The sequence below is a fragment of the Microchirus variegatus genome, assembly GCF_963457635.1.
Source record: "Microchirus variegatus genome assembly, chromosome: 17".
In the NCBI taxonomy this organism is placed as follows: Eukaryota; Metazoa; Chordata; class Actinopteri; order Pleuronectiformes; family Soleidae; genus Microchirus; species Microchirus variegatus.
This window is the reverse complement of record NC_139818.1, coordinates 4,728,979-4,783,989: the sequence shown is the minus strand read 5'-3', so window position 1 is coordinate 4,783,989 and position 55,011 is coordinate 4,728,979. Positions and strand designations below refer to the sequence as shown.

General features: G+C 42.0%; 2 protein-coding genes across 2 annotated transcripts; both read left to right on the top strand.

The window, feature by feature from the left end:
* Window positions 1–9,234: 9,234 nt before the first annotated feature.
* On the top strand, window positions 9,235–30,137 carry LOC310939587 (sesquipedalian-1-like; the record flags this gene model as incomplete). Its single annotated transcript, XM_083904384.1, has 3 exons — window positions 9,235–9,315; window positions 15,510–15,813; window positions 29,701–30,137. The coding sequence occupies 3 exons, from the start codon at window positions 9,235–9,237 to the stop codon at window positions 30,135–30,137; spliced, it is 822 nt and encodes a 273-aa protein (XP_083760510.1).
* Window positions 30,138–34,696: 4,559 nt separating this feature from the next.
* mylpfb (myosin light chain, phosphorylatable, fast skeletal muscle b) lies at window positions 34,697–38,362 on the top strand. The gene is made up of 6 exons (XM_083904077.1): window positions 34,697–34,791; window positions 35,084–35,182; window positions 35,922–36,102; window positions 36,581–36,659; window positions 37,314–37,362; window positions 37,460–38,362. The coding sequence occupies exons 1-6, from the start codon at window positions 34,789–34,791 to the stop codon at window positions 37,559–37,561; spliced, it is 513 nt and encodes a 170-aa protein (XP_083760203.1). The 5' UTR covers window positions 34,697–34,788; the 3' UTR covers window positions 37,562–38,362.
* The last annotated feature ends 16,649 nt before the right edge of the window (window positions 38,363–55,011 follow it).

The window sequence follows — 55,011 nt, the reverse complement described above, 5'->3', positions numbered from 1 at the left end:
ATTTCCAGTAGCAGAGGGTGGTTCAAGTGACCCACAAAGACTGAATGCCAATTTTTATGGTTGTATCACCAATTAAACCATTGTATCGCTTAACTGCTCCACTAAGATGTCGACCATCTTTAAAAATTTCCGCCATCTTGAAATTTCAAGTGGTTTAGGGTGGCTTATTGTCAAGTGACCCACAGAGACTGCCCATGCCAATTTTTATGCTTGTATTACCCAATAAACCATTGTATCACTTAACTGTTCCGCTAAGCTATTGGCCATCTTGGAAAAATGGCCGCCATCTTGAAATTTCAAATGTCTCGGACAATTTTCTTGTCAAGTGACTCATGGAGTGTGCTCATGCCAATTTTCAGGCTTGTATCATAAACTGAACGATTATATCACTTAGCTGCTCCACTATAAGCCGAATTGCAAGTTCAACAATTTGTGGTTCCAATTTTCCTTCAGGGTTTCTCCCAGTGTATGCTTGTTTATTTATTTAAAATAGATTTTTTTTATACACCTCAGCTTTTTCTATACCGGGGAACAAGAGCGCATGCGCCCCCAAATATCGTGCAGCGAACGCTTGTCCAGGTGCCGATTGAAACCCAAGTCACACTATCAAGTCCGTCATTATTACGGTTACATCATTCTTGTCAATTAAGATATTATATTTAGGGATGCACTGATAATTCGGTGGTCGAAACACAGCTACAACACGGTGGAATGGCACCTGTTAAACGCTGGAAAGTCTCTGCGCAAAAGCGAAACGGCTGTATGCGGCACAGATATGAACTCCCCGCAACATTCACTTCACAGCAGAGAACATTCTCTCTCTTTGAGCAGTTAACAAAAGACATCAGCTCATCTGTTATGATGCATCTGTTATTCCCTTAATTGCAGCGTTAAAGCGTCTTCTTTCACAAAGATTAAGACCACGGAGTGAAAACGATGAAAAGTGCGCTTCGCTCTTCAGAGTCTGTCACCGGCGTTTTACTTAGATCTACAAGGATCACCTGCACTTCATCGTGACTGTACTCCATCATCGTCATAAAGATCATTATTCTTATGTGGGGATAAAACACGTAGAGAAATTATCCAGGATGCTTTGGAAGAGACCGCTTGGAGACGCAGGAGCGCAGATCGAGGAACGGCGCAGGAGAGGGAGAAGGGAACAGCGCATGGGCGGTGCGCAGAAATAAAGGCCGTTGGTCTGCACCAGATGAGGCAGATGAGGGGGCACTACCACTTTTATGTTTATGTTTCTTTATTTTACTTTTAAATGTAACCATTGCATGGCTTGATTTAAGATTCACTGGCCGATTACTTAATTTAAAAAAAATTACATTATTTATTTAATTTCAAGAGTGTCTTTTTGCAAGACTCTATAATTGGTGTTTAAGTATTGTTAATAAATGTCTTACAATAACACATAATTATAATAAGTCATAATTAAACATTTCCAGTGAACTTTTAATTCTTTTTTTTTTTTTTTGCAAGACTCTATAATTGGTGTTTAAGTATTGTTAATAAATGTCTTACAATAACACATAATTATAATAAGTCATAATTAAACATTTCCAGTGAACTTTTAATTCTTTTTTTTTTTTACAAAAAAATGCCGTCGGCCGACAGTGGGCCCGAGAGATACCCCCAGAAAAACGCCGGTTTTCTGGGGGAAACCCTGTCCTTCATGTCTTTTGTACTTTTTTGCCAGTACGGATTTGAAATGGGTCTTCAATTGTATTCATTATGGTCTTAAAAAGGGCCCATATTGTGCAAAATCAGCTTTTTAATCATTTTAGTACTTATATTTGGGACTCAGGAGGCCATACCAGTCCCCAAAATGTGAACATACAAGACTCGTCAGTGGTTCCACTTATTGTAAGTATAGGCGATAAAACACACAATGTTTAAACCTCCCGCCCAACTGACGACACGGCGCACATTTCACCGTGAATGTTGCCCCCCCACCAGGCAGAGTACTTCACAGCTCCACCGTAGCTCCTCCTTGTCCCTGCGAAATACGAGAGTAGAGGCGAGGGAGGAAGAGTGGCTGCACAGCGGAGCACAGTGTTTTACACAAACTTCCAGCCTCAGAGGATTTGTGTGTCCAGTGGATATATTTTATGTATGAAAAAAATGTGCCGGATAAAGTCAGCAAACGTGTGTTTGTGTGTTCGCACCACTTCGCATCAGACTGTTTTGTGAACCTCGGTCAGTACAATTCTGGACTGAGCAGAAGACTGAACGTGAAACGTGGAGCAGGACCAACTGTCCGTGGGGAGACTGCAGTGGAACTAACTGTAAGTATTCCTTAGAAAAAAATGCTTAGTTTGTCATTGTTCGCCTAACGCGAGCAATGAAAGTGTTCGCCGTGTCAGTGCAGTAGGCTGACTCGTGAAATGTACTGTGGTGTGTTTTTGTGCTCGGGGAAATTGGCTTTAGGTTCATATGCTTATCAAGTATCATGTTTGTATGCTTCACTGCTACCACGAGCTCGTGGCCTCCGGCCTAACAAACAGTAATAACTTCTAATAAGGTATGTTTACATTGTCATTGCTCGTGTAACGGCAGCTAAGGCTAAATGTGATTAGCTTCAGAAGCTCTTTGTTGTTGATCGTGTATGTAAATTCCTATGCTTAGAAAAACCTTGAGCGCACCAGTTACGTGCCGCTGCAGTTAGCGAGTGTGTGGATCAATAATATGAAGAGCACGAGTTTGAGAGCACCGCAGAAAGGTAACAAAGGTAGGAAAATATCAGTTAACTGCAAACATTTAGGCTTCAATGTGATGGACGTCGAGCAAAAGTAAATTGTTTGCAAAGTTTCTCGCACTGTCGTAAACACGACCAGCGACACCACAACACAGTCCTCTATTAACGACGCTCTTTACAGTGCCATGTCTATTAATCGTGATTTCAATATCAATCAAATTAATCTTTTTTCTTATTACGTATGGAGATACAGCCACACCAAAGTAAGCCAGTTATGCAGCTAAATAATGTAATGTAAATCATTAATTTAAAAGCGAGAGACTTGGCAAACAATTTCCTTTTGCTCGACGTCCGTCAATGTGTTTCCAGTTAGCTGATATTGTCCTACATTTCTATCTGTCGTGTTTCCACGTTCTCTCCTCATATTATTGATCCACACACGTCACTTGCAACTGCACGTAACACAGGTGCATTCAAGGTGTTTTTCTAGCATAGGAATTTACATACGCCGTGCAGCGCATTATTCGTTTTTCTTCGATTCTAATGTTTTTATGATCGCGTGAAGCCAAAATCGTGGTCACTCTATGCATTACGGTGAAACGCAGTAACAACCGGTAAATGTACATTACTATGGGGTATACAGAGCAGGGGTTGGGACGACGCTGCATGACAATAGGTGATAAGTGGCGACAGTATGGCTGTGGATACTAGGTTAGATGTCGAACATAATGATGTAACGTTATTACGGAGGAGCTGAGAATAAAAAAGGGTGCTATTACATTCCCGCTGGTGTGGAGAACACGGGAGTAGCATGCTCGTTACTGAAACAAATCTAGAGTTTTATAAGCAGTGAGTTACACAAACAGCGGTCAGCGATCGCAGTATTTAGTCCGCGACCGTTTATAACCGACGTACAAACACAAACATGTTTAAGAAAAGTTCGAATAGAGATCATAACTAACCATTCTGATGTTCCTCCCACGGTTCGCGTTCAACTGTTGTCATGGTAAAATGAGCATGCCAGTGTTGTGCCGATGTAGGTATCCCCGACAGAAAGTGTTTCCCCTGGCCGCAGAGGCGGAGAAACAGTGGAGCGCTTGCTTTCACCCAAGGAAATTAAACAATTGCATAGTTTAATGATTTATTATCTGTATATTGTATATATATATATATTATATATATATATATATATGTATATAATAGATATATGTATCTCTTTGCAACCCTACTGTGTAAACTGTCTCACTGCAGCACCTCAGTGAATGATGTATTTGATAAATGAGTGTGTTTTACATGAATTCTGCACTCATTGCTATGTCACAATGAGACATTCCTGGAATTGTTGTCTCATGGAGCTCCGCTTTGTCCCTAAAAACGCGAGAGTGCAGGCTAGGGCAATAGTATCCGGAAGTCTGTGTTCTATTCTTGGCTGCACAGTGCAGCACAGAGTTCTACACAAACTTCCTGCCTCAGAGGATTTACGTGACCAGTGGATACATTGTATATATGACAGCAATGTGCCGGCTAGAGTCGGCAAAGGATGGCTTTTCCAAATGCTAACTGCTGTTAGCTGCCGGAGCCTCAGTGACACTGACATACACCGTGTTACAAAGTATTATGCAAATTGGATTAGTGTCATAAACGTTTATTTTTTTGTTTTTCAATTAAACTCATGGGTGGTATTGTGTCTCTGGGCTCTTTGGATCATTGAAATCAATATCAGACACCTGTGATAATTAGTTTGCCAGGTAAGCCCAATCAAAGGAAAACTACTTAAGGATAATGATGTTTCACATTATTAAGCATGCCACAGGTTTCAAGTAATATGGGAAAGAAAAAGGATCTCTCTGCTGCTGAAAAGCGTGAGATTGTGCACTACCATGGCCAGGCGGGTTCATGCAGACAAATTCAAAGGATTAAGAGAGCAGCTTCGAAAATGCCATTGCAAAGCAACAAACACGTATTTGAAGCCGCTGGTGCCTCTGGAGTCCTGTGAACCTCAAGGTGTAGGATCCTCAAGAAGTATTCGGCCACCCCTAAACAATGCTCACAAGCAGAAACGGTTGCAGTGGGCTCAGGAATACATGAAGACTCATTTTCAAATGGTTTTGTTTATGGATGAGTGCTGTGCAACCCGAGATGATCCAGATGGATGGAGTACTGGATGGCTGATGAATGGCCACCATGTCCGAACAAGGCTGGGACGTCAGCAAGGAGGTTGCATGTTTTGGGCTGGAATCATGGGCAGAGAGCTGGTTGGCCCCTTCAGGTTTCCTGACGGTGTGAAAATGACCTCTGCAAAGTATGTGGAGTTTCTGACTGACCACTTTCTTCCGTGGTACAAACAGAAAAACGTGCCTTCTGTAGAAAAATCATCTTTATGCATGACAATGCACCATCTCATGCTGCAAAGAATACCTCTGGGTCATTGGCTGCTATGGGCATAAAATGAGAGAAACTCGAGGTCTGGCCCCCATCTTCCCCTGACTTCAAACCTATTGAGAACCTTTGGAGCATCATCAAGCAAAAGATCTATGAGGGTGGGGGCAGTTTGGGTCCAAGCAGCAGCTCTGGGGGGCGATTCTGACATCTTGCAAAGGCATTAAAGCAGAAACTCTCCAAAAACTCACAAGTTCAATGGATGCAAGTATTGTGAAGGTTATATCAATGAAGGGGTCCTATGTTAACCTGTAACTTGACCTCTTGAAATGTTTTTGATTGAAATAACTTTTGATTTAATTTATATGACCTCATAATGCTGCAAATTCAACAAATGACCATTTTTAGTTCTTTACAACCTATAAAATGTCTTGAAACTCTGTTGTGCATAATAATCATAATAATAATATCATTGGTTTGTTCAATAAAATTTCTATTATACTCTCATGGTCGATGACTTGAAAATTATACTGACTGTCATCAAACACTATTCTGGAAAATCTGAGAAAAATTTTATTTGCATAATAAAGTTGCATTTAAAGAGACATGCGCTCAAAAACGACCGTTCTGAACAGGGCTGTTTTGGCAGAGTGATTGAACTGCTGTGGTGCTTCATCCTTAAAGTATTTTGACCAAAGCATGTCATAGACATGTTCATTAGGACACCTGGGAACTAGGTTAACTTGGAGAAGTAGGGTATAATATGTATGTCTCCTTTAATACATTCTCAACACAGATTGTGCCGGAGTGAACCAGCCATGCACCTTCAGTGGCGTCGGTGTGTTGATAATGAAAAAATTTCCTTGAAAAAAGAAAAGAAAACTACACTACACAGACTTAAGGTCTTGTGTTGGGGTGGTACAACCTTGGGTGCCTTCAGGTGCCTTTTTTAACAGAATATGCCTAGGTACGGTGGCCCAGAGGTGTCAGGCCAAATACAAACGCCACAACACAAATACAAAAAGACACAACACAAATACAAAAGCCACAACACAAATACAAACACCACAACACAAATACAAAAGCCACAGCAAAAATACAAACGCCCCAATACAAATACAAACGCCACGCCGTACATGAACAGCGAAAGGCATGAAGGGAGCACGCTAATGACGTGCGCTAGCTGAGTTCATACGAACGACGTCACGTTAACTCCAGCTTTAAACCAAGGATTTGTTAATAAATGCTAAACCAATGATAGTGAAGTGAATATAGTAAACTGAAAAGTACAATGACGTAGTTAAAGATTAAAACGATCAATAGAAGTGGTTTATTTGGGTTAGGATCGTGACTATTTGTTTATGTGTTACAGAAATCATGTTGTTTTTGACTGATTTCTAGGGGTGGGAAAAATAATCGATTCTTCGATGCATCGCGATTCTGTCTAGAACGATTCCGAATCGATGCGGATAAGTTAAAAAAAAATTACTTCGCCTGCTGCAACATTCTGTTCGCTTCGCTCGCTGCAGAGCCAGGGTTTCCCCCAGTGTATTATAAGCCTAGCGGGCCGCCAGGCTTTGCGTTGCTTGTTTATTTATTTAAAATAGATTTTTTTATACACCTCAGCTTTTTCTATACCGGGGAACAAGAGCGCACGTTCCCCCATGTAATCCGCGAAGCGCACGCTTGTCCAGGTGCCGATTGAAACCCAAGTCACACTATCAAGTGCGTCATTATTATGGTTACATCGTTCTTGTCAATAAAGATATTATATTTAGGGATTCACCGATAATTCGGCGGTCGAAACAGAGCGAGTTCACGGTGGAACAGAGCCTGTTAAACGCTGGAAAGTCTCTGCGCAAAAGTGAAACTTGGCTGCGTGTGGCACAGATTATGAACTCCCCGCGACATTCACTTCACAGCAGAGAACATTCTCTCTCTTTGAGCAGTTAACAAAAGACATCAGCTCATCTGTTATGATGCATCTGTTATTCCCTTAATTGCAGCGTTAAAGCGTCTTCTTTCACAAAGATTAAGACCACGGAGTGAAAACGATGAAAAGTGCGCTCTGCTCTTCAGAGTCTGTCACCACTCAGTTTCACTCGGATCACCTGCACTTCATCGCGACTGTACTCCATCCTCGTCATAAAGATCATTATTTTTATGTGGGGATAAAACACGTAAAGAAATGATCCAGTCTGCTTTAGATCAAATCAAAATCAAATGAGCGCTTGGAGAGTGGGGTGCCAAGAGATTCCCACCCCTACTGATTTCCCTTATATAATTATACAATTATTATTAGGAACAATAACAACGTGTTAAAGTAGTTTTATAACTCCTGAATCTTTCACTCAACATGATTATATTCAACTATAATTCGTGTGTTCATCACATTTAACAGTAACTTCATGAACTGATAGTGACTATAAAACAAACAGCCTCCCCGGGAATCAGTGGTGAAGTGACCGCAGGTCTCAGGGCATCACACGGTCATAGCTCCACAGTCCCCACCGTCATTAGTGTCACAATGTTATCATCACACGGTCACAGCTCCACAGTCCACACCGTCATCAGTGTCACGATGTCCGGGACTGAACACAGTGATAAACTGCAGCATGTCAGTCTCCTCTCCTCAATGAATCCACACAGCAGCTCGTTAATACATCGATAATACGTTTGAAAATAAATGTTAATGAGCGACGAATAAATAACTAAAACCAGCTTTGTCATAATATTTAAAAAAATGTCTTCATTTATTCACATTTCTCATAAAGTTTTCATGTCGTACGGCTCCCTGACAGTTGCGCCATTCCCGAGACGCCACATGACCGCGCTTTGCTGTGCTCGTACACAGCTGCGACGTCACTCTGAGAAATAAGATTTGTCTGGGCTTTTTATGGCCTTTAGAAATTAGGAATGTTTTTCAAATGTGAAACTCCATAAATTAAAAATATAGAATATAAAGATTTATAAAAGCCTGTGTCCATGTCTCGAGGTGTCCTGTGGACACTTTTACAGGCGTCTCTTTTACTATTGCGGTCAATGGGAAAATTGCTTTTTGGGCCCCATGGGATTTTTTGTTGCAGTACCCACAGTGGCCACCAAAATTGTCTTCAAGGCAGAGGGGGCGGAGCTCTATCCAGTTTATATTATACATCCATGGTCTATGTAGCTGATCACCAGCGTCCTCAGTGGAAGTAGGTCAGCCACGCCTCCTGCAGAGAGAGACATATGCCAGAATAATAGGGATAGGGAAGTGGGAGAGTGTGACCATGACACAAGCACTTATATAGTAACAAGGGCAATAGAAGAAAACTATTTCATTGATTGTAGAAGTAATAATAACATAATAAATAATATATAAATTATTACTTTAAAAAATATATTATTAATTCTAGGACAGTTTTGCGAATTCACGTTTGTGTCTCTAATATTTGCCATACAAACTCGCAACATTAATGATAAAATCAACGTTCTTAAGTATTAGGTAATTCACATGTATATATCTGTATATATATATATATGTATATTTACATTGTATTTTAATAATTACCTTTTATAACTGATATTTGCTGAACATAATCCAATTTATATCATTTATTTACAGGAATCAAATATAATTTAGATAATTCAACATTAATTCATATTTCAGGTTTGTTGTTAGTGACGTGGAGCTGCCCCACCTTTCACTGTACCTACAAACCAGGAAGTGATTGAAACACACACTTACACAGTGCAGGGAGGAAAGTGCGGCACCACACTTTCACACTTCAGTAAGGAGGTGAGTGAGTGTGTTACCTATCAGCAGTTGGAAAACAAGTGGACACGTTCTTCTCTCCTGTTAAAACGCTGCCATGTTTTCTTGAACTTTAGCTCGCTCACACGAACACTGACACTTTTAATGGCCGTCAGTTTGTTACGTCTCGTCTCCAGCTAAATATCACAACACCTTGTTTCGTGTCGCAGTGAAGGATGTCAAGTTTTTAAGTATTCAATGAGTGTTGCATTCACGTGTCACAGTTTGTTTTGTTCAGCCTCCAGGCTGCTATTGTTGTAGACAGTCACGAAGTCTGTGTGTGTGTCTGTGTGTGTGTGTTTGCGTGCGCGCGCGCGCGCGCGTGTGTGTTCTCTCCCGAGCAGCGTGACATGTTGAAATGAAGTTTGATGACAAAATTCTCACCTATTTCGAATCTTCTAACTCACCTGTGGACAAGGAGGGTTACCTTTACAAGAAGGTAAGGCCTTTAAATCACAAATGAGTCCAAATGTATTTAGGTTAAAAGATATCCATGCATGGTATGTTTTTTTGTTTTTTAACAATATAAACAATAGACAAACAAGAACTGGCATGATCACTGGGGTGGTTGGTTGGTGTATCATTCGTTCATTCATTCAGTTTTTCAAAATAAAACCATAAATAATAAAAAAAAAGACTTAGTTTTCTCAATATTTGTTTTCAAAATCAAAATGAAAAAACAGATAACTATTAGTTTTTCCAATTTCCAATATGTGCGAAAATGAAAAATGGAAAAAAACGATAACGAGCGTTTCCTGTTTAATCCAATTTTGATAAATGCAGGTTGCGTGACCCGGAAGTGACCTATACTAGGACTATCAGAGGGACTGCAAAACAAACCAAAGAAGACGTAGGATTATTCTGGCATGATTTGGCATCTTTTTACTGCAGCATATCCTACCTCCAACTAAAAAAAAGTGCACTGGAATGCCTCCTACTTGCGAAGTCGACCTACCCCGACTTCACCAATAAGAAGTCGGAGAATAATGCCGGCTCCCGTGGAGTCACAAGAATAGGCTATAAACTTTGGTTTTCAGCTTGTAGCGTTGTTTTAGACAGCAATTTTATCACAACTTGTTTTTCATGTTATGGCGTGAAATGATGTTATCTGTTAGCATGCTGGCTACGCGCATGCTTCAAACAACAAGCGAAAGCGCTGCGATCGTCTATGTTTTTTAACATTCACTTCAATTGCCTGGAAAGCTTTGAAGTAGGAGCTAGTACAATTCAGGTAGGATATGATTTAATCATGTTTACAACTGAAAACAGGCACTCCACAGAGCAGAGTAGGTTGCCAGGTGCAGGTGTCATAACGCATCTTCTGACGGCAATTTTTTTATTAGGTTAGCGTTACGCCACAGAGGGGAAGAAATAAACAGTGTTTAACTGATTCATTTACTTTATTTCTTCGTCCAGCGCAGCTCGAGGCAGACGGGAGCAGGTGACACACAGACTGAACTGTTCAGTCAATATAAATACGGTTCATATGTTTAAAAACGCATAAACAGCAGGAGAAATCGCGCGTGTGAGTCGATATATTTAATAAAATGGAAATCTCATAAATCGTATTTTTTTTCTAGTACAGGTCAGTTACGGGTCACGCAACTTGGATTTATCCAAATTGGATTAAACGGGAAACATCGTTATACGTTTTTAAAATTTTGATTAGAAAACAAGGCTTTTTTTTAATTTCATATTTTTTTAAACGAATAAACAAATGATACACAGATTGATTTTTTCGCCCTTGTCTCGTTTTTGGTTTAACGAAATATCTATCTATCTAACTATCTATCTATCTATCTATCTATCTATCTATCTATCTATCTATCTATCTATCTATCTATCTATCTATCTATCTATCTATCTATCTATCTATCTATCTAACTGTGTCAGAGCTGAGAAAATGAGATTCACCAAACCTATAGGGCCCTTAGTTGTTTACAAACATTGTGGATGCGAGCAGCGCGGTTGCAGAAGGGCACCACTCAGTGTTTAAGTAGCAGTGTTGTCGTGAAGTTAGCCGGCTCTCATGTACAAATTCAGACGGCTAAAAAAAAGGAGATGTTTTCCTTGTACTACGTCAGCTTGTTGCCTAGTGATAAAGCAAGTTATGCTTGGAAATTCACCTTGATGAATGTGATACAGCTTGATGACACATATGCTTTAGGCGCCGGTGAGTGGATTAATGACGAGACGAAGTGGTCCGATATCCACTCGTACATGATCGACACTCTGAGTCTTTATTCCAACTTAAAGTTACTACACGAATCTGGATGCTTTCTACAGCTCACTAAACTACCCTGGGAAGGGTGAGCAGAACAAGTACGGCGGACAACGTGACAAATTGTCTGCGCGTGTGACGTAGGCTAAGGGGTCTGCGCATGTTGGTTGCAGAAAGCGGAATGCAGAATGCCAGAACCTGCCACAGAGTGCCAGAGCCTGCCACAAGGTGTCTTTGTAAAAGCTGGACTTCCTCCAACCTACATAATGTAACTAGATACTGTTGAATACCAAGTTGTATCAAGTGAAATTTTCCTCTTTATGTTCATTGAATATCATCTGTATTGTCAATAATAATACTGGCAGGCTCTGGCATTCTGTGGCACTCTTTGGCAGGCGCTGGCACTCTGTGGCAGGCTCTGGCATTCTGTGGCACTCTTTGACAGGCTCTGGCATTCTGTGGCAGGCTCTGGCATTCTGTGGCACTCTTTGGCAGGCTCTGGCACTCTTTGGCATGCTCGGGCATTCTGTGGCACTCTTTGACAGGCTCTGGCATTCTGTGGCAGGCTTTGGCACTGCATAGCAAATGTTATGTTAAAATATATTCATAATTGTATTTTGTATTAGTAATATTTCCAACACTGTCAGTGTCCATTGTCACTCTGTCACTGCTTAAGGTAAGAAAGGATAAGAATAATATAAACACAGGGAAATATTAAATATAAGAATAAGAATAGTACAATATGTACACTATTTTACATTCACATTTACGCCATGGAATAGATATTAATGTATATTTAGATAATATTAAGAAGTACAAAACATAGATAAATCGTGCAAAACTTTATACACTAATGTAAGTAAAGAAGTAGTTGATTTTCCCTAATACTTTTATTTTGTATTCATCATGATCCATGGAGGAAGTGACTGTCGTAACAACAAATTTATTGGCAGCGAGTCAAGGGAGTGTTTCTGACACCGAGCGGGTGTCAGGAAATGCCACGGAAAGGCCAGAAGTTGTCACAGGCTGTCACGGACCGCCAGTGAGGTGCCACTACCTTCCAATGCCACTGGGAGGATCTTGCTCTCTCTCCTATTGTGAGCAACACAACAACATGTCTTGTTGTGCTGTCAGATGGATGAATCGTTTTTACAAACAAGACAAAAGCCTGAAGTTTTACCGGATACCAAGTTGCAGCCCTTTCAGGGCTAACCGTCTTTGGTTGCGAGACATCAGGAGGAGCGACTGGAACGAGCAAATGATAAAAGAAGCAAGAATTTGCCATGCTCACTCCATATCAGTAAACATTACGTTCATTTTTGGCCTCAGGTAACAAGCTAACATGAATGAAGTAATTATTACTTTGCATAACAATGTTAAAAAAAAATGTTTGAGAGCAACAGCGTAATTAAAATTAGGTTTAAGTCAAACTACCGTAGCTTAGAAGCTAATGTACTCCGGTTGTTTTACTAGTTGTGTAGAACTTTCCAGCAGGTATGGAGCATTTATATTTTCCTGTTTTTCATCTGTAACTGATCATCAGAAGCTGTTTGCTTTGTCGGTAATACAACCTATATAGTTGTGTGTAGAATAAAACCTCTTAAAGACACTCACTTTGTCTGCCGTACTTGTTCTGCTCGCCCTTCCCAGGGTAGTTTAGTGAGTTGTAGGAAGCAGCCGGTAAAAATCTGGACAAGTTGTGTTGCTAATACTGTAACTGTTCACTTTCGTAAGCATCCACAGTCGTGTAGGACTTTAAGTTTTCCTTGGAATAAAGACTCAGAGTGTCGATCAGGTACGAGTGGATATTGGGCCACTGCAGACAGGGCCACTTCGTCTCGTCATTAATCCACTCACCAGTGCCTAAAGCATATGTGTCATCAAGCTGTATCACATTCACTAAGGTGAATTTCCAAGCATAACTTGCTTTATCACTAGTTTTCCTTGTACAAGCTGGCGTAGTACAAGGAAAACGTCTGCTTTTTTTAAGCCGTCTGAATTCGTATATGAGAGCCGGCTAACTTCACAACAACACTGCTACTTAAATGCTGAGTGGTGTCCTTCTGCACCCGCACTGCGCGCGCATCCACAATGTTTGTAAACAACCAAGAGCCCTATAGATCAGGAGGTTTTCACCTGCTGGTCGTTTTTCAAAATAACACAGCTACACATGAGAATGCACATATATATATAATCTAACTCCGTTGCATTACTTTTTAACCACACACCAGATGACAGATGATTTGAAAATCCATGAACCATTTAGTATTAATGACCACACATCCAAAGTCTGCAGGTGAGTAGCTCTATTCAATAGTGTCAGTAACATCAAGCAGATATCAGCATGATTACACACGACTGGGACAACAGACAATATACAGGGGTGGAACTGGAGCAGTCTGTTTATTAAAGGAAAAGAGCAGCGCTACAAATAACCAGCGTACCTGTGTACTGCGTATGTGTGCCTCTGTTTTTAAAGTTTAGCATTTTTTTAGAGACTCATTTTAACAATCGGGAGTCACGTAAACATGACGCCACGTGCGTCTTTTTCCGGTCAGTTGCCAGGGAAACATGTCATGCGGCGTATGGTCTTTTAATAATAAAATATTCGTGAAACATTTAGGTTTGCAACCAGTAGGGCTGCAACAATAAATTAATCGATTTTAGGGACTTTTTTTTTTTTTTTACAATTAATACAAGCGTTGTGATTTTTTAGCTTCTTAAAGTTCAGTTCAGTTTAGTTTATTGTCCCAAAAGGGAAACTTGTCTTGCAGTCAGGTACATACAGATGGCACAAATATACACAAAGGACACACAACAGAGAGATAAACTAGCTAATATAAGTTAAAGTTAAAACACTATCCAACTTTCTTAATCTACTAATTCAATGAGATTTCCCTGATTGTGCAAAGAGTTGTGCAAATTTAACAAACGTATTGCACTGGGAATAAAAGAGTTCTTTGTCCTGTTGGACTTAAAACAGGGGACTCTAAATCTCCGGCCTGAGGGAAGAACCTCAAATGAACAGTGAAGGGGGTGATTTACACAGTTCAATATAGAATTTGCTTTCCGCATAACCTGCTTCTCATAAATGTTCATCAGGGAAACTTGTAGACAACCAATCAACTTACCAGCCACCTTCACAATATGGCTGAGGTTGTTCTTGTCTCTAAGGCTGATGCCCCCATACCAGGCAATAAAAGCAAAAGTAAGAACAGATTCTATAAAAGATTTGTAAAACAAGGACAAGATAATCTTATCGACATTAAAAGTAAATGTGAATATTGTCTGGTTTCTTTGCTCCATTTGACAAAAAAAATCATTAAAACTAGGTTCCAGGTTTGATAATCACTGATCAACATTTTAACTATATTTTATGGACAAAAACATATTTGATTAATCGAGAAAATAATTGACAGATTGATTCTAAAACTAAACAGTGTATTTCATTAATCAGCTGGTCAGACTGAGGCCATCTCTGCCAAGATGAAAGTCTCTCTGAGTGAAAGATAATATTAATTTTTTAAACATGGTTTAACTCTCTTCCATGTAGGCTACTACACTTTATTTTAATTTTTTAAACAATACAATGCCGTCGTGCCATGGTAGGTGTACCGTATATATTTTCCTTTTTTGTCCTTTTCCAATCACAGCCCTGAATATAGATGACATCAAATCAATCATTACAGTCACAACAATACAGATTACCTCAATGAAATGAAAGACGGTGTTCAACTGATATGAGAAACGTTGTCATTGCAGTTCATATCTATCTATGTATATTATTGTTGAGTGTTGAGTACAGCGCAAACATAGCCAATCATAAGCAAGTGGGCACAGAAGACCCACCCACCAATGAAAAGGAAATATTGGTTGGTATATCTGTTTGTCAGTAAGACCAGTGAAAGGAGTTTCCATTTTTGTTTTTTTGGCCAAAATTGAAAAAACCCAAAAAACACCTGTTTCTGGTCTCTGCCTTGGTCAACTGTACCCGAAATACAAATGGAACAAACGTACTTTGGTCATTTTGCCACTAAATGTTCCAATGTTTGATTATATTTTTTATTTTTTTAGCCAAAGAAATGCTGCCTGTCCTCTTATATGATATGTAAAGAGTTCTTCCTCTCATTGATATGTCATGGTGACTTTCTAGTTCTGTTATTGTATCATTAGCTGTTTATTGGTGTTATCTTTTCACTTTGACTAACCTACATAAAAAGTGCTTATCATTTGTGATGCTCTTTAAATTAGGATAGATAGAAAGATAGATAGATAGATAGATAGATAGATAGTTAGTTAATGGATGGAAACATAGACATGTTTTAGCAACAGTTTATTTCATCAGCACAGCTGTGTAAGAGCTCGAAGTTGTGTAAATTAGTCAGTAACACACACTTTCTTGACACACACAGGGTGAGATAAAGACTTCCTATCAGAAGCGCTGGTGTGTGCTGAAGGGAAACCTCCTTTTCTATAAGGAGCATGTGTCAGACCGGGACCTGACGGGAGTGATTGTCCTGGAGGGCTGCACCGTCCAGCTGTGTGAGTCTGAGGAGCAGTTTGCCTTCTCGCTTGTGTGGAGCGAGCCGGGACTGCGTACGTACAAGTTCGCTGCAGAGGACCAGGAGAGTCAGGAGAGTTGGATCAAAGCCCTGCTGACAGCCAATCACAGCTACTTGTCTCTGCTGGTGATGGACCTGGAGAAGAAGTACAGAGGTGAGAGTTTGAGAGACGCGTGTGTGGAGGAGAGCGAGCAGCTGTGAGATACATTGCATCACGGTCTACCCTGCTGAAAAAACAGCTTAGACCAGCTTAGGATGGTTGATGGTTTTAGCTGGTCTTAGCTGGTCTTAGGCTGGTTTAGTTGGTTTACCAAGCTGGACAAGCTGGCCAGGCTGGTGTGTCAGTCGCTTGCCAGCTGGTATGGCTGGTCACCCAGTCAGGCTAAGCTGGTGTCAACCTGTCTGACCAGCAAAACCCGGCTGGTAAGCTGGAGTCAGCTGGTGCCAGCTGTACAGACCTGCAAAACCCGGATGGTAAGCTGGGCAAGCTGGTTGGATGGCCAGCCTCAGACTGACCAGGCTGGACTGGGCAAGCATGGCTCATAATTGTCATGATATGTATAAATAATACATCCTGATATATACATATATACATATATATGTATATGTATATACAGTTAGGCCCATAAATATTTGGACATCGACACAGTTCTCTTTATTTTGGCTCTTTACACCACTACAATGGATTTGAAATGAAACGAAGAAGATGTACTTCAACTGCACACTTTCAGCTTTAATTTGAGGGCATTTACATCCAAATCAAGTGAACGGTGTAGGAATTACAACACTTTCTATATGTGCCTCCCACTTCTTAGGGGACCAAAAGTAATTGGACAAACTAAACAATCATAAATCAAACTTTCATTGTTTAATACTTGGTTACAAATCCTTTGCAGTCAATTCCAGCCTGAAGTCTGGAAGGCATAGACATCATCAGACACTGGGTTTCATCCCTGGTGATGCTCTGTGAGGCCTCTACTGACACGGTCTTCAGTTCCTGCTTGTTCTTGGGGCATTTTCCCTTCAGTTTGGTCTTCAACAAGTGAAATGCATGCTCAATCAGATTCAGGTCAGGTGATTGACTGATAACATTCCATATTTGCCTTAAAAAACTCTTTGGTTGCATTTACAGTATGCTTTTGGTCATTATCCATCTGCACTGTGAAGCTCCGTCCAATGAGTTCTGAAGCATTTGGCTGAATATGAGCAGATAATATTGCTGGAAACACTTCAGAATTCATCCTGCTGCTTTTGTCAGTAGTTACATCATCAATAAACACAAGGGAACCAGTTCCATTAGCAGCCATACATGCCCACACCATGACACTAGCACCACCATGCTTCACTGATGAGGTGGTATGTTGTGGATCATGAGCAGTTCCTTTCCTTTTCCACACTCTTCTCTTCCCATCACTGTGGTACAAGTTGATCTTGGTCTCATCTGTCCAGAGGATGTTCTTCCAGAATTATAACAGCTTTTTTAGGTGTTGTTTGGCAAATTCTAATCTCGTCTTCCTGTTTTTGAGGCTCACTAATGGTTTGCATCTTGTGGTGAACCCTCTGTATTCACTCTGGTGAAGTCTTCTTTTGATTGTTGACTTTGAAACACATACACCTACCTCCTGGAGAGTGTTTTTGATCTGGCCAACTGTTGTGAAGGGCGTTTTCTTCACCTGGGAAAGAATTCTTCTGTCGTCCACCACAGTGGTTTTCTGTGGTCTTCCAGGTCTTTTGGTGTTGCTGAGCTCACTGGTGCGTTCTTTCTTTTTTAGAATGTTCCAAACAGTTGATTTGGCCACACCTAATGTTTTTGCTATTTCATTGATGGGTTTGTTTTGATTTTTCAGCCTAATGATGGCTTGCTTCACTGACAGTGACAGCTCGTTGGATCTCATATAGAAAGTTAACAGCAACAGATTCCAAATGCAAATGTCACTCCTGGAATCAACTCCAGAACTTTTACCTGTGTCATAGAAGATGAAATAATGAGGAAATAGCCCACAATTGTTCATGAAATAACTTTTCAGTCAATTGTCCAATTACTTTTGGTCCCCTAAAAAGTGGGAGGCACATATAGAAAGCTGAAAGTGTGCAGTTAAAGCACATCTTGTTCGTTTCATTTCAAATCTATTGTAGTGGTGTATAGAGCCAAAATAAAGAGAACTGTGTCGATGTCCAAATATTTATGGGCCTAACTGTATCTATACAAATATACATATGTATATGTATATATGTATGTGTATATATATATATATATGTATATATACGTATGTGTATGTATACATGTTTCCTTTATACACACAGTCTATCGTGGGATCTCCCGTCCGTTTAGGATTATCGCGTGATCTTCCGTGAATACCGCTGGCTCCCAAGGCACTGCGCCGCTGTAACGGGCCCGGTGGGGACTGATGCTGGGCAGAGGACGAAGCAAAACCGTGCTGCTGACGTGCTGCGGCTGTAACGCGTCCAGTGACAATCCGCCTTTAGATTGATCATCATATGAAAAATATTTTAAAATACTTTTTTATGAATTATTTGTGTTGTAGCAGAATTTGCCACGCTACCATTAAACTGTAGTAACCAATATAAATAATATATTATATATATATAGAAAGAAACTGAGGATGAGAGCAGAGAAAACTAAGCAGCAAAAACTAATATTCTCCCTTCCTGTGATGCCCAGGGGTTCTCAAAGTTGTGATACCTGAGGGCCAATTTAGGAGTCCAACATTGGACTGAGGGCCGCCAAAGGAAAAAAAACAGAATGAAATCCCATTTGTAATAATTTTAATGACCAGATTACAGTTGTACAGTTTACACTTATTGGTCTGTAGCCAGTAATGTCCAATAAGAATTTAACAAGCTTAGTAGCTCCTGGATTAAAACTATCAACTGTAATTCATTGCGGGCCGCCAGAAATGTTTCTGCGGGCTGAGAACCCTTACTTGTAACCCATACTTGTGCGTATTTGTCCGTACTTGCGTACTCCCGTACTTGTGGAAAACGTCATCAGCCTCAGTTCAAGTTCTGTTCTAATTCCAAGTAGATCTAACTGCAGACCGCAGACCATTACAGACACGCCCCCTACAAACACACCCCCTCAACACTGACGCGATGACATTTAATTTTGTTGAAACTTTATTTATACACGCGTATCTGTTACGTTTCCCTTTAAAGGGAAACGAAGATCTTAATAGGAGGACTCGGATGCAGACAGGACAACGGTAAGTATGTAAAATATGTCTTTATTTACTACCGTAACAAGCGCTAGCATGAATAACAGAAGTAGAGAGCTAAGATAGAATGGATAGCAGCCGGGCCAGATCCCACAGCGACTCCTCAGTGGCAACAGAGTTCGTTTGTTGTTCCCAAGGAACGGACTCACTCTAGGTGTTGGAGAGTAGAGCGTGGGAGTCCACGAGGGTCGTGGGAAGAAGCGGCTGCTTCATGGATGTAGCGGAGGCGAAGGAGCTGGAGAATGACGGGAGGAAGTGATGAGAATCCGCAGGAACTCCGTGTCTTTCTCGGGAGCAGGAGACGTGGTGACCTGAGATGGAATTCAGGGTAAGTACAATTGTAGAGTCAATGTTTCTGATAGCAAGGTAAGTAGTGACTATACCAGCTGAGCGAAAACGAGGAACTGACACCAGCGAGAGGCGCAACCCTGCCTTAAGAGCACACGTGATTGCTGATCAGGAGCAGCTGGGGAGGAGTTGCGCAGGTGGAGGTAATCACTGGTGTCATCTAGGAAGTAGGTCTGCAGGGTGAGAGAAAAGACACAGAGCAGCAGAAACAACAACAAACAGAGAAACTATGGAATGTGGAAAATGTAGATCGTGACAGTACCTCCCCCTCAACGGGCGCCACCTGGCGCCAAGACGGTGGAAATGAAGAAATGGAGATGAAGCGGCGAGGAACCCACAAGGTATTGGTGCCCACGCCCTCGGCAACGAATGTTCAGGATTCGGTTGACTGTGTACACGGCTCCGCCCTCGATCATCCTGGGTGGAGGAGGGGGATCGGAGGGAGGGACCAGGTCTGACTCGATCACAGGTTTGAGAAGGGAAACGTGGAATGTAGGATGAATTTTGAGTGACTGGGGTAGTTTGAGACGGATGGAGGTGGCGTTAATGATCTTGTCGATGGGAAAAGGACCGATGAATTTTGGAGCCAGCTTACGGGATTCGACTTGGAGGGGGAGGTCCTTCGTCGACAGCCAAACCTTCTGGCCAGGTAGGTATTCTGGAGCAGGGGTTCGATGGCGGTTGGCTTGCTTTTGAGATTGTAGGGAGGCTCTTTGAAGGGATGCTCGGACTTGTTCACACACCGCCTGGCAGCGTTCCATGTTGGCTTGGAGTGAGGGGACTGCTACTTCTCTCTCCTGGGGGTTGAAGAGTGGGGGTTGGTAGCCCAGGGAAGCCATGAAGGGTGAGACGCCGGTTGAAGCAGAGGTGAGAGAATTATGAGAGTACTCTATCCATGGGAGAAACGAAATCCAGTCCTCAGGGTGGCGAGCGGCGACGCATCGGAGAGCCACCTCCATGTTCTGGTTGGCTCTCTCGGTTTGGCCGTTGGATTGGGGGTGATAGCCGGAGGATAGACTGGCGGAGGCTCCCAGGGCAGAGCAGAAAGCCTTCCAGACTTGGGATGAGAATTGCGGCCCCCGGTCCGACACAATGTCCACTGGAAAGCCGTGGATACGGAACACCTGCTGGACCATCACTTCTGCCGTCTCTGTGGTTGAGGGAAGTCCAGGGAGACGGATGTTGTGGACCGACTTTGAAAAATGGTCCACGACAGTCAGGACGGTTGTGTTGTCATTTGACGGGGGAAGTCCGGTGACGAAGTCCACTGCTATGTGTGACCAGGGGCGATGGGGGATGGGTAGGGGATGAAGGAGGCTGACCAGAGGGCGGTTAGATGTCTTCCCTCTGGAGCAGGTGGGACAGGCCGAGACAAATGTGGCCGAGTCTTGGGACATGGTGGGCCACCAGAAGCGCTGTTTGAGGAAGTTGAGGGTGCGAGCGGTTCCAGGATGGCAGGCCAGCTTGGAGGAATGGCCCCACTCGAGGACCTCGGAAGGCATGGCCGTAGGAACGAACAGCCGATGGGGTGGTCCACCTCCAGGATCAGGTTCCTCTCATAGTGCCTGGCGGACCCTTGTCTCAACTGGAGAGAGACGGCGGCTGATGAAGGCGCAGGGATGGAGCTTCTGGTCATCGTGGCTACGTTGGGAGAGGACCGCCCCAACCCCGGTGTCGGATGCGTCGACCTCGACCACAAACTGGAGCTCAGGATCGGGATGGGCGAGGATCGGAGCCGATGTGAACATCTCTTTAAGGTGCAGGAAGGAGGCCTCAGCATCGTCAGACCACAGGAACGCCTGTTTGGGAGAAGTGAGTTTGGTGAGTGGTTCGACAATACGGCTATAGTTTCTAATAAATCGTCTGTAGAAGTTTGCGAAGCCCAGGAAGCGCTGTAGCTGCTTCCGGGTGGTAGGGGTAGGCAGAAATTTTGGAAGGGTCAGGTGCCAGACTGCCCTGCTCCACAATGAACCCCAGGAAAGGGACGGATTGGGTGTGGAAAAGACATTTCTCTGCCTTAACAGTCTGTTCTCCAGTAATCTCTGCAGGACTAAGTGAACATGCTGGACATGTTCCTCTTCGGTTTCGGAAAAAAGATGAGAATGTCCTCTAAGTAAACGAAGAGGAACCCGTCCAGCATGTCGCGCAGAATGTCATTGGCTAAGTGTTGGAACACTGCCGGTGAGTTGGTGAGGCCGAATGGCATCACCAGATACTCGAAGTGGCCTATGGGTGTATTGAACGCCGTCTTCCACTCGTCCCCCTCTTTGATTCGGACTAGGTGGTAAGCATTTCGTTTCGATCAGGAGCAGCTGGGGAGGAGTTGCGCAGGTGGAGGTAATCACTGGTGTCATCTAGGAAGTAGGTCAACCACGCCCCCTGCAGGGTGAGAGAAAAGATACAGAGCAGCAGAAACAACAACAAACAGAGAAACTATGGAATGTGGAAAATGTAGATCGTGACAGTATGTCATGCAAACTCATTGACAGAGACTTTTTACCACGTTGTGCGACAGTAATAGAGACGAATAAAATACTCGTTGACATTTATGAACACAGAAGTGTACTTTGTATGCAATTTATGAATAATTAAAGCCACTTTGTAAACTATTAAACAATATAGCCAAACTGCTAAAATATATAAATGCAGATTATACACATACATATAATTACCACGTTTATAATATTAGAAATAGAAGTATGGCTCTAAATAGGAGACCGTACATAAGAGGACGCCACAACAGTTGCCAAATTAATGATTGTTTTTATTTAACAAAACGTCATTTTAGATGAAGCAAAAGAAAGGGTTAGAGATCCCGGCAAAATAAACAAAAGGCGAGTAATGCAACCTCCACCCAGCTGAGACAATAATGTAACTTAAGAGAAAAATCAGTCTCATAATGATAAGTAGCGAAATTGTCTGTGGAGGAAGGACGGGTGTGGAAAAAGTCCTCTGGCCGGCTCTGCCCATTCTTCCTTCCGCTCTCTCTTTCCTCCTCCTTTTAAACTTCCATCCCCACGATGATGTTTCCTCCCTCTCGCCTCACAGCGCAGGAAGGTAGAGGAAAGAGAGAAGCCGCACGCAGCCGCACAAAACACCCCCACCCTAAGAGGGTGAATAACGGGGATGGTTATTCACACACAAAAATATACAACAATAATTAATAGCGCGACAACGTATCAGCCAGTACATTATCTTTACCCTTAATATGTCTGACCTCTACGTTGAAGGCTTGCAAAAACAGCGCTCATCTCATCAGTCTCTGATTGGTGTTCCGCATCTGTTGAATAAACACCAACAAAGGATTGTGGTCCATGTACACAACAGACAGGACACCAGCAGAGCAAACATAAGCTTCTTTTTCGATGGTGGAATACACCCGCTGGTGGCGATTGAATTTCTTAGAGAAGTAAGAAACCGGATGATCAACATTATCTTCTCCTGTTTGAACATATCACTAGCATCAACGGAAAGTTTAAACGGGCGCGCAAAGAAGAACTAGAACTGGGCCAGTGGTCATCAACGCTTTAATTGAATCAAATGCACGCTGGCAATTCGGAGACCACTGAAAACGAAACTTTGGACAAAGCAAGTCTGTGAGCGGGGCCGCGACAGCGGAGAAGTTTTGACAGAATCCTCTGTAGTATCCCTTCATACCCAAAAAATGTTGCAGCTCCATTCTAGAAGATGGAGCAGGGAATGACAAAATGGCTTCCACCTTGCCCTGTACTGGCTTAACTTGTCCACGACCCACTATCTTCCCCAGGTAGGTCACCGTCGCCTGACCAAAATCACATTTGGCAAGATTTAGCGTAAGGTTGGCATCACGCAGTCTACCAAAAACTTGCCATAGCTGCTGGATGTGATCGTCCCATTTGTCTGAATAAACAACAATGTCGTCCAGATATGCCTCACAATCCGACAAACCCGATAGAACTGTATTAACTAGACGTTGAAAGGTAGCAGGAGCATTACGCACGCCAAAGAGCATCACCGTATATTGAAGAAACGCATCAGGAGTCACAAACAAATTCAGATAAGACTGAGACTTCGTCATCATTTATCGGTGCAGCCCCTCCGGCGGTTTCAGTACTGGACAGCAACACATCAGCCTGAGGCTCATCGATGTTTCCAGCACTGGACAGCGACGCGTCAGCTTGACTGTCGTACACTTCAGCACTGGACAGTGCCACTACAGCGACATCGGTGACAGGAGGCAAAGGAACAGACTGCCTCTCCAAATAAGGCTTCAGCATGTTAATATGACACGTCCTAACTCGTCGCTTGCGATCTGGAGTGTAGTCGATGTAGTCGCGTTCATTCAGTTTCTGCTTAATCACATAAGGGCCAGTAAAACGTGCCTGTAGTGCCGAACCAAGAATAGGACACAACCTCAACACTTTATCACCTGGTTTAAAACTCCGGTGCTTAGCATCTTTGTCAAACCAACGCTTCACTTTTGCTTGAGCGACAGACAAGTTTTTCTTGGCCAGTTCGCAGGCACGATGTAGTTTAGAGCGAAAGTTGTTGACATAATCAAACAGATTTTTCTGATCAGGGGAAACAACTGAGCGAGTCGGCGGACACGCACTTGGAGACAGTGGGGCTGGAGAGGCGGGTGACTCAAGGTCAACCATGAAACTATCTTCTAAGTCAATTTCCCCCACCATGTCAGACTCAATTTGCTTTCGTCCCTCAGACATAGCACGTGTGACAGCGCAAACTGGGAACACTTCCGGGTACATTTTATTATCAGCCGGAGGGTTAGTGAGAGGAACTGGAGTGACTAAAGGATTCAGGAGTACTTTACCGCCAGCTAAATCATTTCCTAATATGAAATGAACGCCTTCAATTGGAAGACGAGAAGTAACTCCAACAACCACATTCCCTTTAACCAACTCCGAGTCAAGGTAAATTGAATGCAACGGCACGCCCATGAAATTCATGCCAAATCCACGAACAAGAGCATCAGATTTTATCGAAGATTTCTCAGATAAGGGCAACACGTCTTGTAATTAGGGCTGTCAAAAGATTAATTTTTTTAATCAGATTAATCACAGGGTAGCTGTGGATTAATCACGATTAATTACCATTCGTAAATATGCCAGAAAAATTCTAATTTTCTCTTTATATTGTTGTAGGAATGGAGCGATAAATAAAGTATGTGAAAATATAAATGTAAAGAACAATAAAATACTGTAAATAACTTGTAAAAACCTATACAAACTTAGTAAAAAATAAACATTACATTGTAAAGAACCCACATTATAAGACAATATAAATAAATAGAAAAAATAAAATACTGTAAATAACTTTGAAAAAATGTTAAAAAAAAGTACACATTGCACTGTAAATAACTCGCATTATAAACAAAATATAAAGTATAGAAGTTATATAGTTTTGTTGGGGGTACTAAACCCACAGCAGCTAGCATTCTGACGCTAATGTTAGCTGCTGTCTGTGTCCCCGTTAGTTAGACAATGACTGTTAATGTTTTGATTATATCATTATCTGTGCCAGTAGCGCCACTTACAACTGTGTCTTTCTTTCTTTTTTCTTCATCCTCTTTTTTTCTTCCTCTTCTAACGACCTGATTGATAACTCCTCTTCATTTTCCTTCAGCTTCACACAGGTTAGCGTGAGGTGACGTGGGGCCCCTTTAGGGAGGTTTCCTACTGAGATGTCATTGCAAATCAACCATTGTTGTTAAAGGGGGACGGGGATGCGGCTTCTCACTGATGCATTAAGGTCAGAGTGTTGGGAGCCCCCCTCTCCAAGCAGTTGCCCTCCGCCTTGCCTGTTCATAAACTGCACGTCTACTCGTAGCGCGATGAAAGTGAGAAAGTGCGTTAATGCGTTAAAAAAACGCGTTAATTCCACAAATTAATCATCCTGCGTTAACGCGTTAATTTTGACAGACCTACTTGTAATATCACCGACTGTGATGCTCCAGTGTCCCTTAGCATAGTGATAGGTAGTTTGGGATCTGAATTTGACAGAGAGACCCAACCTTTAATCAGAAAAGGCACGTACACGCCAGATTTAGCTGAAGCAGGACTTAACAGAGACTGCTGCGGAAGTGAGAACTCGGCTTTTAATAAAGTAACTGCTTAAGGAGACTTGTCATGTTTTTATTTAGGGCAAAACGGTTGTTTATATATGTCCCCGTTTTTTGCAATAAAAACACACTGGTTTATCCTTAACAATCCCATTTGTAAAATTGTCTTTTAAACCAGAAATAGTGCCAGGCCTAGGAGGCATTGAAGGTTTACTCACCGGCACACTGCGTTCAGAGGATGGATGAGAGCGATCAAAAGAATCCATGTGAGTCAGTACGAACTCGTCTGCCAGCACAGCTGTATCGGACGTTTTTGACACTTTTTGTTCATTTACATAAACACAGATTTTATCAGGCAGTGTGTTTTTAAAATCCTCGAGCAAAATCAAATTACTCAGTGAGTTGAAGTCGTCAACATTTTTAGTATGAGTAACACCATCGATCGAATACAACTTCTTTTTCACGGCCATATTCGACACAAGTTTGTTTGTCTGACTTTTTTTAATTTACGGAATTTTAGGCGATATGCCTCTGGCACTAATTTGTAGGCTCTCAATACAGCAGCTTTAACAGTTGGATATTGAAGGCTTAACTCTGCTGATAGAGAGTATGCAACCTGGGCTTTACCAGTTAACACAGACTGAAGTAGCAGAGGCCAAACCAATGTGGGCCACTCAAGAGAAGTAGCATCGCGCTCGAACAACGTAAAATACATGTCCACATCCTCATTACATTTCGGCATTAGACGAATGCATTTACTGATGTCAAATGTTTGTAATGGAAGTTTAGAGACAGAGGAAGATTGTACTTCCAACTCTTTTAAACAAAGTTGTCTGTTCGTCTCCTCCTCCATTTTACGCATCTCAAATTCATTATTAATCTCCTTCTCTTTGAGGTCTAAACGGCGCATTTCGATCTCTAATTCCTTCAGTCTAAGCACTTCATCTGGGTTTGGTTTTCCCACAGGTGAAGTGAATTTAACTGTCCCCGGATCGCTAGGTAAAATTGCTTTATCGGCCAGGGCCGACCACAAGACGTTTTTAATGAGTTTTTTAGCAGCGGTTTTAGGGACAACAGTATTAAAGTTACCGGTGATTAGGAGCAGGTGCTCTTTAGTACAGCGGTGGTATTGATCAAGGCTCGGTTGAGCCACAAAGTCTTTTAGACTAAATTTCTATTTTAATTAAACGAGCGTACTAAAAATGACAGATCAAAAATATAAGGCAAACGGCGTCCAACACGTGCGCAAAGCTTTGCCACACAAAAAACACAGCGGAGCAACAGCAAGTTAAAAATAAGTATCACAGTGATTGTCATTTAGACAAAACGACTCTCCTGGAGAGACAAAATACTGTGACACAAACTGCTGAGGAATATAACTGTGCGCAATTAAAACCCAAGCACAGCTATAGTGTACCACAATTAAATATCCCGGACGAGCCCCAAAATATGTTACGGCCACAACAGTTGCCAAATTAATGATTGTTTTTATTTAACAAAACTTCATTTCAGACGAAACAAAAGAAAGGGTTAGAGATCCCGGCAAAATAAACAAAAGGTGAGTAACGCCAGGCCGTTGGACCTAGCACGTCCTCAAAACAAAAATGGATCAACTAAACTAAACCCGAAAACTGGACTGCCGGCAACCTCCACCCAGCTGAGACAATCATGTAACTTAAGAGAAAAATCAGTCTCATAATGATAAGTAGCGAAATTGTCTGTGGAGGAAGGACGGGTGTGGAAAAAGTCCTCTGGCCGGCTCTTCCTATTCTTCCTTCCGCTCTCTCTTTCCTCCTCCTTTTAAACTTCCCTCCCCACGATGACGTTTCCTCCCGCTCCACTCACAGCGCAGGAAGGTAATCGCTGAAATCAGACACAGATGAGTGGAGAGGAAAAGACAGAGGGGGGAGAGGTAGAGGAAAGAGAGAAGCCGCACGCAGCCGCACATAACAAGGTTATAAAAAGGTGTGTTTAATAGGCCTACACTTTTTGAATGTCTTATTAGTCTGTTTGACAGAAAAAGTATTAGAACTATAAAAGTCTACTTGTTCTGTTTTTACACTCCCATGAGGTACAACTACCAAATCACTCAACAAAGCTTTCTACAAAATCAACAATAAACTAAACTATTGCTGATTACATCATTAAGGAGTTGTTACATATTTCCAGGTAGATAGGTAGGTAGGTGGTATCTGAATCAAACACAGTTGGACTTTGGTGGATATTTTGACAAATGAAGTCATACAAAAGCTCTGAAACACTTGATTCTGCACATAAAGTTGTATAACTTTCAAATCAATTAATGATATATTATTTTTATTTGTGTAACACAAAATAAACTATTTACACTTTTGACAAAGAGCCCCTGGTGGAACAAGGGTCTTTCTGCATGGAGTTTGCATGTTCTTCCCGTGTGTGTGTGGGTTTTCTCCAGGTTCTCCGGCTTCCTCCCACAGTCCAAAAACATGCAGATTTGGGGATTAGGTGATTTGGCCATCGGTGTGAGAGTGTGAGTGAACCGTTTTTTTGTCTCTATAAGTGGCCCTGTGATGGACTGGTGAACTGTCCAGGGTGTGACCCCGCCTATCGCCTTATGTCAGCTGAGATAGGCACATCATCATTATATTTTATAAACGTGATCATTATATTTTATAAACATGATCATTATATTATATAAACGTGATCATTATATCATAAATGTGGTAATTATATGTATGTCTATAATCTGCATTTATATATTTTAGCAGTTTGGCTATATTGTTTAATAGTTTACAAAGTGGCTTTAATTATTCATAAATTGCATAAAAAGTGTTTCAAAAAGTCATGTAAAATAACATGATCGCGGGCCGCGGTTGCATTGCCACTATTAGCAGCGAGACGCCATGTTTCTACCGGAGACTGTAAGGACAAACGCGAGAGAAGAGATCAGGCGTCGCTTTACTTGTAGCGAAAGCCCCGCCTCCACTCTCTCCGCTTCGTCTGCTACAGCCACAGTAGCTCGCCCTCTCCCTCGCCTCACGAAACTCATCTGCTGCTCCAGTGGAAACATCGCGTCGTGGCAATGCAGTAGTGGCCCGTGACCATGTTAATTTACATGACTTTTTGAAACACTACGAAAAGGATGCAAAAACTATTATACAGCGACTAGACAATGCAGGAGCACATAATATGTATAAAAAAAGTGGATTTTGGGTTATATAAACCCATAAATACTACACAGTGTCCCTTTAAAATAACAACAACATATGTATTTATTAAAAGTATTTTATATGTTCATTCATCAACACTGTAGGTGGCGGTAATGAGGCTTAAGTGCTTGGCACCACCCGCCATTCAAACAGTAGAACAAGGAAGTACACTGCTGTTCCAATTAAAGATATCGTACTTGTGTACTCCCGTACTTGGCGAGTATATACTCCAGTCGTACTTCTCAAGTATACTTCCCAAGTATGCAAGTACGTACTGGCATACTTGGGTATTGAGAAAGGGCCAGTATCTTTATCACAATATGTAGTCTGTGGTCATTATATTGTACTGTTGTTAGCCTTAAGCTGAGCTCAGTCATCACATCACCTCCTACTGGACGTGAAATGAGCTGCATTGAACGCAACAAGATCCATTGAGTACATCAAATCCATATTTACAGTTAATGTTTTACAATTCAAAGGCAATAATATTATAATGTAACAAATTACTATGAAATGTCAGTAAAGAGCAATAAATAATGCATTATTTTTTTGTTTTTTGCCTAACAGTGATAGCGCTTTTCGAGTAGGGCTTTTTCTATTTAGGGGTTTTTCTGTTTCAAGTATTTTTGTAATTTCTGGGAGTAAAAGGCAGTCTAAGCTTTTATTTATGCAAGTTATTTTTTGTACAGTCAGTAAGTTTTTATTTGTTTTAATGAATAAATGTTAACTTTTGTCTTAAGTTTGCCTTTGTGTGATCACATTATCACATTATCTTATACAAACTGTAGTGTTTTGATTCCATAATTTGCCTTAACACATTGTATCAGTTTTTGAATCGAGAATTGTATGAATCGAATCAGTTGAATCGAGAATCGATTTTGAATCTAATTGGAATCGAATCGTGAGCCACCCAAAGATTCACAATCACATCCCTATTTTCTAGTCTTGATGACCACTCAAAGCTTCTTTGCGCTACAGTTTTGCCATTCATTGACTCACACTTTTTCTGTCTTCCAATCAGCTGGTGGAGCCTATCTAGCTCCATACTGTCCCATTTTACTATGGAACCCGGTTATTTCTGGTTATTTTTCTACTATTCCTAATGGAAACTGTACCAAACCAAACCGTTCCACTTGGTGGATACGGCTTTAGTCGTTCAATTATTCTTTAGCGAGTGTTAATGTATTTCTATGTTTTCTATGTTTCCTCAGACACATTAGCTGCTATCTCTGGTGAACCAGCCAACTCTTTCACAATGCCTAATTTCCACACCACAGAGGCTGGGTTTTCTGCAGCCAATCAGATCAGACAGACCTCATCCCTGCCTTTGAATGTAGTAACAGGTGCCATGGCAGCAGGAGCCAGTCTGAGCTCTGGTCAAGTGCTTCAAACCCCAAACCTTCCATCCAAAACAGCCACCAAGAGGTCACCCAAACTCTGGCCTAAGAGGAACACGAACCTGGTGCCCATCAACACTCCTGGCCAACCCATGGAGGAGTGGTCAGCAGTCTCCTTCGAAGCTAGGGAGGAATTTCCTAAACTACATGAAGACTTCGGAAAAGAAATCAAGAAACTGATAGCTACTTGGTCAAAAAGGGGACAAGCAGGTGGCGATGTTCAGGAAGAGAACTTAATAGATTTTGGATAAATTGGTGTAAATATAAAGTGTGAATGGTCTAATTTCAGTAACCATTGTAACATTATCAAGCTTTAGATTGGTAAGCAAGATGATGCAGTGATGACCTTTGATACATGAATGAAATCACAAATGAATGTATCTTTATCTGCCCTAATGTATCTACAGTCCACTGTTTCCACAATTTGTTTTTATGAGGGTGCCAACATCAGACTTTATACATGGAGTGTCACCTCCAACTCCCACTTCAAGAAGAACAATAAAAAAAGGAAACTTGAAAAAAATGAAAAAGGCATTTTATAGTTAAGCATTGTGAATGGACAACAGCAGTTGCTGCATTCCTCTGTTTGACTCACAGCTTACTGGAAATAGACGGGCTGACTTCTTGAAATCCAGGGAGAGAACTTGGATATTATCAATATGACAATATAATAATAATGACAAGAGCAAATTTGTGAGCAAAGTTTTCTGATAATTTTTTTTGCCATTTCTGATGGAAAAAAACAGCCTGTCATTTGTGTGCCACCACGTAACAACTGTGAGTAAAGTCTTGGTTCTTGGAGTTAACCCCGGAGAACAACATTACCTTCGGCCCTGAAGAAGATAGATCTCCCCTGTGTCCCCCGACCACGGTCAGGAGGGGAAAGGAAAAGTTAACACTAGCTTACCTCACAGGTGATGATAATTAACTGGGCTGTTGTATTCCATTAACAAAGCAGCTGGTTCACATTATCCTCATGCTAAATGTTCTGGTGTGGCCAATTGTATATGCTATCACTCCCTCAATCTGGTTAGCTAACCATTAGCAAATGGAGGGGGGGAGGGGGGGTAATTGTTTTTAGACCTTTGTTTTTGGCCTTGTTTAATAGAATTGTTTTTATTCTTATTGTTTTTTGAAGAGCTAAATAGCAGCTTGTACGAAACTGCAGGAGTCAAACAGGCTAAAATATGAATAAAGGGACAAATGATTCTGTTTTAATTTGATCTTTAAGATACCTATTGCATCATATGGTCACAATTATATAGTCTACATGGTGATGAGAAATTCATCCATACATGCTGTTTTAGTATTTCTGGAATTGGTCATCACATAATGAACTGTATTTTCAGTGACAGTGTGAAATGTTCTGATGCTTAAAAAACAAACATACACATAATTATTGTATTTTTTAAAAGTTTTCAGCTTCTTAACCAGATGTTTTGTCTTGACTTACAAGCATTGAGTTCACATACCAAACCCCATTTATCTGTAATGTGACATTGTTGATCTCTTGAATGTGTGTAGATTAGTTGAATGAACCAAGAAGGGTAAAGACTTCAAACTGGCTGAGAAAGAGAATGGCAGGGGGTGATGGAGCTATTTTAGTCACTACAGCTGTCTTGTGTTTATGGTCTTTGGACAAAGCTTGGGCTCCTTATCCCTCTTTTCTCATCTGATTGTTTCAAAGCAAACTATATTATAGTTTCCATCATACAAAAGTCACCAAACAACCATAGACAGAAAAACCAGGTCATGTTTAGTGACTTTGAAATGCAAGGCCTACAAATGTCTGAAGTTGCAGTTTCAGTGGATCCCAACACATACCTTAGCTGCACAGGGGTGTGATTGATGGCAGCCTATATGTAGCTCATATATGGCGTTTGGTGGGTGGGCAACTGTCCTCCTATTCTAAAGCAACTATACTGGGAACCAACAGGAGGGTCCAAAATTAGTGCATCCATGGAGGAAAAGCTGCTCCAATCATCTCCATGGGCCTGAACAATTGAAACAATACAGGGATATAGTTTGAACGAGAGGTTCCCAAACTGATTTGCAACCGTATCTGCAAGGTGTTACAGATATGGCTGCAAATTATAAATTATGCACAGATCTTGTCATGATTTATATTGTGATTTGGTTCACACTAATTTGCCGTCATCATAAAAAAGTTTGGAAAACACTGGTTTAAATGTTTTATTTTTGATTGTTCAATGTTCTAGTCTAGTGATTCCCAAACTGGGGTATGCAAAGTAATGGAGGCGGTACATGGAGACCAAAGAAACACAAATGTAACAAAGACAACATGATTTGCAAACAGCCTGATTACATGTACAAAGTAGCATATGTATGTACAGTATATACAGGTACATCTCAATAAATTTGAATATTGAAAAGTTCATCTATTTCTGTAATTCAACTTAAATAGTGAAACTTGTGTATTATATACATTCAATATACACAGACTGAAGTAGTTTAAATCTTTGGTTCTTTTAATTGTGATGATTGTGGCTCACATTTACAAGAACCCAACATTCAGTACCTCAAAACATTAGAATATAGTGAAAAGATTCACTATTGTAACTTCATAGTGTCACATGTCAATCAGTTAATCAACTCAAAACACCTGCAAAGGTTTCCTGAGCCTTTAAAATTGTCTCTTTTCGATTCACAAGCCTCCACAGTCATGGGGAAGACTGCTGACAGTTGTCCAGAAAACAATCATTGACACCCTTCACAAGGAGAGTAAGCCACAAAAATCCACCTCCAAAGAAGCTGGCTGTTCACAGAGTGAAGGAAAAAGTGTGGAAGAAAAAAATGCACAACCAACCGAGAGAAGCGCAGCATTGAGAGGCTTGTCAAGAAAAACTGATAAAAGAATTTGGGTGACCTTCAAAAGGAATGAACTGAGGCTGGGGTCAAGGCATCAAGAGCCACCACACACAGACGTTGTCATATTCCTCATGTTAAGCCACTCCTGAATCCCAGACTATGTCAGAGGCGTCTGTCATCTGCAATGTCATCTGCTGACAAGCTTTTTGAAGATGCTGATTTCATTTTCCAGCAGGATTTGGCACCAGACCCACACTGTAAGAGGCATCAAAGTTTGGTTAAATGACCATGGTGTTGGTGTTGGTATGCTTGACTGTCCAGCAAACTCACCAGACCTGAACCCCATAGACAATCTATGGGTTATTGTCAAGAAGAAAATTATCACCTCCATGCCAGTAATTAAAGCAAAATGAGCCCCAACCAAGTATTGAGTAGATATAAATGAACATACTTTCCAGAACGCCAATGGTTATTATTATGGGTCTTATGGGGTATTCTAATTATTTGAGATACTGAATTTTGCTTTCTTGTTAAATGTGAGCCAAAATCATCACAATTAAAAGAACCAAAGACTTAAACTACTTTAGTCTGTGTGTATTGAATTTATATAATACAGAGTTTCACTATTTGAGTTGAATTACTGAAATAAATGAACTTTTCAACGATATTGTAATTTATTGAGATGCACCTGCGTGTGTGTATATATACATATATACAGATATATGCATGTGTATATATATGCTGTGTATATATAGAGAGACATGGAGCCAAATTTAGACATTGCAGTAGATTTATGTAAAAAAAAAAATGGTGATGGTTGTGTGTTGGTGTTGCTAATTGAACATGCTGGTAACATGTAAATAGATCTTTTTGGTGAGTAATAGAGAGATTTTATGTGGTGAGTGCTGTGTGTACAGACAGACACAATATTTGAAGTGCACAGGAGTAGAGGGTACATGGCTATAGGTCAAATATCTGAAGGGGTGAAAAGTTTGGGAACCACTGTTCTAGTCCAATTAAAAATGGAATGCAATTATGAAGTTTATATTTTGGAAGTTCGCATCCTTACATGTGGTCATTCTTTATCATATTGTTCAAATGTCACACTGAAACTGCAGTGAAACGCAAATATTACAATTATAATTATATATTATATATTATATTATAATTACAACCATGACCCCAAACAATCTCTGTGGGTTCCAACCAAGACCTTGGAAACCTCTGCCCTCAAATATAATCATGAACAAAAGCACTTCTGTGTGGAAGTTGTTAATTTCATTCAAACTTAACTAAACGAGTTATATGAACTACATTTTTATTTGAGGTTTTGTACAAAACACACTTTATTAGACAAAATAATAATAATAATAATCATAATAAAACAACTACAACTTTGAGGCATGTATGAATCACCACTTGTGTGTGTATCAAACAGCTGTTACACATTCTCATTGATGTAGAGTCTTGTGTCGTTACTGAGACCAAAGCTCATCAGTTCATTAGTGTTGATAAACCCTGCAGGTCAATGCAGACCTAAACCTAACATCTAAGCAGGTGATGACTTCACGATATGTTCACTGCTAATTCATGTCAGCGCTGTGGTGAGATTAATACTGTTAATGAATCTGGTTCTCTGTCCAGTATCCACTGTACACCATAACCACTGTCTTTGTTCTCTCACTCTGGTCAGAGAAAAGGCCACCAATGAAAACAAAAGAACAGGAGAAGTTGATTTGTCCCTCAGTTTGTCTTCAATGTGGCCTTAAGTCTACAGTAGACACCAAAGTCAATCCTGTGTTGGCATTGAATTCACCTCATTCCAAGAGTCCTGCAGCCTATTTTAGAGCATCTGTAATTGGATCCACCCTGCCACCTACTCACTCCTCCCTTTTCCTCTTACTTTCCCTCAGCTCTATTTTCCTGCCAAACCTGATGTTGTGGCTAAAGTTAGCCCACCATCAGCTCGTATATAAGGCCCCATGGGTCCAATGCTTACATGTCAGTCCCATCAGCTTGGCTTAGGCTTCTCTTCTTGACCAACAACAACAACAACCGAACAAAACTTGAGAGATGGTGAGTGAGTGTGTGTGTGTTTGTGTGTGTGGATCCAAGACCAATCCAGATCCAGGACTGATGTGTCAGAGCCAGTCTTATTGTCTCATCATTGTTGTTCCCCAAAATTAAGACAAAAAGTTTTACATTTTTAGTTTTTTGTCATTTTGAATTTTAAATGTAAAAGTTCTTGTGTCCTTTTTTTAAGAAAAAATGGAGAAAAATCCTCAACATAATCTCTCTTACTATTCTTTTCTTTTTTTTTTACATGTTTTTGCTGTGTGTTTCCTGTACCTCTTCATCTGTCCTCCAGGCACCCAAGAAGGCCAAGAGGAGGCAGCAGCAGGGTGAGGGTGGATCCTCCAACGTGTTCTCCATGTTTGAGCAGAGCCAGATCCAGGAGTACAAGGAGGTAACAGCTTCTTTATCACACCTCACGCTCTTCAAAGTATCTTTGGCCGTAAATTAGTAGAGACACGCATTTACGGGCCAAAGGAAGAACAAGTGGGGTGCATTTTCCTGGTGCTTGTTATCCTGATGACCTCAGAGATGTTAGAGAATGTCCTCATCACTATGACAGGACAGTAAATCTGTGTCTGATGACAGCAGCCTGTGGTAGCTCAGTCTAGAAACACCCACTCTGTGACCCCACTGGAATGTTGCCAGTGGGGTCACAGGGAGCAAAGAAATAAAGGCAAATGTGTTCTTGTGCATCACTGAGGTTTTACACAGGTTGAAATAAAAGAGGCTAATAAAGGGATTTAAGGGACTCTTTCGCTTCAGAAGGTGAAAGAACATTGGGGGCATGGTCAGGAGAGTTAGTCATGAGGCAAACAGAAGGCGGGGGGGGGGGGGGGGGGTGGGGGTAATGGTGGGTGACAGCTGTAATCAATAGCTTCTCCTTAAATGTCGTAAGGGGCTTGTCTCAAATTCCGAGAGAATTTTAACACCTTAGAAAGACAAGTGGCCCACCAGCTGCCAGGTCCCAAAAGGTTCCCAATGCCATCTTTGGTTTCACTGGTGCTGTCCTCACTGCTATGTGGAAAGACAAGTGGATCACAGCTCCACATTTACACAATAACACACTAGAATAATTATTATTATTTGGCGTGTCTTTTTTCTTAGCATCTCATCTCACTGTTCCCTGGCAGGCTTTCACAATCATCGACCAGAACAGAGATGGCATCATCAGCAAGGATGACCTCAGAGATGTGCTGGCCACCATGGGCCAACTGAATGTGAAGAATGAAGAGCTGGAGGCCATGGTGAAGGAGGCCAGCGGCCCCATCAACTTCACTGTCTTCCTGACCATGTTCGGCGAGAAGCTGAAGGGTGCGATCACTCACAAACTCATTCCATCTTCTTCTTTCAGCCATTTTAAACTTGAATTCTGAAGATTTTTTTTTTACAGATTCCAGCACTGCCAAATATATTCCTAATTTCATTGGCAGAAAATACAATTAGAATTTTTAGTTTGACCTTTTTATGTATAGGGTACAAAACAAAATGCTCCTTTACATTGTCCTTAATAATAAAACTCGGTTTTTGATTTGAAACTTTATTTCTAAACAGTATTACCAAAATATGTTTTTCAATGACCTCTCATGGTCCACCTGCAATACCTTCAAGACCCACCAGGAGGCCATTTCCCACACTTCGGGAAGTCCTATCTTATATTAAAAATAAATAAATGCCCCAAAAACAATTTTATAACAATATTATTGATATGTCATATGATATTATTATTATTGTCATTGTTATTATTGTTATTATTATTATCTTGAATTAAGTGTTCCACTTTCTTTTGCAGGTGCTGACCCAGAGGATGTCATTGTGAGTGCTTTCAAGGTCTTGGACCCCGAGGCCACCGGCTTCATCAAGAAGGAATTGTAAGAGCTTTTATTTATTAATTTATTTAAACTTTCTCATCAAATACTTTTCAAATGTGGCATAGCTTTTCAGGGACTTTTGGGCACCAAAACAGGACCCTACATTAATTAAATTTTTTGACATCCTGAACCTCAAGAGCATTTCATGGTACATGTGAAAGTCTTGTATTGATACAATAATGATCCAGTATTACTATTGAGGTGTCCTGAATTTTAGTTAACAATACAAAATAAATATTAGGAAATTAATGAATATTTAAATGAGAAAATAAATGAATACATAGAACATTTGGCCAGTTTATTGCTATACACTATTTTACTACAACAAAACAAGTAAAGGGACAATAAGTAAAATCAAGTCATATTTGTGAAAAAACAAGAATAAGTGTTTGGTGTGACCTCTTGGTAGATTTTAATATTAAGTGGTTGAAATATTAATCTGTAAAACATTATAAATTAAAAGTTAAGTTGTGTTTGTACATATTGTCTGTTAACCACAAGAGGAACTATTACATAAGATGCTTTTATCACATTTTAAGAGAGATTGCTAAAACAGATACATTTGGGTCCCAGACAATTCCCAGCCTTACTGCAATGTCCATGTCCATGCACAAGCATCTTTTATTTATATTTCTTCATGATTTCCCTCCACAGCCTTGAGGAGCTCCTGACCACCCAGTGTGACAGGTTCACTGCTGAGGAGGTGAGCTGATGAGTCTCTGTCTCACAGATTCTCTGTCAATCAGTGTTATAAGTCCATTCTTTAAATCCCTCCTCTTCATCCTCCTCCTCCTCTGCAGATGACCAACCTGTGGGCTGCTTTCCCCCCTGATGTGGCTGGCAATGTGGACTACAAGAACATCTGCTACGTCATCACACACGGAGAGGAAAAGGAGGAGTAAAATCCCCCCCTCCCCTCCGCCCTCTCTTCAATACCTCTACCTCCGTTCAAATCCATTCGCTTACACCGTACCCCATCTTCTTCAACACCATGACTTCCTCGCACACACTTGCTCCCCGGCTCATTCTTTCTGCTTGCCAGCTCACTAAATGAAAAAAAAGACTTGTCTCCTGTACTCAGTGAGAGGACTGAAGGCTGTGTGAGCGTTTGTGTGCGAGTATGAAACAGCAGGGGAACATGGGATTATTTTCAATAAAGAAAAAATAATCTTGTGACACTCTCTCTAGTTCAGTCCTGCTTCTTCTTCTTCTTCATGCTCCTTTTCCATTCATCACTCATTCTGTCCTTTTGTGCTGAGACCAACAGTGTGTGCATCATGCCTACGTGCAGCGTGTGTGTGTACATATGCAATCCAGTGTACACAGCCGTCAGTCTTGGGTGCTGTGGTTCATGCACAGTCACTTACTTGAAACAAGTAAGCAGCCTGATCCCCTCGATGAAGGATCTGTTCGTCTCAGCCCTAAAGAGTTTTTCATGGCTTTTGTTCCTGAGTTTGTATCAGAGAGAGTGCACACTGAAAGAGTGGCAGTACTGGACTACAATAGTTTCCCTACTCTGACTCTTTCTTCAACTCTCCCTCTTTGATACACGTCAGGTATGAAAAGTTGCAGGGAAAAAGGGAAAGTGAGGCTGTTGTGGGAGCAGGAAAGAAATAAACAGAAGTAAACAATCTTTATTTTGGACTCTTTCTGCATTCTCTCCCCTGACTGTGACTTTGTTTCTCCACTGCTACAAATAAAGAAGCAACAATTCAATCTGTTACCTTTCATACAGCATTTTGTCTGTTCGTTTAAGTGTGAGCAGATGTGCGTGAAAGCACTGACTGCACACTGGCTGTCATATGCATACGAGTAAGCATGGGGGGCGGCGGTGGACCAGAATGATTGACCAGTGGAAGGTTGTAGTTGATTCCCGGCTCCGCTCTACATGCTGACACTTAACCCCACATTACTCTGACAGCTGTGTTGGCAGCATGTGAATGGGTGGGATAGAAATGTGATAGAGATGTGTGAGTGAATGTGTAAGTGAATGGGTGAATGGAAAAACTGTAGTGTAAAGCTGTTTTTATCAGTCATCGAGACTAGAAAAGTGCTATATACATATATATATATATATATGTATATATATATACACACACTAATACAGACCATAGGATATATTTTTATCAATTGTTTTGGATGAGCACTGATTAAAACTACGTAACTTTAAAGTAATAGTAAAAACTTTTTAGGTGTGGTTGTATGAGGTATTGTGATAATCAGCATTGACCGTGCCATGTGTCTCTCTAATTGAGAACTTGAATGCCACTTAACAAAGGGTTCACCTTAAAAAATCCATGCCAGTTTAAATCTATGACATCCGAAGCATTTCTCTTAGTTTTGCCTTTTTTAGGATCTCCACAGCAGATCACCTGGTAGCAATCCACATATTTGATTAGGCAGAGATTTTTTATGCTGGATGCCCTTCTTGATGCAAAGCTTCAATTTATCTGGGATTAGGACGAAGAGTACACTGGATGTGGCTCCTCTGTGGCTGGGGTTCTTCAGAATATGTTTATCATATTAACTCAGACAGTTCATGGTGGAAACTGAATTCTGTAAACCTCTACCACACCACAGTGTCCATAGAAAACAAAAAACAAATCAGTCATTTACATCACAGCACACAGGACTAGCTGATTCTCCACTGCTGCTGTCACAATCCCACGTTCACTATCATTATTTTGGTTTTCCTCGTGTTGTCTCCGTGCTGCTCTCTCTCCCTCCCTTCTCAGCAGGAGGTGTGATTGACCTACTTCGGTTTTGCAGTAACTGACGCCTCGTGACAGTTTGGGACTTCTGTGTTTGAAAACCTTCATCTGGATTTACCTAAATGACACAAACTTACTCACTGAGGCACTGAGGCTGGACGACGTGGACGACGGATTCCATAATATCCATGCGCGTTTCTCGCGGATATAATTAGGGGAGATGAAGTGCCAGTGCAACAGGAAGACATGAACATTTACCAAAATAAAAGTGGAAGTGAAAATCAAACCCAACACCAAAAAGTGACATGAACTTAATAGGCGCCTTGTGACATTACCTCCCAGTCCACCAAAACCTGGCGTCCACGTCCCTGGTTCCTGGCTGACAGGAGTCTTTTGACAGCGTACACAGGGCCTCCATCAACCATCCTAGAAGGAGGAGGAGGGGGGCTTGGAGGGCTGGACCAGGGGGCTTTCCTGGACAGGTTTTACCTTGCTGACCTAGAAGGTGGGGTGAACCCACAGCACCTGGGCTACCCACCTGGGCAGACGGAAGCAGACAGAGACAGGCTTAATGACCTTGGCGATGGGAAATGAACCTACATTTGAGTACATTTCTCTGCCTTGACGTATAGTTGATGGTTCAGGAGGCATTAGGCTGAGCACTAGGCGTACATGTTTGATGTAGGAATTGATGTCTGGAGAAAAAATAAAAATGTTGTCTAGATAAACGAAAACAAATTGGCTTAAAAACTCAGGTAACACGTCGTTCACCATGTGCTGGAAAACGGCGTGACGAGGTCGTAATGGCCAGTGGGGGTGTTGAATAGGGGTGTGAATCTTTGAGTGGCTCACAATTCGATTCGATTCCGATTCTTAGGGTCACGATTCGATTCAAAATCGATTCTCGATTCAAAAATGGATTCAATGCATAGTGTGTTAAGGCAAATTATGGCATCAAAACAATACAGTTTGTATAAGATAATGTGATGTGATCACACAAAGGCAAACTTAAGACAAAAGTTAACATTTATTCATTGAAAATAAATAAAAACTAACTTACTGTACTAAAAAAAAAGGCTGCCTTTTTCTCCCAGAAGTTACAAAAATAAACTGTACACAAATAACACAAACTGGTGTTTTGTGTGGTTTTTCAAAATAGAAATTAAAAGAAATATATATATATATATTTTTTTTTTCAAAAATCGATTTTTATGAATCGATTCAGAATCGTGGATGATTAGAATCGCAATTCCTATGTGAATCCTATGTGATTTTTTTCCCCCAACCCTAGTGTTGAAGCTGGTCTTCAACAATTCCCCTTCTCATATTCTCACGAGATGGTAAGCGCTACTTAGATCAAGCTTGGTGAACACTCGCTCGTCCTGTAGCTGCTCAAATGCTGTGGACATTAGGTGCAAGGGATAGCGAGGTAAGACTTTACAATAAGGGTCCCTTAATTGTTAGTTAATTAATGTTTACTACTCAAAGTTAGTTATTCAGTTATTAGGCATTAACAAAAGTTTAATATTGTAATTAGTTATCATTGCTCAGCATTAATTAACACATTAGTTAATATATTAGTAGTAATCATTCACTAGTGGTGTTTATTTGGAGTGAATAAGCATTATGTAACTAACTAAACTAACTAACTAACTAATGCATCTACTCATCATTCGCTATATGGCAAGGCTATTCAACTTAAGGTCCGGGGGCCAGATCCCGCCCTTCAAGCAATTTTGACCGGCCCACGGCCCATTAATCCATAAATAATTCATGTATTATTAAAAAGCCAATAAAACCTATTTCTGACTTTTTCACTTTTTTATTCTTTGTCATTGTGTATTGTATGTTTTTGGGTAACATCTACTGCACGTCTGTCCGTCCAGGGAGTGGATCCCTCACCTGTGGTTCTCCCTAAGGTTTCTACCCTTTTCCCTGTTATAAGGGTTTTTGCCCTGGTAGTTTTTCCTTACCCTGGTCGAAGTCCCGTGAGACAAACAATGTTTTGTAAACTGTGGGCTATACAAATAAAGATTGAATTATTGATTGATTGATTGATTGACTTTGCGTCCCTTTTTGGAAAATACTAGTAGAGCTGTAATTGTCAGCGGCCCATGTATGTACCAGAATATTTAGCACTATGAGCCAACTGTAGCGGTACCTGTGACTTGTTGGTACTGTCACAGGTACCGCATTTTACATTTCATTTTTTGCACTAATCGCCAACTGTTGCAATTGTACCTGAATATTATTGGTTAATAATTACAGATATTTCTGCAAAAAAATAGCCTATTGTGGCCATTACACCTTGATGTTGTTTATATTGTAACCTCTAATTTTGTAAGAGCCAATTGTGACTGTTATACCCAAAATGTTGGTGGTACTGTGACCTGTTTGCACTATACGCAAATTGTATTGTACCTGAATGTTGGTGGTTTTGTTACTTACCTTTTTTACCTTTTTACAAAAGTAGCAGCCATTTCATTAAATAAGTGCTAAATAATTTATAACATTTTGTATGCGTTTACTGTTCATGCAACACAAAATAGTAGTACACGGGTTGACCGGCCCACTGGCTGGACAGCCTTCCAAAAAGCTGGCCCTCCGGAAATTTTAGTTGAATAGCCCTGCTATATTGTATACATGTTACTTGTATGTGTATTAATAAACAATAAATTTAGGTCTTAATTAATCATTCACTATTGTTGTGCTGTGTATTTCATCAGGTAGCCCTTATCTAACCTTATGTGATTGTCGCAGTATGAGCGTGTCTTATTTCCTCCCTCTCTCTTTTTATTTACATTGGTTGCTATGGTTTCCGTTCTTCACCAGATGATGATGACCTGATGAAAATTTCATGGACTGGGATTTTGACCAAAAACTGAATTTAACACTGAACAATTACCCAAGCCATTACAGGCCAGTGCTCTCGACGGGAGATTGATATTCAACGTAACTCATAAGACTGAACCTCAAGGTCATTGAAGATGAACACCATGAACTCATGTGTTTTTACTTGTTTGTTCCACCCAGCACTCACTGATCCTAGTTTCCCATGGTTAAAGGAACATAACCCCACATAAACTGGAGAACCGGGGAAATCTTGAGGTGGGAGGAGGGCTGTGCAGACCACTGTATGCTCAATGTGGTTCAGGGAAATAACATGACTGTGTAACATACACTACCCTATTCAAACACAGTTTATGTACTAACAGATAGCTGCACAGTTATTATTTGGGCTAGGTTCAGAAGACGTTGGACTCTAGGATTGGAGAGTGAGACACTGAACACAGTTTAGGTTTAGCGACACCATATAATTGTGAACCATAACTACAAATATTGACAGCAATGAATATAATCAAAGTACTAATGGCCATTCATAGAAAAACAATATGTTTAGTTCATTTTATCATTATCATTTGACATTAGATTTCTTTGCAGCGCACATATGACCCGTAATTTCCAAGAAAAAAAAGAGTTCAAGCTTCGCCTGTAATGGCAAGGCACAACCACAGAACGACCCGACGGTGTCCAATGAAAAGGGCAGAAGATAAAAAGAGGAGCAGCTGCACAAAAGAGCCTCTTACCAGCCCGACTAGAGCAGTGGAGGTTCAGTGGATTCTTTCCCGGCAGAGTCTTCAGGCTTTATGCCCAGGCTAGAGTCTTAGCTCGCCATCAACCTGGCCTGTATGAAAAACAGGTCCAATTAAATATTCCGTGTGCACACAAACATTCATAAATACTACAGCCAATTAACACAGACTGCATTAAATAAATAGCAGTATATCAATTTCAATAATACAAATATTGTACAATATAATAAAGTCATAATACATAATATTTGTTATATTAAAATATTAATCACAGTAATATCAAGTAATAAATAATATTTCAATATCACTAAACAAGAAGACTGGCTTTAAAGTGCTTAATGTTTCATGTGGCACATTCAGAAAACTAGGCATATGAGACACTATTAACCACATCGGGCAGACGTTAAGGCCACATTATACTTCTCCGACTGTGTAATGCATTATCCGACTGCGTAACCTCGGAGACCCCTCGAGCCTTCATACTTCTGTGTCGTGGTGACAGATACGCAATGCAATTTCCCGCCCTATCAGTAGGGGTCGCTTCGCAAGGTTGTTGTGCTTTTGGCTACAGTGAGCAATGGTGTCCGAGAGAGAAAGACTGTTGTTGTTGAAACACTTGCCGTTTCTCACTTTTCTGTGTCACGGAACGCAGTTTTAAGATAATTTGAGGCAATAAACTAGCCATTTAGAGTCTAGACATGTGCTGTGTGTATTCAGATATGAAGTATTTATAGTTTGGCAGCGACGTTGTCGGTGGTGATCAGCTCCGCCTCTGTGGACGCTCGGTGCGCACTGTGAGTCGGCACAGAGCAGCTTCGCTCGGCCTGTCCTGAGGACCAATCACAGCTCTTGCCGTCTCCGTTGTCCCTTGACACTTAAAAAATATTTTGTGCAGCCGGAGACGACGCAGTGGCTCTCCGAGAGGCTCTCCATCAACGCAGAGGACTCTAAACTTAGCACTCCGTCGTGACGGTGTAACAGCGTGACGTGATGCCGTGACTTGATGACGTAACGGGGTGACGTAATGACGCACGCTTTGAAAGAAAAGGGTTTTTTCACCCGGGTCACAACTGCTATAAACAATGTTTCTCTCAATGTTACCACAGACTCCGCCTTGAGTTCCGTACCCTTCTGCTACCACCACCTCTGGGAGGTGTTCAGTAAGACCAAGGCCATGTCACTCCCTCCCCAAAGACCATATGACTGTGCCATTGACTTGATTCCTGGCTCTACCATCCCTAAGGGTCGATTGTATTCAATCTCCCGACCGGAGAGAGCCGCCATGACAGATTACATAGAGACCTCATTGATGACAGGGCTTATTCGCCCCTCCTCATCAGCTGCTGGAGCTGGCTTTTTTTGTGGCTAAGAAGGATGGGTCTCTAACCCTGGATTTCCACTGGACGTGTTACAGCCGCGTTACTTTTTTTAAGGTAGACCTAAAGAGATACTACGTAACAGAGCATTCTGAACAGGGCTGTTATGGCAGGGTGATTGAACTGCTGTGGTGCTTCATTCTTATGGTATTTTGACCAAAGCATGTCACAGACATGTTCTTTAGGACACCAGGGAACTAGGTTAACTTGGAGAAAAAGGGTATAATATGACCCCTTTAATTAAGTGTGTAAAATGCTTTATGTGATTTCCTTTTACATTTACAGTTCAGCTAAAGGTGATTAAGTATTGCTTGCCAATGACAGAACAAACATAAAAATTGCCAGCGTTAGACGGCCTGCCAGACACACCGGCGCCATCTTTTTTATATATTTACACTTTACAATAAGGGTCCAAAAAGCATTCAGTAATGGTTAACTATGGTTCATTAATAATTATGAGGCACTTATTAAGAGTTGGGTCAGGTTATGTTTAGTAATACCTTGTATAAGGTTAGTTAAGGGCTACCTGATGACATGCACAGCATTAGTAAATTAATTAATTAATTAATTAATTAATTAATTAATTAATTAATTAAGCTTAATTAAGAAGTTTATTAATGCTCATCCAGGTAACATGTACACAGGACCGTATCTATGTTCCCCGGGTCCTATGTTTCCTGGGTCCTATGTTCCCCGCTTTGTATGTGACCAGGGAACATAGGACCCTTTCTCTAACCCTAACCCTACCCTTTTTTTAAAAAAAGGGTCCCATGTTCCCGTCACATACAAAGTGGGGAACATAGGACCTTTTTTGGGAAAAACAGGGAACATAGGTACGATGTTATGATTAGCTATGGAGGTGGACCCCAAAGCAAACTGAGACGGTAAGTATGTATAAAAAACAATAATATTTATTTACAAAACGACAACAAAAAGCGACTTTCTAAAAAGGCGGAAGTGAACGGAAGAGAGAGAAGGAGAGAGAAGTGAGAGTGCAGCTGCGGCAGCTTTGGCTCGGCGATCTGGCGACGTTCCTACACGGAACAAACTCACTGGGAGATGAAGTCAGCAGAGGAGATTCCCAGGAGAATAGGGAAGGCAGACAACGACCAGTGGCTCTCGGAGGTGCAGGAGACGTGGCGACCTGGAGCGAGGAGAGACGAGTGAGTATCCAGCGGAAGGTAAGTTTAAAGCGACAGCATCTAGTGTGTGACATTACCAACTGAGTATGAACAACGATCTGATGCCTGTGAAGAGGAACGGCTCCGCTTATAAGTCTTCCTGATTGCTGAACAGGAGCAGGTGAGGCGGAGCCGTGCAGGTGTAGTCAATCACCGGCGTCTTGAGGGAAAGTAGGTCAACCACGCCCCCTGCAGAGAGAGAAGGAGGAAGAGCACGCAGCAGCAGCAGACACAAACAATAATACAGTTTTTCTCAAATGCTAAAACACAATAGCCAAACCTCTAAACCAAATGACCAGTTGTCTAAACACATTTACTAAATCTAGCCATAATTTTCCAATAACATAAACACATTACATTCTTACACATATTCTCAAATGAAAGTTCATGTGATGCAAAATGCTTGCCACAGTCAGCAATAATTGAACACAATGAACACACCTGGCGTCATTTATTAGACACACCGACTCCAAATTGAAGACACTTGTTGCTAATGCTGTGACCACACCTATAAAAGCACAGTTTGCTGAAGATTCCAAACAAACACAATGGATGAAGGGGGAAGAGGAATTCGAGTGAGAGGAGGGAGAAGAGCTGGCCATGGAAGAAGAGGAGCAGGCCAAAGAGGAAGAGGAGGAGGCCAACAAGGGAGAGGAGGGAGAGCAAGACCAACGTTACTAGTATGTGCAAGTAAGTATACATCCATGTTCACAGTACAGTTAGTGGACATACTGTGTTGCTCAGTGGCCTACATTACTTCTGGACAATACTGTGCTACCTGATTGACTGTTGTTCTGTACACCTGTGCACTTTCAGGTGTACAGAAGGAGAGGATATTACAGTTGGACGCGATGGCCAGACCTCATGAGTACCTATTCCTTGATGAGGCTGGCTTCAACCTGCAGAAACGAAGGCAAACAGGCCGTAACATCATTGGCCAGAGAGCCATCACTGAGGTTCCTGGTCAACGGGGGGGTAATATTACTCTTTGTGCGGCAATGGGTTCGGAGGGGCTTGTCCACCGGCATGCTGTCCTTGGGTCTTACAACACCCAACGTCTCCTCACCTTCCTAGAGGAGCTAAAAGACATCCTCCTGGACTTGCACATCACATTTATGTGATCATTTGGGACAATGTCCGCTTCCACAAAACAAACCAAATTAGAGAGTGGTTCACCACTAACAGTAACCACTTTTTAAACGTCTGTCTGCCACCCTACTCCCCTTTCCTGAACCCTATAGAGGAGTTCTTCTCATCGTGGAGATGGAAGGTTTATGACAGAAAGCCATACACTAGAGAGAACCTCTTAAGGGCAATGGAGCTGGCCTGTGCTGACATCCCAGTGGAGGCCTTCCAAGGATGGATTCGCCTTTCCAGGGCGTTTTTCCCGCGGTGCCTAGAAAGAGACAATATAGCCTGCGATGTGGATGAGGTGATGTGGCCCGATGCAGCTCGGCGACATGATGCCGCACAGTGACTGTGGTGTGTGTGTGTGTGTGGTGAATGAAGAAAATAAAAAAACTTCACACCCTGATCATGTTTTCAAGAGTACTGTTGTGTGCAATAGATTCTGTTTTTTGCATTGAGTTGTGTTACAGTAGTGTACTTGCAGAATTTTCTGTACTCTTCATATGAAACTCACAACTCTAAATGCCTAATCCTCTGCAGAGATCTAAGAAGATCCGTTACTCTAACATTTTTTAAAAATATGCATTGTCACTTATGAAACAAAGAACCTTCTCACAAATTGAGCATTGTGTTTTAAATTGTTTTGCTGTAGTGTGTAATGATGTGTATAGTGTTTACATTTTTGAAAGCTTGGAGCTGCTCTTTTGGTGTGAAAGTTTGAGTTTTGAAGTGAGAAGGTGTGGTTGTGCTTATGTAGCTTTAGAAAAGGGTATTGTGTTTAGACATTGGGAAACATGGAGAAAACGTTTGTGAAATGTGTTTTAGCATTTGAGAAAAACTGTAATTATAATAATAAAATGTGAGGAAGGTGCAGGTGAGATCGTGACAGTACCTCCCCCTCAAGGAGCGCCTCCTGGCGCTATGCCAGGCTTCTCCGGATGGGCCCGGTGGAAATCCCGCAGCAGGTCCTTGTCCAGGATGAAGTGGCGAGGGACCCATGACCTTTCCTCTGAACCATACCCCTCCCAGTCGACCAGGTATTGTTGGCCCCTGCCCCGACGACGGCAATCCAGGATACGCCTGGCAGTGTAGGCTCCCCCCCCCCGTTGATGAACCTGGGTGGAGGAGGAGGGTTGGAGGGAGGGACCAGCTCCGATTCCACCACGGGTTTCAGGAGGGAGACACGGAAAGTCGGGTGTATCTTCAAGGACCTGGGTAGCTTGAGACGAACAGAGGACTGGTTGATGATACGGTCGATGGGAAAGGGGCCGATGAACCGAGGAGCCAACTTCCTGGATTCGACCTGTAGAGGGAGGTCCTTGGAGGAAAGCCAGACCTTCTGGCCAGGTTGGCAGTTCGGGGCAGGGATACGGTGGCGGTTAGCTTGCTTCTGGGATTGAAGGGAAGATCGTTCCAGAGACGCCCGGACCTGTCTCCAGACAGCGTGGCAGCGGCAGAGGTTGGCCTGGACGGAGGGAACAGCGATCTCCTCTTCCTGGAACTCGAAGAGGGGGATTGGTATTTGAGGGAGGCCATGAAGGGAGAGATGCCTGTAGAAGCGGAGGTGAGGGAGTTGTGGGCGTATTCGACCCAGGGAAGCATGGAGCTCCAGGAGGCTGGGTGACGTGCTGCCACACAACGTAGGGCACTCTCCATACTTTGCCTGCTCCGTCTGGCCATTAGATTGGGGGTGGTATCCGGAGGAGAGACTAACAGATGCGCCCAGAGCGGAGCAGAACGCCTTCCACACTTGTGAGGTGAATTGGGGACCTCGGTCGGATAAAATGTCTGTGGGGAAGCCGTGGAGACGAAACACGTGGTTGACCAGCAGATCTCCGGTCTCGGCGGCGGTTGGTAAGTTGGGTAGAGGAATGTAGTGTAGTGCCTTCGAGAAGCGATCTACCACCGTCAGGACCGTGGTGTTGAGAAAGGCCGGTAACGAAGTCCACAGCGATGTGTGACCAGGGACGATGAGGGATGGAGAGCGGGTTCCAGAGTCCCGCCGGTGGCCGATTCGATGTCTTACCCCGGGCGCAGGTGGGACAGGCGTGGATGAAGGTAGACGTGTCTTGCAGCATGGAGGGCCACCAAAACCGTTGTCGCAGGAAGCGGAGGGTGCGAGCATTTCCTGGATGGCAGGTGAGTTTGGACCCGTGTGCCCACTGCAGAACCTCCGATCGAGCCGAGTTGGGCACGAAGAGCCGGTTGGGAGGTCCATTTCCCGGATCAGGTTCATCCTGCTGCGCCCGTCGAACCACCTCCACCACGGGCCATGATGCAGCCCTAACAATGCAGGAAGGAGACACAATAGGGTCGGAAGATGAGGAAGGTGGGTCAGGTGAGAACTGTCGTGAGAGGGCATCGGGTTTCACATTACGAGAGCCGGGTCGGAAGGTGATAGTGAAAGTGAACCGGCCCAGGAAGAGGGCCCAGAGTGCTTGTCTGGAATTGAGTCTTGGCGTTTCGTAGGTATGAGAGGTTTTTATGATCAGTCCAGACGATAAATGGTTGGGAGGACCCTTCCAACCAATGCCTCCACTCCTGCAACGCCAAGATGACGGCCAGCAGCTCCCGATTCCCCGCGTAGTAATTTATCTCAGCTGAAGACAGACGCGGCTGAAGAAAGCGCAGGGGTGTAAGTTTCTGGTCTGAAGTAGAGCGTAGAGACAGGACCGAACCTTCCCCAGTATCAGAGGCGTCCACCTCCACGATGAATTGGAGGCTGGGATCAGGGTGGGAGAGGATGGGAGCGGTGGTGAATAGTTATTTAAGGTGGTTAAATGCCGCGTCTGCCTCGTCGGACCAAGAGAATGTTCGTTGAGGCAAAGTGAGTCGAGTGAGGGGTTCAGCCACTCTTGAGTCTCAGGGTCCTCTCCATAGGAGTGAGCCGCGCCCGACCCAGCTGCATGGGCTCGTGAGGATCAGAGAGAGGTAGAGAGAGAGACGAGGAAGTGTGAGTTAGAGTCGATGACGTGGTTGGTGTTAGCGGTGGCGTGCTAGCTACACGGCGCGAAGTGACTGTTCTTTCACGGCGTCTCTCACGGAGGCGATTATCGAGTTGGATGGATAATGAAATAAGAGAGTCGAGATCAGATGAATCGTTACGTGTAGCTAGCTCGTCCCTGAGTTCCCCGTTTAAATTTTTAACAAACATTGCTCTAAGAGCAGAATCGTTCCAGCCACTCTCCGCGGCATTAATCCGGAACTGAGTGGAGAAATCTAAGACTGAGGAATTACCCTGAGTAGTGTTAATCAACCGAGTGGCTATGTCGGAATCCTGAAGTGAGTGATAAAAAACCTTGTGGAGATCGGCGGTGAAAGAGGCAAAGGTGACGAAAGACGGAGCAGCGCTACAAAGCGTGGCTGTCGCCCATTGAGCGGCTCGTCCAGCCAGCAGATTAACGATAAACGCGATTTTGGCACTATCAGTAGGGTACGTGAGTGGTTTTAAATTAAAAACCAAGGAGCACTGAAATAGAAAACCCGCACATCTACCTATTTCTCTGGAGAATCGCTCCGGAATGGGGATGAAGGGTTCCCGTGGCAGAGGCGAAGGAACGGCTAACCCGGAACTCTCAGAAACAGCGTCCCTCCTCGTGTTAGCTGAAGAGGAAGTAGCTGCGGCCGCTGGTTGAATAGCAACCATGGCGATGTTAGCGGCTAGTTCCCGGATTGAATCAGTTATTTCAGTGAGTTGGGTATTGTGACGACCGATTAAAGTGCCTTGTGTAGCGAGTGCTTGTCTAAGTGAATCAAAGTCCGCCGGGTTCATGTTTGGTCAGATCGTTATGTTATGATTAGCTATGGAGGTGGACCCGAAAGCAGACTGAGACGGTAAGTGTGTATAAAAAACAATAATATTTATTTACAAAACGATAACAAAAAGCGACTTCCTAAAAAGGCGGAAGTGAACGGAAGAGTGAGAAGGAGAGAGAAGTGAGAGTGCAGCTGCGGCAGCTTTGGCTCGGCGATCTGGCGACGTTCTTACACGGAACAAACTCACTGGGAGATGAAGTCAGCAGAGGAGATTCCCAGGAGAATAGGGAAGGCAGACAACGACCAGTGGCTCTCGGAGGTGCAGGAGACGTGGCGACCGGGAGCGAGGAGAGACGAGTGAGTATCCAGCGGAAGGTAAGTTTAAAGCGACAGCATCTAGCGTGTGACATTACCAACTGAGTATGAACAACGATCTGACGCCGGTGAAGAGGAACGGCTCTTCACTAACTAAATTTGAGTAGTAAACATTAATTAGCTGCTTATTAATGTGTTAACTAATATGTTTACTAATGCTAAGTAATACATAATAATGATTGTTAATATATTATTAAACAGTTTTTTAATGCTTAATAATGTTCCAACGTTAATTAAGGGACCCTTATTGTGAAGTGTTACCGGTTCTTAATGGTGATTGCGTTAAGCGGGCTATAGTCATGGACGCAATGAATCGTCCTTCTTGGCGACAAAAAAGAACCATGCCCCTGCTTGAGGATGATGTATGGTCAAATGAGCCCTGACCAAAGCGACTGATCTTTATAGTGAACACTGAACACCTGCCCCAAATGGTGATGGCATGCCGGGACGTTATGGTCTGATTGGAGTGGAGGGTGAAACGCACCACCTGACTCAGAAACTGCCAGTGAACTGCTCACGTTATTTAGGTGGGAGATACTCCCTCGTTCCTCCACCCAAGAATAAATCTTCCCCAAGCGCCAGTCTATTGTGGGATTGTGTTTGATTAGCCATGGAAACCCTAACCCAACCACATGACATGGTGCGTGATAGACATGCTTTGATAGACAAGCTTATGTTTGTGGTGCCCATCTATTTCCTTAACTACGGGTCCCATGCTATGAGTGATCCTGAACAGCTCGCTTCTGTCTAGCACAGGGGTGGGCAGACTACGGCCCGCGGGCCATATACGGTCCTTTGGGGCTTATAATCCGGCCCGCCGAACCTGTCTAAATTATTAAATAATATTATTAAACCTTAAATGGAAATTTCCCTGCAATGACTGTGTTTACCCAGTAGATGGCACACCCCATGTACAGTGGCCTTTGTTGGTGTATTTACTCTCTTGGTCTCTCTTGGTTGGTTACTTGCTTTTCCCTTTGACCCCTTCTGTAAAAATGAGCGAAGTGTATGGTTAGGTAAGCAGATGCCAAAGCATGATAGTAGTTTTTTTGTGAAATATTTTTTTACTGGTTAATAAATGCATTTTTTTTTTTACAAAAAGGCTTGCATATCCATGCTTAACTACTACCTATTAAAGGCCAAAACCTTTTATGCAATGGCCTTTACATGTCATTTATATTACTTCACACAAACACTACATCCATCTGCTCTTGGCACAGCCCCTCTGTCAAATTTTAGAACCCATAGTGGCCCACGAGTCAAAAAGTTTGCCCACCCCTGGTCTAGCGCCTTAGCTGTTACAGGAGAGGGTAGAGGAAAAGATCACAATGTTCATGGCTTCAGGAGCTTTTTTTGTTCCTCTTTCTTGTTCCTAGGGACTGGGAACACTATATAGGGAAGAGGGACATGTGCGAGTGATTACTTAAAGGTACAATATGTAGTATTTATGGGTTTATATAACCCAAAATCCACTTTTTTATACATATTATGTGCTCCTGCATTGTATAGTCGCTGTATAATAGTTTTTGTTTCATTTTCGTAGTGTTTCAAAAAGTCATGTTAAATAACATGACCGCGGACCGCGGTTGCATTGCCACTGTTAGCAGCGAGACGCCATGTTTCTACCGGAGCCTGTAAGGACAAACGCGAGAGAACAAAACAAGCGTCTCTTTACTTGTAGCGGAAGTCCCGCCTCCTCTCTCTCCGCTTCGTCTGCTACGGCCGCGGTAGCTCGCACTCTCCCTCTCCTCACGTATGGAGTTAGATTTGTGTCTTTATTATTCAATCAAAAAAAAGTTTGCTTCAATCAAAAAAAATGTTTTCAATCAAAAAAACATTCACTTCAATAAAAAAAAAAACTTTTTAATCAAAGAAAAAAATTGTTTGGATGCAAAAATATATTTGAGACTCAAAAAAATGCATTTGAACACTGTTTTTCTTTGATTGAAAATGTTTTCTTTGATCGAAGTGAAGGTTTTTTTGGTTAGAAGCAAGTTTTTGATTGAAGTAATGCTGTTTTGCGTTTGGGCCATATTATGGGTAGGACATTTGTGTCTTAATTATTAAATCGCAAAAAAAGTTGCTTCAAACAAAAAAATATTTCCAATCAAAGAAAAAAAATTAAGTGTGGTTGATTTTTATTGAAAAGGTTTTTTTTTCGATTTGAAGTGAAAAAAGTTTTGAAGTCGTTTTTTTTTTTTGTTTGAAGTGAAAAAATTTTTCGAAGTCTTTTTTTTTGATTGAATCATTTTAGAACAAACGTTCCACAGTGGGCGGGTGCTTCCCCATTGGTCAGACATGTTTGAGTGACAAGTGTCTACACCAATGATGTCTTTCTGACAAGCAAGTCATGGTCGTCAGCAAGTCAGGTCGCAGTGCAGTGGCAAAACAGTATTAAAATGATTTGTGTCGTGTTATTATCCCGCTCTGTTTGATATTTGGATTAAACTTAAGCTTGGTGTTAGATATCTCACGCCGTCATAGTGCACGAACGGCTAGCTGATAACGTTAGCCCATGGCTCTGCACACTGAATGAATTGTTTATTTTACTTAAGTACAGAGGCTTGCTATGTGCTAGTGCTATGTTATGTTATAATAAGTAACGTAATTAGTGGTCAAACAACAGTCCACAGGCCAACTGTTGCCCGCAGCCCTGACTGTTTAGCAGCAACAGGTAATGCAGAGCCTGTGTTCTCACACAGTCCACAGTACAGCTGTCTGACTATCTCTCTCTCTCTCTCTCTCTCTCTCTCTCTCTCTCTCTCTCTCTCTCTCTCTCTCTCTCTCTCTCTATCACGGGTAGTGGTCTCCCCACCATCAAACGCTCACAGACAGAGGCAGGTGCTTTTATTTTGAGAGCGGGACATAATATGCCGTTCCGTGCGGGAACGACGAACCTCCCCCCGGTGAGGAGGAGGCGGCCAGCGGGGGCGAGAGAAGGCGCAGCGAGACGAGTACACATGTCCGCGGCCCAGGGAAGCGGCGAGGTACGGGTGGGGGGCGCTGTAAAGCAGACGGCCGGAGCCGCCTGCCACCTTCGCCCCGAGCCTTTCCAAGCCGACCTAGAGCTGGTCGCGGCTCACCACCGGCGGAGGAAATGCGCCCCGCGGGGCCCAGCCGACAGCCGGTGGCGAAGAAGACCCTGCGAGGGAGCTCTCTCCGCACACTGGACCCTACCTTACAGGCAGGGCTGCGGGCAACAGTTGGTGTAGACACTTGTCACTCAAACATGTCTGACCAATGGGGAAGCACCCAACCACTGTGGAACGATTGTGTCAAAATGATTCAAACAAAGAAAAAACGACTTCAAAACTTTTTTCACTTCAATAAAAAAAACATTTTCAATCAAAGAAAAAAAGTGTTCAAATTAATTTTTTTGAGTCTCAAATATTTATTGCAATCAAACACTTTTTTTCTTTGATTGAAAATGATTTTTTTTATTGAAGTGATTTCTTTTAATTGAAAATATTTTTTTTTTGTTTGAAGCAACTTCTTCTTTGATTGAGTTTTAAAGACACAAATGTCCTACCCATAATATGGCCCAAACGCAAAACAGCATTACTTCAATCAAAAATTTGCTTCTAACCAAAAAAACCTTCACTTCGATCAAAGAATACATTTTCAATCAAAGAAAAACAGTGTTCAAATGCATTTTTTTGAGTCTCAAATATATTTTTGCATTCAAACAATTTTTTTCTTTGATTGAAAATGTTTTTTTTGATTGAAGTGAATGTTTTTTTGATTGAAAACGTTTTTTTTGATTGAAGCAAACTTTTTTTTGATTGAATAATAAAGACACAAATCTAACTCCATACTCACGAACCTCATCTGCTGACACGGAGAGAGACGACGAGGACGACATTCGACCAGCTGCGGATACCGTAGCGCTCAGGGAAGGGAGGGGTGAGCAGAGCAGCAGGTCTTTGTTGTAAATTTCAGCCTCTCCTCTAGATGGCACTATAAACTACGTATTTCCCCTTTAAGGATCACCAGGCGAAGTGCATGAGGGAATTAGGGGAAATGTGTCAAGACAGATGAAGTGCCAGCATGACAAGAAGACATGAACATTTACCAAAATAAAAGGGGAAGTGAAAATCAAACCCAGCACCAAAAAGTGACATGAACTTAACATGACCTTAAACATAAAATAACATAATAATATAAAATATAATATATATAATAAGAACTGACTAAACAAAGCAAAAACACTTACAGATCTGGCACCTCGTGAC

Bases quoted from the DNA above. Each gene is read 5' to 3' on its own strand.
- mylpfb (XM_083904077.1), top strand. The intron at 36,660-37,313 runs GTAAGAGCTTTT...TTCCCTCCACAG, and splicing joins GGCTTCATCAAGAAGGAATT to CCTTGAGGAGCTCCTGACCA. The intron at 37,363-37,459 runs GTGAGCTGATGA...CCTCCTCTGCAG, and splicing joins ACAGGTTCACTGCTGAGGAG to ATGACCAACCTGTGGGCTGC.